The sequence below is a fragment of the Cynocephalus volans genome, chromosome 4, assembly GCF_027409185.1.
Source record: "Cynocephalus volans isolate mCynVol1 chromosome 4, mCynVol1.pri, whole genome shotgun sequence".
NCBI classification, from domain to species: domain Eukaryota; kingdom Metazoa; phylum Chordata; class Mammalia; order Dermoptera; family Cynocephalidae; genus Cynocephalus; species Cynocephalus volans.
The window spans coordinates 22,302,002-22,374,090 of NC_084463.1; the positions used below are offsets into that span (position 1 = coordinate 22,302,002).

Consider the following 72,089-nt stretch of genomic DNA (forward strand, 5'->3'; position numbering starts at 1 on the left):
CAAGCAGGAAATCAAAAAATTTCTTGAAACTAATGAAAACAATGATACATCATACCAAAACCTGTGGGATACTGCAAAAGCAGTATCGAGGGGGAAATTTATCGCATTAAACGCTCACTTCAGAAGAATGGAAAGATGGCAAGTGAACAACCTAACACTTCACCTTAAAGAACTAGAAAAACAAGAACAATCCAAACCTAAAGTTAGCAGACGGAAAGAAATCATTAAGATCAGAGCAGAACTGAATGAAATTGAAAACCAAAAAACAATTCAAAAGATCAACGAATCAAAAAGTTGGTTTTTTGAAAAGATAAATAAAATAGACAAACCATTAGCATGGCTAACAAAAAGAAGAGAGAAGACTCAAATAACAAAAATTAGAAATGAAAAAGGCGATATTACAACTGATTCATCTGAAACACAAGGAATCATTCGATACTACTATAAACAACTATACGCCAACAAATTTGAAAATCTGGAGGAAATGGATACATTTCTGGACACACACAAGCTCCCATAACTGAACCATGAAGACGTAGAAAATTTGAACAGACCAATAACAATAAAGGAGATTGAAGCTGTTATCAGAAGGCTCCCAACAAAGAAAAGCCCAGGACCAGAGGGATTCACAGCAGAATTTTACCAAACATTTAAAGAGGAATTGACACCGATTCTTTACAAACTATTCCAAAAGATTGAAACAGACGCAAATCTCCCAAACTCATTCTATGAAGCAAACATCATCCTGATACCAAAACCAGGTAAAGATATAACCAAAAAAGAAAACTACAGGCCAATATCCTTGATGAATATAGATGCAAAAATCCTCACTAAAATACTAGCAAACAGAATACAGCAACATATACGTAAAATTATTCATCACGATCAAGTGGGATTCATCCCAGGGATGCAAGGTTGGTTCAACATACGCAAATCAATAAATGTGATACACCATATTAATAAACTCAAACACAAGGACCATATGATCATATCTATAGATGCTGAAAAAGCATTTGATAAAGTTCAGCACTCATTCATGACAAAGACCCTCTATAAGTTAGGTATAGAGGGAAAGTATCTCAACATAATTAAAGCCATATATGCCAAACCCACTGCCAATATCATCCTGAATGGGGAAAAGCTGAAAGCTTTTCCTTTAAGAACAGGAACTAGACAAGGATGCCCACTCTCACCACTCCTATTCAACATAGTGTTGGAAGTACTAGCCAGAGCAATCAGAGAAGAGAAGGAAATAAAGGGCATCCAGATTGGAAAAGATGAAGTCAAACTGTCCCTGTTTGCAGATGACAGGATCCTATATATCGAACAGCCTAAAACCTCTACAAAAAAACTCTTGGAATTGATAAATGATTTCAGAACAGTAGCAGGATACAAAATCAACACACAAAAATCAGTAGCATTTCTTTTCTCCAATAGTGAACATGCAGAAAGAGAAATCAAGAAAGCCTGCCCATTTACAATAGCCACCAAAAAATTAAAATACTTAGGAATTGAGTTAACCAAGGAGGTGAAAAATCTCTATAACGAGAACTACAAACCACTGCTGAGAGAAATTAGAGAGGATACAAGAAGATGGAAAGATATCCCATGCTCTTGGATTGGAAGAATCAACATAGTGAAAATGTCCATACTACCCAAAGTGATATACAAATTCAATGCAATCCCCATCAAAATTCCAAAGACATTTTTCTCAGAAATGGAAAAAACGATTCAGACATTTATATGGAACAATAAAAGACCACGCATAGCCAAAGCAATGCTGAGCAAAAAAAATAAAGCTGGAGGCATAACACTACCTGACTTGAAGCTATACTACAAAGCTATAATAACCAAAACAGTATGGTACTGGCATAGAAACAGACACACTGACCAATGGAATAGAATAGAGAATCCAGAAATCAACCCACACACTTACTTCCATCTGATCTTTGACAAAGGCACCAATCCTATTCACTGGGGAAGGGACTGCCTCTTCAGCAAATGGTGCTGGGATAACTGGATATCCATATGCAGGAGAATGAAACTAGATCCATACCTCTCACCGTATACTAAAATCAACTCAAAATGGATTAAGGATTTAAATATACACCCTGAAACAATAAAACTTCTTAAAGAAAACATAGGAGAAACACTTCAGGAAATAGGACTGGACACAGACTTCATGAATACGACCCCAAAAGCACGGGCAACGAAAGGAAAAATAAACAAATGGGATTATATCAAACTAAAAAGCTTCTGCACAGCAAAAGAAACAATTAAAAGAGTTAAAAGACAACCAACAGAGTGGGAGAAAATATTTGCAAAATATATATCTGACAAAGGATTAATATCCAGAATATATAAGGAACTCAAACAACTTTACAAGAAGAAAACAAGCAACCCAATTAAAAAATGGGCAAAAGAGCTAAGTAGGCATTTCTCTAAGGAAGATATACAAATGGCCAACAGACATATGAAAAAATGCTCAACATCACTCAGCATCCGGGAAATGCAAATCAAAACCACATTGAGATACCATCTAACCCCAGTTAGGATGGCTAAAATCCAAAAGACTATGAACGATAAATGTTGGCGAGGCTGCGGAGAAAAAGGAACTCTCATACATTGTTGGTGGGACTGCAAAATGGTGCAGCCTCTATGGAAAATGGTATGGAGGTTCCTTAAACAATTGCAAATAGATCTACCATACGACCCAGCCATCCCACTGTTGGGAATATACCCAGAGGAATGGAAATCATCAAGTCGAAGGTATACCTGTTCCCCAATGTTCATCGCAGCACTCTTTACAATAGCCAAGAGTTGGAACCAGCCCAAATGTCCATCATCAGATGAGTGGATACGGAAAATGTGGTACATCTACACAATGGAATACTACTCAGCTATAAAAACGAATGAAATACTGCCATTTGCAACAACATGGATGGACCTTGAGAGAATTATATTAAGTGAAACAAGTCAGGCACAGAAAGAGAAATACCACATGTTCTCACTTTTTGGAGGGAGCTAAAAATTAATATATAAATTCACACACACACACACACACACAAACCGGGGGGGGGGGGAAGAAGATATAACAACCATAATTACTTGAAGTTGATACGACAAGCAAACAGAAAGGACATTGTTGGGGGGAAGGGGGGAGGGAGAAGGGAGGGAGGTTTTGGTGATGGGGAGCAATAATCAGCTACAATGTATATCAACAAAATAAAATTTTTAAAAAAATAAAAAATAAAATAAATAAATAAATAAATAAACCTGACATTTTCTGGGCCGGCCGGTGGCTCACTCGGGAGAGTGCGGTGCTGATAACACCAAGGCCCCGGGTTCGGATCCCATATACGGATGGCCAGTTCGCTCACTGGCTGAGTGTGGTGCTGACAACACCAAGTCAAGGGTTAAGATCCCCTTACCGGTCATCTTTAAGAAAAATAAATAAATAAATAAAAAATAATTAAAAAAAAAATTAATATATAAATTCACACACACACACACACACACACACACACACAAACACACACACAAAACCATAATTATTTGAAGTTGATACGACAAGCAAACAGAAAGGACATTGTTGGGGGGGAGGGGGGAGGGAGAAGGGAGGGAGGTTTTGGTGATGGGGAGCAATAATCAGCCACAATGTATATCGACAAAATAAAAATTTAAAAAAAAAATGAAAGAAAAAAAAAAGAAATATGTATACATTGAGTGATGGCTAAATCAAACTAATTAATATATGCATTACCTCAATAAATAAATAAATAAATAAAATTTAAAAAAGAAAGATACAACAATCAGAATAACATGTTGAACTTTTGAAAGGAGAGAACAGAAGTTCAGTTACAAGAAGTGAGAAGGTGGGGGTGGGGGCTAGTGAGAAACTGGTAAAGGCCAACAAAAAATTATGACACTGTGTAATGCTGAATGTACTAATTATCCTGATTTCAGCATCACATATTGCACACAGGTTTTGGTATTCAACACACTACCCCACAGATATGTACAATTAAAAAAAACTTTGAGAGGATTTGTTACCCCCACTTTTTAAGTTGATTGTGGGGAGTGGTCTGCCCTCACTGCAGGGATATGAGAAAGTTGCCCCACAGCCTAGGATGCTTTTCCTGTGTACACTCTGTACCCACAGCTCTTTAATCTCCACTTCCTATTGTACCAGTCAGGGATCATAGCTTCAAACAGCAGAAGTTGGTTCTGGTTAACTTTAGCAAAAAGGAAGTTAATTGGCATGAAAGGGAGGTAGTTTACAGAATCTTAGAACAGGCTGGAAACCAGCTTGTAGAGCTAGGCAGGATGGGGAAGCCAGGTGACAGAACCACAGCCAAGTCCACCACAGAACCAACTGGTTGGGTTGCGCTGGTTGTTCCTGCTGGCACCACCAGCACTGACATTTGTTATTGATTGGTAGGTTTTTTGTTGATTTTCTTTGTCTTTGCCAAAAAAATATAAATTGCTCTTGTTTTTTTCTATCACTTGCCCCAAGCTGAAGTCCTGCTTGGAAGCTCTGCCTGGCTAAGTTCAGGTCTGTTGTTTTCTGGGGAGCTGTCACAGAAGAAGGATGAGTCCTGGCTCCAACCAAGGCTCACACAAGGGAAGATTCCTCAAACATGGAAGGAATTCCACTGCTGGATAGTCACAAAAAACTATTTTTATCTCTACTCGCTTTTTAGTTTTAAAACTGAATTTCACTTAGGGAAGCTCTTAGGGAGGCTTTCTGTGACCTTCAAGAGTCAGTAGGGCCCCCTGTTAAATGGTTTCCTAGCACCCCGTAATGTCTCCCTGACACACTTTTTGTATCTCTAATTAGTTATGTGTAAGTATCTATTTATTCTAGGTTTCTCACATATTTGAAATTTCAGGGGCTGTGTTTGTTTTGATTGTTGCTTTATTTTTAGAACAAAACACAAGGCCTAAATTGTGTTAAATGCTCTGTATATATATTTTGTACCTTCTCCTTTCTACATTTCTTAAATTATGCTTTTAATTCATAGTCCTTTCCACCCCCCCACCCCCTCCCCTCAGCCCACTGATGCTGACTTTTGGACAGTTTCCTCAGATCTACCCTCCAGTTTACTTATTTTCTCTTCACTAGTGTCTGATAGGCTGTTGAACATATTCATAGTGTCTAATTTCACTGAACATATTTTCATTACTAAAAGTTCTATATTGATTTGTTAAAATTTTGATGGTTCCTCCAATTTTGATAGTTTCTTTATTATATTTTTATTTTCTCTTTTTATTTCTTTAAACATATTGAATATATTTATTTTGCATTCTGTCCCTAATAAACCTAACAATTTTGCAGATATAGTTAGGTTTGTAGTTTGTGTTTAATCATTCATGGTTACTGTTATTCCTGGTGGCTTATTTTGTGTTTGTTTAGTGATTTTCAAAAATCAATGAACTCATGATCTTTTCTTTGGATATGTGAGGAAATTCTTTAATATCTGGATTTAAATTATATTCTCCAGAAAGGACTTTTTTTTAGTGTCGTATTAAGTAATATGATTTTTTTTTTCCCTTGAAACACAGAGGTTGTTAGAAATTCTCAGGGGATATTTTGTCTCTTTTTATGTCCTTCAAGAGCCAAGGCCAAGTCATATACGTATCTGGGCCCTCTTTTTGTATGGGCTGTTTTTCTTCCTCTACTTTAGCCACTGAGGATGTTGTCTTTTGGAGATTCAGTATTATGACTCACTCATGGTTCCACAACCCGAACTTGCTTGAGTCCCAGGCTTTACCTCTTATGTCCTTCCTGCATAGGTAACTCATCAAATCCTGACTGTGGGCCCCGGAATCCACTAGTTCCACAAAGGCAAACTCCAGGTCCAACCCTTATGCATCTCTCTGGATTAGCACATTCTTATCTTTTCTCTTTTGCTTTCATAGACTTTCACTTAGCTTCTGCCAGCTCAAACATGAACAAATAGACAATTTTTGTATTTCATCTAGAATTCTTAGTTTCATTTTATCAGAAGAAATCTTTCTGATATAATGTTTGCAATATCACTGGAAATAGCTGGTCTTAATAAATATTTGTTGGATGATGAATAAATTGAATTTTACTCTAATAAGAGATAATTCTTTCTCTTCCACTGCTGGGCCGTTGCTACACATACACTAAACTGTCATTCAAAATAGGAAAATGCAGTGGGTCAGAAATTATATGTATTAAAAAGAAATCCCTGTTTCCTTCATAAAAGTAAACCTGAAAAAAACATCATCCAAATATGGAACTGGAAGGAGACTTGCTGGGTAACGAGGGAGAACCAGACCATGTAATCCAGATCTGTGCCAGAGACTCTCCCAGCCACTTGCCTTGACTATTTTTCTTGATGTGCACTCACAATCATGCAGGTCCTAAAGGGCTTCTGCTCTCCCTCAACACTGGGCAAATGACTATAAACTTTCTGGCCTTTGTGTCTTGAGATAAGGCCAGAGGGTTCCAACATTACTATTATGAAGGCTAGGGATGATAAAAGAGAAATATGGAGAGAGAAAGAAAGAGAGCGAGAGAGAGCAGAAGGTCGTCAGGTGAAAGCTGTATCCTTTTACGACCCAGCGTTGGAAGTCACATGGCATCACTTCCACCATACTCTGTTCTATTGGCTGGAGAAGTTCCAAGTCCCTGTCTAGGGAAGGGTAGGGAACGTGGACCTCATCTCTTGGTTGGAGAAGTGACAATCCTATTACACAAAGAGCATGTGTGGATGCAAGATATTCATGTGTGAGTGTCTGTATATATGTGTGAGCGTGTGTGTGTGTGCTGGTACAGCCATCTTTGGAAAAAACAATCTGCTACACACATAAACATTGTATGGTTGCTATAAACATCATATTACATTAGAAAACATCCAGCATAATGCCAGGCATTCTGTAGTTGCTCCATATGCATTAGTTCTCTTTCCTCTTGATTCCATCCCTTTATATAAAGAAAATATAACAGGTTTTTATTTTAAAGGACTCAAGATGGATGAGAAATTAAAATGGTGTTATTTTTCTCATATGTTCTCCTATACTGAGTAATCAGGTCAGTAAATACCCATTTTACAAATGAGAGAATTATGGCTCAAAGCTGTTTAGTAATTTTAGTCTTAAATTAGATTGGTAGGATGATTTATTTTTTGTTCCCCACTTATGTTTTAAATAAACTCTTTATTTAAGTGTAACATAAGGATCTGGCTCAATGAATTTTTGCACACTGAACACATCTGTGTGGCCAGCACTTCCATCAGGACCAGATGCTGCTATCCCTTTCCAGTCACTAGCCCTTGCCTGCCAGCCAGGAGCAGCTGCTATCTGACCTCTAACACCGGAGATTAGTTTCCTTGTTTTTTAGCTTTAAATAAATGAAATCATAAAGTATGCACTCTTTTGTGCTTGGCTTCTTTTGTTCTATAATATGTTTGTGACATTTATCTATGTCATTCACTTTCATGGATATATGGAATTTTATTAACATCCTACCGTTTATTATCCAGTCTATAGTTGACGTATGTGGGTTGTTTTCACTTTTTGGCTGTCATGTACAATACTGCTATGAACATTCTCTGCATGTCTTTAGGTAATCATGTAAACTTAATTTTTTATTGGTTGGCAGAATGCTGGGTTAAAATGTATTGTATATGTCCAAGTTTGTTAATACTGCAACCAGTTTATTGGACCCACATAAAATGATACACAACAATATATTGTACATATAATAATGTTTATTTCTTGTACCAGTGTAACTCCTCTCTCCTTCGGCATGTAGTTAGGATTTGCATTTCTTTGTTTTAGGGTTTTTGGCTAGGTATAAATCAGAAGAAGCTTGCAGTTAATACCTTTCCTACTTTTGAAGGCAAAGTATTGGTTGTCCAGGAGGGGTAGGTTCAGCGAAGGAGGATTTTGAGGGCAAGGAGGGTGGAAGACAGGGACTTTCAGAAAGGGGATGGAGGTCAGTGGGTCTTGGAGCTGCAGGGGTCAGAGTACCTGAATAGCAGCTTGTGCTCTTTTTAGTAGGACGACCATATAATTTGCTTTCCAAATAAAGGCACTTTTGAGAGTGAAAGGGTGTGCTATTAATAATTACACGTGGATAATGAGTGTAGGTCGGGACCGTCTCAGGCAAACTGGGATTATTTTAGGCAGCCTCAGTGGAAACTTACAAATGCAGATGCTCACATGTGTTTGAATTTTTCTTAGAATATTCATATAGCAGATCATATGGAGAGCAGCTTTGTCATCTGAAGAATGGCAGAATTAAACCCTCAGATGCATCTCCTGTTATATCTTAAGCCTGCATGTCTATATAGTAACTCCATGCAGGGGTGTGTGTGTGCTTCCTTGCATGAGTGTTGTGATATTTTAATCTCCTTATATATAGTAAAGGCATGCCTGTGGCCCTTAGCAGAGCTGAGAGTAGGTGGTGTTTGTTGTGGCGGTGGTATAGTGTTTCCACTGTTCTGAGAAGTTCATGGTCCTAGAAGCATTTTATCTGAGGTGTTCTCTGTAGATGTGATCTGGCCCTTTTTGCCTACTCTCAAAGCTACCTATGAAAATTTGGACATGGTGGCTAAGGTAAGTTTGGGGTCATTCTTCCTTAAAGTCAAGCTTAGGCTCCAAGAGTTAATGAAAGAGAGGAAAGATGAGCCTCCAAACTCAGCACTGAATGACATGAAATCCTTAGAGTAAAGGAGAAGTTGAGCAGAGCACCTGTTACCAAGATGCTAGGTAAGCATCTAATCCAGGCTGTCAGCAAAGACGGTGCAGTTTCTTCCCTACAGGGAAAAATCTGGGGGAAATTCCCAGAGGAACCTGTATGTAATCAGGCCCCTGAGATGGTTAAGCAGATGAAAGTTCTCCATGATATGCCAGCTGGGGTTCTGGTGGAAATGAGAGTTGCTAGTTTTTTCTCCTGAGGTTGTCAGAGGCCATCATCTGGGAAAATCCACAGAAACTTTGGTCCGTTTCTTGAGCACCTTAGAGACTGGGGTCTGTTGAAGCTCTGATTCCCAGCACCAAGTGAATCAGAAGAGTTAACACACAAGGCTGTCTGCTTTATGCACCAGCAACACCATTTTCTGGAAATGGAAAAAGAGATGGCATAAGCCTCAGCACTGAGTGGGGCCGGGCAGAAGGAAGGTGGAAATCTGAACCTCAGCTTTGCTGGTGGTTTCCTTTTAAACCCCAAACCAAGGGCTCTGGGAAGGATTGACTCCTTCCCTGCTCTCCACACTGACCCTGAGGTAAGATGGAGAGAAGGGGATTGGAGGAGGAAGGCAGATGTGCCAGATGGCAGGAGGTAGTGGACACTCCTGGCTTTCCCTCCAGGTGGGAACATGGTATGTGGTTGGGACAGGGAGGCAGAGAATGGGGCGGGGGGTGGGGGGACCGTGGGGGCCATGAGAGCCACCGTCTCGCAGAGCCTGAGGCAGAGCCCGTGTTGTACTCCCGGCTCTTGGCGTGTCTTTCTGAGTGAGAGTCCTTGAGCAGCCAGTTCAGGTGTGCCGTCTCCTCATCTCTCAAGCGGGGACAGAATTCTTGCCCCCCGTGCTGACAAACTCTAGCTCAGATTCATGATCAGCCCAGGGGAGCTGAGACACTGTCACAGAGACATTGTCAGTAGCATAGGATGTGGAGAGGCCTCGGTGAGGGAAGAAAGGCAAAAGGGGGGGCATCCACACACTGGCTTATCTTCTAGAGCCTTCTTCCATTAGCCATGCTTGTGCCTGTTATCACTCTGTGTATTTTGTCCCCTGTTTCCCCAGATGACTCACCAGGAGAGAATGACTTTGAGAAATAGCTCTTCGGTGACTGAGTTTATCCTTGTGGGATTATCAGAACAATCAGAGCTCCGGCTCCCTCTCTTCATCCTGTTCTTGGGAATCTATGTGTTCACTGTGGTGGGCAACTTGGGCTTCATCACCTTGATTGGGCTGAATTCTAGCCTTCACACCCCAATGTATTTTTTCCTCTTCAACTTGTCCTTTATAGATCTCTGTTATTCCTGTGTGTTTACTCCCAAAATGCTGACTGGTTTTTTATCAGAAAATATCATCTCTTATGTGGGATGCATGACACAACTATTTTTCTTCTGTTTCTTTGTCAACTCCGAGTGCTATGTGCTAGTATCGATGGCCTATGACCGCTACGTGGCCATCTGCAACCCTCTGCTATACACGGTCACCATGTCCCCTCAGGTCTGCTCTCTGCTGATGTTTGGTTCCTATGTGATAGGCTTGGCTGGGGCTATAGCCCACACTGGAAGCATGCTGAGACTGACCTTCTGTGAGTCCAACATCATCAACCATTATCTGTGTGAAGTTCTTCCTCTCCTGCAGCTCTCCTGCACCAGCACCCATGTCAGCGAGCTGGTGTTTTCTACTGTTGTTGGGTTGGTCATCACAATATCCAGTATGAGCATCTTCATCTCTTATGCTTTGATTCTCTCCAGCATCCTCCGCATTCCTTCTGCTGAGGGCAGGTCCAAAGTCTTTAGCACATGTGGCTCCCACGTAATTGTTGTTGCTCTGTTTTTTGGGTCAGGGGCATTCACCTATTTAACAACCTCTTTTCCCGGATTTTTGGGACAAGGCAAATTTGCCTCAGTCTTTTACACTAATGTGGTTCCCATGCTTAACCCTTTGATCTACAGTTTGAGGAATAAGGATGTTATATTTGCCCTGGGTAAAACTCTGAAGAGAGTGCTCTTCTGATGGGTCTGATTGTATCATTGGCAATTAATTCCTGGCAAGCATCATACTCAAGTTACTTTTTATCTGCAGGTGGAGAAATTTTAAACTTTTTCCTCAAACGAGTCTTGTCTCCACTTTTAAAAATTAGAAATGGGTTGCATATACTCTCCTCGAAGATTATACCATGTTTCTATCACTTAAATTAGCTCATTGCATGCAACCTAGCATCTATTAAGTGCCTATTGTTTACTGGACTCTGTAATAAGCCGAAGAGATGAATAACATGAGGCTCTATGCCTTCCATCCTTTTCTTGGTTGGCTACATGAGTTTGTCCAAGCAAAAACATTTCTGGCTGGGAGAAGAGGGAGATGGTGGTATGAGGGTCCAGGAGCATTTTTTCTTCAGTTATGGGGGCAGTCTTACCAAAGACCAAAGTGCCATAGGTAACACAATCTCCATAATCTCCCAACTCTTAGAGAACTTGCTTGGCTAGGAAGATCATAAATCCTCCTTTTCACATCCAGAGGAGGCCCCACCCAAGAACTTCACACAGCCTGGTAGATAGGGATAAATCAAAACCCACATCTTGTGTTTCAAAGTTTCAAAACTCCTGCACCTTGGGTTGGTAACTGGGGGTAGGTGAACTTGTAATTGGGTCAAGTTCATGGGCTCTGGGGGCTCAGACTAAAAGGAGAACCAAGAACTTCCGTGAATTTGCATGATTATGTAAAATGCTGCCTCTGCTCTGCCCTGGAGATTCTGTGCACATCATGGTGCTTTTAGGAAAATTCCTTTATTATTTAAAGTGTATTTAGATTTTACTTTCTCTGAGAATGTGTGCATGTGTGTGTGTATGTGTTACAGTTAACCACTAGAGAATCAGTAAGTAAGAGGAGTCATATTACACTTCCCACTCCCAGGGAGACTGGAAGGATCTGCATTTTGAGAGCCAAAGACCACTCTCTACTACTCTACTAAAAATTCTGCTATTCTAAATTGAATAGCTCAGATTTTGAGAAGTACACCCTCATAAACTACTCTGACTGTAAGGAGGCAGGTGGGCACAGGGCCAGCGCAGCCCACGTGGAGAGATGGAAAGGTGGAGACTCACATTGTGGTCAGAAGAATGGGCACTCTCTGAGCAGAGGTTAGAATATGGGGTGTCCTTGAGGAGACCCTCTGTGAAGAATATTTGGTGCTCTAATTTTGGATATGGGAAGAGTCATATAAAGTACTGAGTCTATATCTTTTGCGTGCCTATATTTCTCTATGTCTTTCATAAAAGTGGACAGTCGCACAGTGCGTTATTGCAAGAAACAAGGCAGCAAGGACAAGTCAGGCTGTCTGCGTGCTGACCTCTCTGCTGACACTGGTGTCATAGTAGCAGCGCTGAGAGGAAAGGTAGTCCACATGTTCCAGGTTGTGGCCAAAAGCAAGACACCATTAGGTGTGCAGAGAGCAACACAGGGAGCCACCTGTAGCATAGGACAGAATGGCCCACAGGGGACGTGAGACAAACTGTGTTTTCTCCAAATATGCTAGGAGGAGATCTTTGAAGAAAGAGGAAAACTCTGACTCTTGAATTATGCCTAGATTATGATAAAAATGATACTTGACATTTACTGAGCATGCACTGTATGTGTGCACTGTTTGAAGTGCCTTACATATATTAACTCATTTATTGGAACTAAATTAATACTGTACAGAATCATTGCTAGTTAGTTCTCTGGGTCTTGATGAATCCCACCCTCCAGAGAAGTGTCTGTGTCCAGGACCACAGGGATCTTGGGGTATTAGAAAAGAGTCAAGAATGAGTAAGGACAAAAATAACTCTACTTTGATATGGATAAAGAAAAAAATCAACAAACATTGGAAGAAATGAGTAGGAACAAGGAATAAATCAGAGCACAGAATATGAATGCAAAAAACAATTATGAAATAAAGACATAAAAGTCCAAGAATAACTTTCCCTACATTTATTCCATATTGGCCCTGGGGTGAGTAGACGTGAAAGCGTGAGTCTGATGTCATGAGACTCTGGTTTGGGTCTTTTTGAAAGCAGTCTCTTTGTTACTGGGGATCTGAAATGACAAAAACTCAAAGGGACTTTTCATGGTTCTTTCAATAGCAAGGTAAAAGCCATTTATTGCTCCCACAGAAAACACAACATTTAATAAATTCAGGGGGCCTTTACCTCACTCACAAACCAAGGATAGGTCATCTTGCATGTTGTGTTAGGTTGATGTTGAGGAATTGTTTGTGCCCAGTGGTCAACAAATAGGAACAGGTTTGGGGCTGCTGCTTTACAGTAACTGAGAGATACAATTTGAAACCAAGTGTCAGACGTCCTTCTGCCATAAGACCACAGTTCTATTATCATCTTACTACATTGTGACATTTTAATTTTCAGCAAGGCCCATTTTTTTCTCCTTGGAAAGCATCCTTAAACTGCATTTCCTCTGGGTTCAGTCCTGGTGTCTACCTCTCTTCTTGGCTCTTCTTGAGGCATCTCTCCTACTCGTATGGCTTCAACAACCACAAATTGGATGGTGACTTTCAAATCCGTAACTCTGGCCCTGATCTATGATTATCATCTGTGATCAGTTGTAAATTAGAAACATAAAAGTGTTCTCAACACTGACATCCAAATAGATTAGATAGCAATTAGGTAGTGACATAGTTTTGGAATATAAAGAAGAGTAAACTGTTCTTGATATCTGCACATTCTCCCACATTATAAACAGCTGGGAGAGGACAGAGATAAGTGATAGACATCAAGCAACAGGAGTGAGAGTCCAAGGAGAACTTTCAGTGGATCTTGGGAAGGAAAGGCAGATGCTTTCCTATACTCTGTGGAGCAGATGGGAGGATGTATGGGACTGACTCAGTGCTAACTCGGCGTGGATGCACAACACTCCCTCCCCCTCACACTTCCGTAAGTGAAGTAGAGCATCTACTAATTGCTTCAGTGGCTGAAAACCAAAGTCTGACTGCTGTGGCTTAACCACCTAAATAAGGGCTTATGTTTCTCTAACATAAAAGGCATCCTGAGGTGGGCAGTCCAGTACTGATGTGGCATTTCTGAGGCATGGAGGACTCAGCCTCTCTCTTTTTTCTTTTCTGTCTAGGTAGTAACTTCATTCAAGAATGCATCATGGTTTCTGCATGTTTTTCATGGTTTTCACACGGCTGCTAGAGTTCTTATGGCTTTGTCCACATTTCAAGCAGTAGGAAGACACAAGGGCAAGGGAAAGTGAAAGGGTGCTTTACCGATTCAATGAATGACTTCTAGTGGCTTCTTATTAGCCACCCCTACCTGCAAGGGAGAAGGGAAACTTAGCATTTAAGGCTAGAATTTTGTTGCTAAGGAAGAAGCAGGAAATGGCTATTGTGTAGACAACTAGCTGTATCTACCGTCAAATGGGATTCCACCTGCCAGGAAGGAATAGTTCAGAAGTAGGCACTTTACAACCCTATTTTTGCTTTCCTACTAGGTCCACTCTATGAGAGGAAAGTAGATTAATCGGACAGATAAGACTGAAGGAAACTGACAGGTTGGTCATTGATTGAAGTGTGCCCAGAGTCCTCATCACTGGCCTGTTGGTGCTGAAGGAAGGCACGCTCTGTGCAAGGACAAGCCAGATCTACACTCTTTCATACCGAACTTTTCCTCCTCTCTCCTACTGGGTTAAGTTAGGCCCAAGGTTCTGAGAGGGAAGTTTGAATCCTGGCATATTTCCCTCTTCAATGTTGCTATTAATAAAGATGTAATGTCATTCTGATCCTCTTTGGACTGGCTATATCCCACAGGCAAGGGAGGGTGAGTGATTAATATCACTAAGCCTCCCACATTATAATTGTTTTTGCATTTTTAGCATAAGAAATTTCTGGTAACTGAAACTTATTTTCTCACAATTTGAAATGACCCCCGTGCTCTGGTAGTGGGTTACTGGAAAGCATATCAAGAACAAAGTTTCTGAGAGTACACAAAATGCAACTCACATAGGGCTGTAGACAGAGGGGCTGATTGAGAACTAATATGGAAATTTGGCCGGAAAAATTAGGCTAGGGGGTCCATAATTTCACAAAAAAGAAAGAAAACTTGATTATCTTTCAAGACTCACTAATCAATTTATTGGTTTAACTAAAGTCTTACTATGTAACAGGTGAAGAGTTCCAGATTTCACTTTATGGGATCATTACGACTCGATCTGTCTTTTGTTTCCAATAATATGCACAATTACATGCCTTAAATGATAAATAAGCTGAGGTGGGATTGATTGATACCACATGCTGAAAACTGAGTGTCCTAATTAGAATATTTGCCTAATTAGAACAATTGACATCTCCTTGTAGGTGGGAGAAGAGTACCTACAAGCTGGCAAACAGCAAAAGAATAAGTATATGCAACAGCTCAAGGTAAACACTAAGGAAGGATTTATTACTGGGTAACATTGGGAGGTGGAGAAGAAGGAGCAGAAGGGATAGGAAGGGGAAATGTATTAATTGTGTCATTAATCATAATAGGGAATAATAGATGCATTAAAGGTATTACATAAAGTTATAATTATAAAATTACATACTAGAAGAAAAAGACAAACCTTTATAAATATCAGAACTACATATATCCAAAGAGAAAAGAAAGCAAACGAACCCAGTGAATAACTTAAAATAATGTAAATGTAAAATGAGAAACCATAACATAAAATATTATGATAGAACTAAAAAAAACCTATATTATATCAATAAATGCAAACATCTTAATTCCTCTGTTAAAAGAAAAAGTCAGATCACAGAGCAGAATACAATTTCATGTTGCATACAAAAAACACATTTAAGACCAAGTGTTTCAGAAAGACTGAAAATAAAATGGTGACTGAAGATAGATCAGATCAATGTAAGCGAATAAGCAAACAAATAAATAGCATGAAAATCAGCCAGAATGGATATCAAACCAAAAAGTGTTAAATGGAAAAGATTTTTTTCTTTTTTTTAATCCTCTCTTTCTAAGCTTGTGGCAAATATTCTGGGCTCCATAACTGATAAAGCAAAAACCACAGCACACTGTCCTTTGCTAAGGACCAAAGGGCTATCTAGAGACTGAAGTTTCTTTGTTTTCTCAACTGTAAATATAGTTTCCTAGTACAAATGAAGAAAAAAAGATCTTTTCATCCTGAAACTGTGTGGAGTGGATTGAATACCTTTCCATGCAGCTCCCATTTGTCATTTGCTTCTTAGAAGGCAAAAATAACACATGCTTTCTGCTGGCTATCATCTTTTACAGAGAAACAAACTGAGATTCAGAGTTAAAGAATCTGCTGACAGTTATCAGAATGTGGCAGATCCCTCTTTTAAACCCTACGTTATCTGGCTCCAACTGCTGTACTTTTCTCCCAACACTAGTACACATTGCATTCCAAGAAGGAATGGAAAGAAATAGGAATAGAGAAACAGAAGAGTGGAGGGTGACAATCGGGAGAAATGATTGACAATCAACATGTAAGAGAGGGTAGTCACAAAGATGATGTTCTAAATCCTTACATATGAGATACAATCTGCATTGATTTCGATGCCACAGTGGACACATGCACAAATCCTTAAGAAGTTTGTCCCCAGGGCTGGATGAACAAAGTCAGCTAGGAAATAACATTTAATTGTGATTTGTTTTCAAAGACAGCTCTCGTAAGTTTGGGAAATAGGCCAGCTTCATTCTGGGAATTTGGGAAACGATCTCCAGAGACATTGTTAATAGTAAAAAAAATTATTTATTGTCATATAAGTTTATGTATTGAAATAAAATAAGTACAAAAATTTTATAATGCAACTTAGTAATACAAATTATTTTGGTGAGAAGACACAAAATATAGTCTATTTTCTTGACATCATTTATTCTAAAGCATGGAAAGTTAGGAGATTCTTTTGGAGTATATAACAGTTTTGGGAGATTTGTAAAATCTAAATTTTAAATGATTTTAACATGGTTGCAAACACTATTTTATAGGAATACATTCAGATCATAGATTATACTGGTAATCATTCAAAACCAGAAAACATAAAAACTAAAAATATCTTTTATATAATTGTGAATTCATCAAATCATTCATTCATTCAGCAAATATTTATTGTGTTCCTAATATTTTCTAGATGTTGGAATAGAGTAATAAACAAAACAACCAAAAATACTTGGAGCTAGCATTCTCATGATCTATTATATTAGCATTATTTGTTTATATTTGTGTATATTATTTGTTTTGTGATTGTCATATCTTTTTTCTTTCTTTTCCTTTACTCAATATAGAAAGTGCTCAAGAAGTTTTACAAATTGAATATATTCAACTTATTTAATTGAAATTTTGCTTGAAAGACTTTTTTAAAAGAAGTTTTTATGTTTTTATAAGGAGTTATATAAAATCCATGGATATACATTTAAGGGACCTGTGAAAGATGCAAAATATGAATCCTAAGCAAAATTCATTAAAACAAAAATTTTTTTTTGGTTTAAACAACGTTACTGAGTCACCAGCACAACCTGGTGGCTACTTAGTAAACTGCCTTGTTCAGTGTTTTTACAGTTTCTTTTCTGAGTTTAATTTCCATTCTTGTACTGGCCAGGCTTTGTGTGTGTGTGTGTGTGTGTGTGTGTGTGTGTGTGTCTGTGTGTGTGTGTGTGTGTGTGTGTGTGTCTGTGTGTGTGTGTGTGTGTGTTTAAACCACATTAAAATTTTGTAAGTATTGTAATTAAAATTTATACAACAACCTTTTTTTTGTTTTAAATAGGTGTTTTCAAAATACTGTATGAACTGGTCTTTTTTCCCCCAAGTATTGCCTATTTGTTATTCTATTTTTTATTGAAATGAATTGATTATATATATTTGTGGGGTACAGAGTTGCATATCAATACATGTATACAATGTGTGATGATCAAGTCAGGGTAATTAGGAAGATTTGTCTGTCCCCAAAGTTAATTTCTTGATGACGAGAAGACTGTCATGCACTTTTTAATTATAATTCTGATCCTCCATAGGAACTTAAGAAATATTTTGTGAATTAAAATAAATTCTGGTTTCACCGATTTACAACATTTAAAGGGTTTTATGGATTTTGCAGGTGATTGGTGCCCACTTAAGAGTCTGGGAAAAGTATCTTTTTCAGACTCATGATATCTATAATGTGAGGAGTTGGAAATGGCTCTTCCTTCGAGACCATGGCTAGAAATATCCAGACAGAAGCTGAATGATCATCTACCAGAAATGTCTTAAAAGGCATTTCACCGTGGATGGAGATGGTTGCACTAGAGGACCTCTAATCCTAAGATTTTAAAACCAGAAATGATTCATTAAAATAGAAATTTTCACCTGCTTGTGCTTCCACTAACTAATGCAGGAATTCAAATTCTGTGAAATCCCCTTAAGAATTTCTGAGAGTCTCCAGAAGGATCTGGCTGTGTTCAGGAAACAGTTGTCTGACCGACAGCACCACGAGGCTCCCAGGAATCCATCAACCCTCTCCTGTAGCCTTCTCCCTGCCCACGTTGGAGGATGTATGCACTGTATTGGAGGGAAAGAGTGGTGCTCGTCCCCCTGAGTTTCTGTGGGATTGGCTTGCTGCTCTCTCTTTCCAGGGCTCAGGAAACAGTCTGCAGGAATAGAGACACATTCTCCAAGGCTGTCACCAGCTCCTGACACACAATTCCACCTCCTTGATCCCCCATTTATCACTTCCCACATGCATTGGCTGCTTTTTGGATGCTGGGAACTTTAATTCTTTTCTTTTTACTTAAATGAGTACCTGTGATGTGCAGGCCCTGCAGTTGGCATTGGGGACAGAGCATTGAACTATGCAGACATCTTTCCAGTTCTCATGGAGCATCCATTTCAACAAATAAATATGGACGCAAAGCAGACCATCCCACAATGAAGTCGTGAAGCCCAGCATTTCATTAGACTTTCTGAATCTCCTTTGGGCTCATCTGGACTCCTGTCAAACAAGTGTTGATTTTGCTAGCACTGGTAAATAACACAATTTTAGTTAGTTTTATGATGAACTTGTAAACTTTATCTAAACAACAGAAATAAAAATAAAAGTCCAAGTGAATGACAGAGTCAAAACATTTTCTCCAAACCACATTTAAAAATACACACATACGCACACACACACACACACACACACACACACACACACACACACAGAGTCATGTGTTGCATAACAACATTTTGGTCAACAATGAACTGAATCTATGCTTGTGGCTATACCATATAGCCTACGTATGTAGTGTATATACAGTCACATGTTGCTTAACAATGGGGATATGTTCTGAGAAATGCGTCATTAGGCGATTTCGTTGTTGTCAGAACATTATAGAGTGTACTTACACAAATCTAAATGGTACAGCCTGCTACACACCTAGGTTATATGGCCTTGCTGTCATCACATATATGGTCCATCGTTGACCAAAATGTCATTATGTGGGGCATGACTGTAGTAGATGATGTGTATTATGGAGTTCCTAGACCTTTAGGGAGCCCAGAAACTGATTGGTGTGAAGCCTTATTTTTTCCTTTATGCTCAGGATTGCATGAAGTTGTAGTTGCTATAAAGTTGGCAGATGCCTCAATCAGGTGAGTGCTCCCTGGGAAGGAAGAATGTGGTTGCTTTTGGAAACGGAGAGAATTGAAGAGAGGTGTCTGAAAGGGTAGTTCAGAAGCAAGATAATAAAAAAGATATCTGGATGCAGAGGTAGTGGAAAGGAGGGAAAGAAAAGTGGATTTTGGCTATGTTGAGCACAGGCAACCTTGTGTATCTAAGGAGAATTAGACAAAAAAAGGCGTTGGTTTAGGAGTATATGATCAACTCCAGGGTTCTGAAAATTGGGTCTAAATAGCTTGAATGCGATTTTGTTTTCATCAATCTGAACTGACGTGGAACAGAATGAGCATTTAACATAAGCACTTCCAATGCATCTAGTTTTGAAACTAGGGAATCCCTTGACATATTGAGTGGCTTTATCAGTGTGCGGGGGATTCATTCAGGTAGCAGCAACATGCATGTAGGATGCCTTTTAATAAGTATGAAGGACATATCAAAGCTTAAGAAAGCCACTCTAGTACGTAAAATGTTGACTATACTGAAACTGTTCATCTCACATTAAATTCAAAATAATAATAAAATTAACCTAAATGGGTGGTATCTTAAGATTTCAGTTTTAAGGAGTATATAATATAAGAATTTTCCTTAAATGATGTAACTTCTCTGTTTCAGAGAGAAAAGTCCGTAATCGTTATCTTTTTTTAAAAAGTTAAAATTTTTTTAAAATTATAGATTCACATGCAGTTGTAGGAAATAATGCAGAGTGATCCTACATGCCCATTATTTAGTTCTCCCCAAAGATAGCATCTTGAGACTGTAGTACAATATCACAGCCACTGACACTGATGAAATCCGTTGATCTTATTCAGATCCTCCCAGTTTTACTCATTTTGTGTATGTGTGTGTGTTTGTTTAGTTCTATACAATTGTACCATATGTGTAGGTTTGTGTGTTCACCACCACAGTTAATGTCCAGAATAGTTTCACCGTCACAAATATCCCTCTTCTAGTCCTTTCATAACCACACTTATTTTCCTCCTGTCACTCCCATCCTTAAACCCTGGCAACCACTAATCTTCTCTCTACCTCTATAATTTTATTGTTTCATTAACATTACATAAATGGAATCATACAGAACATGACATCATGACATTTTGGGATTGGCTTTTTTTCACTCAGCATAATTCACGTGAGATTCACCCAGGTTGTTGCGTGTATCAAAATGTTTCATCCCTTTTTATTACTGAATAGTATTCTGTGGTATGAATGAATGCATCACAGTTTAACCATTCATGCATTACAGGATACCTGAGTTGTTTCCAGTTTTTGGCTACTACAAATAGAGCTACTATAAACATTTGTATTTTTGTGTGAACATAAGTTTTCATTGCTCTGGGATATATGTCCAAGTGTGCAATTGCTGGCAAGTATGATAATCATGTGTTTAGTTGTATAAGAAACTATCAAACTGTTTTCCAGAGTGACTATAACATTTCACATTCCCAGCAGCATTGTTGAGTGACCCAGTTTCTCTACTTCAATTCCAGCATAAGTTGTTACTATTTTTAGAATTTGTAGTAATATTCTGATAGGTCAGTAGTAATACTTCACTGTGATTTTAATTGTGTTTTCATAATGATGTCGGACATCTTTTCGTGTGCTTTTCTCTCTCTTTCTCTCTCTCTTTTTTTTCCTTTATACAAAAATTTGTAATAAGCTGAAATTTATGAGTGGCTGGGAAGATCAAATCGAGGAGCTGCATTTGGTGAGGGCCTTTTAAATTTTTTTATTGGGACACAGTTGATGGTACATATCTGTGTGGTACAACATTGTATATAAATACCAGTGTGCAATATGAGATGTTCAGACCAGGATGATTAGTATATTCCTCATTATACAATATAATCAATTTTTGTGGCCCTTTACCACTTCTTCCCATTTCCCGCTACAACTCCGCATTCCCACCCCCACAATCTCAGTTCTGTTCTCTTCTCTTAAAAAGTTCAAAATATTATTGTGATGGTTGTATCTTTTTTTCTTATTTATTTCTCATTATTTCTTACTAGCATATTCATTATTACAAATTGTGATTTTTCTTTATGCTCTTTACCCAACTTATTCCTCCCCAACCTCCCTCCCTCTTTCCCCCTCCATCTCTAGTATCCTTAGGTTTGTTCTCTCCTTCTGTAAATTCATCGTATTGTTGTGGTCTTTACTTTTCTTTCTCCCTCTCTCTCTTTCTTTCTCCCACCTCCCTCCCTCTCTCTCTCCCTCCTTTCCTCCCTTTCTGTCTTCCTTCCTTTCTTTCTTTCTCTCCTTCCTTCCACCCAGTTATGAGTGAGAACATGTGGTATTTCTCTTTTTCACATCACATAATTTTCTCCAGACTCATCCATGTTGCTGCAAATGGCAGAATTTCATTCTTTTTTATGGCTGGGTAGTATTCCATTATGTATATATACCATATTTTCCTTATCCAGTTTTCTGTCAATGGACACTTAGGTTGGTTCCATATTATGGCTATTGTAAACAGAGCTGCAATGAACATGGGTGTGCAGGTATCCATTCAACACGATGATTTCCATTCCTTTGGATATAGGCCCAGTAGTGGAATTTTTAGATCATGTGGTAGCTCTAACTGTAGTTGTTTGAGAAAATTCCAGACTGTTTTCCATAATGGCTGCACTAATATACAGTCCCACAACAGTGTAGAAGAGTTCCCCTCTCCCTGCATCCTCCCCAGCATTTGTTATTCTCAGTCTTTTTAGTAACGGCCAGTCTGACTGGGGTGAGATGATATCTCAATGTGGTTTTGATTTGCATTTCCCTGATGACTAGTGATGCTGAGCATTTTTTCATGTACCTGTTGGCCATTTGTACGTCTTCCTTTGAAAAGTGTCTATTCATCTCCTTTGCCCATTTTTAGAATGGATTATTTGTTTTTTTACTGTATAGTCTGAGTTTTTTGTAGAACCTGGATATTAATCCCTTGTTAGACGCATAGTGTGAAAATATATTCTCTCATTCTATAGGGTGTCTTTCTGCTCTGTTGATTGTTTCCTTTGCTGAACAGAAACTTTTTAGTTATTTTTTCTTTTGTTGCTTGTGCTTTGCGGTCTTATTCATAAAGTTGTTTGCTCAGTGCATGTTTCCCCTATATTTTCCTTTAGTAATTTTATGGTTTCAGGTCTTATATTTAAGTCTTTTATCCATTTTGAGTTGATTTTGGTATATGGTAAGAGGTACAGGTCCATTTTCATTTTCCTGCATTTTGACGCCCAATTTTCCCAGCACCATTAATTGAAGAGGCAGAATTTCCCCAATGTATGTTTTTGCTGTCTTTCTCAAACATCAGTTGGCTGTAAGTATGGGTGTAGGTTCTTGAGTTTTCTATTCTATTCCATTGATCTGAGTGTTTTTATGCTAGTACTGTGCTGTTTTGGTTACAATAGCTTTGTAAAATAATTTGAAGTCAGGTAGTGTTATGCCTCCAGCTTTATTTATTTATTTATTTATTGCTTAGAATTGCTTTGGCTATTTGGGGTCTTTTGTTGTTGCATATGAATGTTTGGATTGTTTTTTCTTTTTCTGTGAAGAATGTCATTGGTATTTTGATTGGAATTGCATTGAATCTGTAGATTGCTTTCGATAGAATGGACATTTTCACAATGCTAATTATTCCCATTGAAGAGCATGGTATGTCTTTCCACCTTTTTGAGTCCTCTTTAATTTCTTTAAGTAGTGTTTGTAGTTCTCATTTTAGAGATCTTTTACCTCCTTGGTTAAATTGATTCCTAGGTTTTTTGTTTTTTTGGCAACTATTGTAAAACGACTTACTTTCTTGATTTCATTTTCTGCTAGTTTGTTCTTGGAGTATAAAGATGCTACTGATTTTTAGGTGTTGATCTTGTATCCTGCAACATTACTGAAATTGTTAATCAGCCATAAGAGTTTTTTGTACAGTCTATATGTTTTTCTAAATATAAGATCATGTTGTCAGCAAATGTGGACAGTTTGACTTCATCTTCTCTAATCTGTATACTCTTTATTTCTTTCTCTTGCCTGATTGCTCTGCCTAGTACTTCCAATACTATGTTAAATAGGAGTGGTAAGAGCTTTCTCATCCTTGTCTTTTTCCTGTTCAATATCATTCAGGATGATATTCACGTCTGGTTTCTCATAAACGGCTTTTATTGTATTGAGATAATTTTCTTCTATACCTAATTTGCTGAGCGTCTTAATAATGAAGCAGTGTTGAATTTTGTCAAACGCCTTTTCTACATCAAATGTTATAAGATATACCATGCAAAATGAAACCCAAAACGTGCACAGGTAGCTATTCCTGTATCAGATAAAATAGACTTCATACTAAAAAGCATAAAATGAGACAAAGAAAGCCATTATATAATGATAAAGGGATCTGTTCAGTTAGAGGACATAACAATCATATATATGTATGCACCCAACAGTGGAACACCTTGATATGTAAAGCAAACACTTTTAGACCTAAAAAAAGAGATAGACCCAAATACAATAATAGCAGGTGACCTGAACACCCCTCTCTCAGCATTAGACAGATCTTTCCGGGAACAAATCAACAAAGAAACACACTTTAGACCAATTGGACCTAGCAGACATCTACAGAACATTTCAACCAACAAGCAGAGAATATGTATTCTTCTCATCAGCACATGGAACATTCTCCAGGACAGACCTGCATACTAGGTCACAAATCAAGTCTTACCAAATTTTTAAAAATTGAAATTATATCAAGTATCTTTTCAGATGACAATGGATTAAAACTGTAAATCAATAACAAGCAAAATTCCAGAAGCCACTCAAGTGCATGGAAACTGAACAATGAACTCCTGAACAACCATTGGGTCCAAGAAGAAATTAAGCAGGAAATCAAAAAATGTCTTGAAACTAATGAGAATAAAGATATATCATAGTAAAACCTCTCGGATACTGCAAAAGCAGTACTAAGAGGGAATTTTATTGCAATAAATGCTTACATCAAAAGAATGGAAAGATCTCAAACAAATGACCTAACACTATGCCTCAAAGAACTAGAAAAACAACAACAAAGTAGTAGACAGAAAAAATAATCAATATCAGAGCAGAACTAAATGAAATAGTGACTCAAAAAATGACACAAAAGATCAATGAGACAAAAAGATGGTTTTTTGAGAAGATAAATAAAATAGACAAACCATTAGCTAGGTTAAAAAAGAAGAAGAAGAGAGAAGACCCAAATAACTAAAATCAGAGGTGAAAAGGAACACATTACAATCAGCACCACAGAAATATGAAGAATCATTAGAGATAATTATAAACAATGGCACACCAAAAACTATGAAAACCTGGAGGAAATGGATAAATTTCTGGACACAAACCAACTACCAAGAGTGAACCAAGAAGAAATAAGAAAACCCAAACACACCAAAACAAGCAATGAAATTGAAGCAGTAATCAGCAACCTTCCGACAAAGAAAAGCCCAGGACTGGGTGGCTTTACACTTGAATTCTATCAAACCTTTAAAGAAGAATTAATACCATTTCTCTTCAAACTTTTCCAAAAGATTGAAACAGGAGCTCTTCTCCTAAACTCATTCTATGAGGCCAGCATCACAGTGATACCAAAAACAGAGAAAGACACAACAAAAAAAGAAAACTACAGACCCATATGCTCAATGAACATAGATGCATAAATCCTCAACAAAATACTAGCAGATTACAGCAGCACATCAAAAAAATTATACGGCATGATCAAGTGGGATTCATCCCAAGGGGCAAAGTTGGTTCGACATACACAAGTCAATAAATGTGATGAATGATTTTCAACTGTGGCCTAGATATTTTGTGTTGCAATTAGTAAGACTATGAGTTTTGTTTGATTTTCCTTTTTAGTAAGTAGTCACTTTGTTTAGTGTAGCATGTAGATCTAGGTGGGTGTGGAGATTCAGATCCCCCATGAGCCCTGAATATCATGTCCATGAAGTTGGAGTGCTGACTTGCACCACTTCATTTCTGACACATGAGATGGAACTTCAGCATCCACCAGTCCTGTTGACAGCTGCTAAGTAAAAGCGGAGCCCTGACGGACAGAGCCTCAGTGCTGCCAAGTGGGTGTGGAAGTGTGGCTTCCCAATTAAACTTGCTGACCCTAGTGCACGGTGACTCACAGTATGCTACACCTCACACCACCTTGTTCCCCTTCATTGCTGTTGGATAGGATCCAAGCTCAGCCTAACACTTGGCCTCACTGACACTGCACTGGCAGGGAAAGCGGAGTGTCAATAGCGTGGCTTTGTTCAACTTTGTTGCTTCTGGGTAGGGAAGGAAGTTTGGATTGTTGCTCAGCCCCAGTTATACCATGCTGATGGGAGCATTAGATTGCCACCTACCACCACCAGACGTGGGGTAAAATTCAGTCTCCACTTGGCCCCCCTACATCACCCCTGTGACAGAATCAGAGTACTTCTTGCTACCACCAAGCAAGGTGCTAAGCTCTCTGCTTTCCATTCCTTTGGTTGGAGAAAGTTTTTCTCCATCTTTGTGTTTGCCTTTTGCTGGTTCAGGGTGGCAGGCTTCCCCAGTGTCCCATCTGGGATATACAGGAGGCAAAAAAGAATGCATGGAGAACTCACCAGCACACTGTCCTCAAGTCCCAAGATTCCTTGCCAGTCTGTCTTCTTCTTTTCACCTTTCGGAGCTTTTCTATGTTTACTCGTTATGCTATGTCGAGAATCTTTTAGTCTGAAGAGGAAAAATGAGGGAGGGATAAAGCACTTGATATTAGGTGAATCCAGACATTATTCCATTCAGAATTTTTAAAAATCCTTGCTCATCTTTGTAAGCCTAACATCTGAGGGATTTCTCCTGCATCAGCATATTTAAGTGGGTGGCCACTGATTGGACAGAAGTTGAACTTAAACCCTTCAAGTCATTAAGGCTTTTGCCTGCTGCTGAGGCATCTGTGGAGAGCAGGGGAATGTGTTCAAAGCTCAGGTCATGTTAAAATATGTCCCAGTTTTGAATTTATCCTGTGGCCTTTTGTATCTCCTATGTACATATGTGCAGCTTCCTGGCCTTCTAGGAACGTGTGGATGACTTGGTTATCTTTAATCTGTGCTGTGCATTCCCACAGAGTCAATCTAGAATTTACTTGCTTTATCCATGACCACAACCTCAGGCTAGTAGAATCACTGACCCTCTCTGCTTTCCTGTCACTGAGAGTGACACTTCCACAACTGTGCTCCACGTTGTGGGTATTGCCACCTGCCCACAATTGAGCGAGTGCTCTTTGTTCCACACAGCTGCTAGTTCTTATGGCCTGGCCCACCTTTGCACAACCTCTGCATCAACCAGTCTGGGAGAAGAGGTTGTTAATCGGAAGAGGCCTAAGCAAAAATGCCATGGATTCCCATTGCTCTCACAATTTTTTTTAATACTCAAGTGTCTTTCCTTGAATTAGTTATGACTGATAATTATAATGTGTGCACTTTCATGAAGAGTAATTGTGTTTTTGCCTTATCTTTGATAGATTATAAGACCTAGTCAAATCTGGATGTCCCCGTCTTTATTCTTGGAGGAAGAAGAAAAAAACTTTCATAAGAAAATTCAGAGAGACCACTCAACTTCAATTCTCTAGCTCTTGTCCTTGAAACATTTTCCACAATAAACAAGATTTACTTTTATATCAGAACAAGGACCTAGCAATATTTAAATTATCACAGAAGGTGAATAAACCTGGTTTGAAAAAATGGAATACTTCTTAGTAATATTAGGAACAAACTATTGATACATGTGACATTGTAGATGGTTATGCTTAGTGAACAAAAAGCCAATTTTAGAGGTTATATATTGTATGAGTGTGTTAATCATACTCAAAATGACCAAACTACAGAGATGGAGAACATGTTATTTGTGGCCAGAGGACAGAGATGAAGGTGGGAGGGATGAGCATGGGGTAGTAAGGGGTAGTATAAGGGAGTGCTTTATGGTGGTGGAACAATTCTGTATCCTGATTGTGGTGGTAGTTACATGAATATGCTCATTTAATTGAATCATATAGATTTATGTATAGACACAGCCCAGCAGCCACTGAGGTGAGTCGAGATACATGTGGCACTGGGGCTCAGTCTAAGGCCTAGGGGGAAGGTGTATTGTTCATTTCATGTTGCTATAACAGAATACCTGAGACTGGGTAATTTATAAAGAATAGAAGTTTATTTGACTTATGATTCTGGGACAGCGTGGACCTCAGGCTGCTTCTACTCATGGCAGAAAGTGGCAGATAGCTGGTGGGTACAAGCAGATCACATGGCAAGAGGAAGCAAGAGAGAGAGGGAGGGGAGGTGCTAGGGTGTTTTAAACAACCAGCTCTTGTGGGCCCTAGTAGAGCAGGAAGTCACTCACTATCCTCAACTCCCAGGGAGAGCATTAATCCATTCATGAGGGATCCACCCAAATAATTCAAACAGCCCCAAACCCTGCCACATTAGGCATTAGATTTCCTAATGGGTTTTGGGAGGACAACACATCCAAACTCCATCAGAAGGGAAGTACACACAGTCCAGCAGCTGCTGAGGTGAGCTGAGACCCATGTGGCACCAGGGCTCAGTCTAAGGCCATGGGGGGAAGGGAAGCACACACAGCCTAACAGCTGCCAAGGTGAGCTGAGACCTGCATGGCACCAGGGGCTCAGTCTATGGCCATGGAAAGCTGGATAAAGAGTCAAGGTTGTGTAATATAGACACCACCTCACCTTCTGTCACAACAAGAACAGTTCCCCACCACAGTATCATCCAGAGCCACTCTACAGGCAACTTGCCACTCACTTAACTACACTGATATAAGAAGAACCACTGGTAGAGCCTGCAAATAGAGAAGAAATCTTTATCCTCATAGCTAAACACAGAGTAACAGAAGAAGCAAGACCTATACCACGTGACCAAACATCAATGAAAAAATATTAGAACTACAAACAAACAAGGAGTTATGACACCACCTAAGGAATACAGTAATGCTCAAATTCCAGACCCCATAGAACAGGGAATCTTTGAAATGTCTGAAAAGGAATTCCAAGCAATGACCTTAAGAAAGCTTGAAGAAATAAAAGAAGATTCAATCAGAGAACACAAGTAAACAATAAAAAATATCCAGAATATGAAGGCGGAAACTTACAAAGAGAATAATACTTTTAAAAAGAGTGTAGCAGAACTCCTAGAAATGAAAGATTCACTCAATGAAATAAAAAACACAACAGAGAGTTTGAGCAGCAGACTAGAGCAAGCAGAAGAAAGAATTTCAAATCTTGAAGATGGTCTTTTTGAAATAACCCAGGCAGACAATAAAACAGAAAAAAGAATTAAAAATAATGAAGAAAATCTAAGACAGACAGCAGACAACGTCAAGCACTCCAACATCTGAATTGTGGGTATTCCAGAAGGGGAGGAGAAAGGAAAAGGTATTGAAAACCGATTTAAGGAAATAATAACAGAAAATGTCCCAGGTGTAGGGAGAGATGCAGACCTTCACATCCAGGGAAGCTCAAAGGTCCCTAAACGGACTAAATCCAAAAAGATCCTATCCAAGAAACATTATAGTCAGATTTACAAAGCTCAAAGACAAAGAGAGAATCCTAAAAGGAGCCAGAGAAAAGCATCAAGTCACCTATAAGGGAACCCCCATCAGACTAACAGCAGACTTTTGAACTGAAACCCTATAGGCCAGAAGAAAGTGGAATAATATATTCAAAACACTAAAAGAAAAAAATTGCCAACCAAGAATTCTTTACCCACCAAGGTTCTCTTTCAGAAATGAGGGAGAAATAGTGTATTTCCCAGACAAATAAAAATTGTGGGAGTTCACCACTACATGACCCACCTTGCAAGAGATTCTCAAGGGAGTCCTGCATCTGGAGTCTGAATAATGAATGTCACTACCACAGATACACAAGAAAGAGCAAAACCTGCCATTAAAACAAAAATACCAGTGAGAAAAAGTAAGAAGCTAAATCATGCCACCTCAAGTTTCCGATTAACATTGAAGAAGAGAAATAAAAGGGGAAGTAATGATCAAAAGATAATTAAAACATCTAAACCAAAAGCAATTAAATGACAGGAATTAAACAACACCTGTCAATAACGACCCTGAATGGGAATGGATTAAACTCCCCAGTCGAAAGACACAGGCTGGCTGATGGGATTAAAAAGCTGGACCCAAGTACGTGCTGTCTTTAAGAGACCCATGTCACCTATAGAGACACACACAGACTAAAAGTGAAGGGATGGAAAAAGGCATACCATGCAAATGGAAACCAAAAATGAGCAGGTACATACTGGGAGTATACCCACTACCAGAAATTATTTTTGCATAATAAGTTTAATTGATCATATCTCTTTATAAATTTTTCCTGATTTTATTAGCAATAACTGATCATTGTAGAAGATGTATTTATTTTTTGTTTTCTTTTTCTTTTTTTAATTTTACTTCTCAAAATACATTGTAGTTGTTTTTCATGCCCCTTTACCTGTTCCTCTCCACCCCCTCTTCTCCCCCCCACCACATCATATCTGTTCACTTGACTTAAATAGTTCAAGGAATTTTTGTGGTTATTTTGTCTTCTTCCCACCCCATTTGTTTGTGTGTTTATTTATTATTTATTTATTTTCAGCTCCCACAAATAAGTGAGAACATATTGTATTTCTCTTTCTGTGCCTGACTTGTTTCACTTAATATAATTTTCTCTAAGTCCATCCATGTTGTTGCAAATGGTAGTATTTCATTCTTTTTTAGAGCATAGTAGTATTCCGTTGTATAGATATACCTCAGTTCCTTATCTAGTCATCAGATGATGGACATTTGGGCTGGTTCCAACTCTTGGCTATTGTGAATACAGCTGCAATAAACATTGCAGTACAGGTATCCCTTCGGCATGATGATTTCTATTCCTCTGGCCCTCACATCATGGGCAAGAGGGGTGACAATTAGCTTTGTATCTTATGAATATTTGTAATAAAGAAAGAAAGAAAGAAAAATAAACTTATTATAAACTGTCTAATTTGGCTTTCAGTTTTACTATTTTTCCTCATAACAAGATGATGAAATAATTTGACCTCTGTGAGAAGTGTCACAATTTCTCTTTTAACTGAGAGACAAAATGTCAGTGGAACTTTCTGGCAAAGTCATTGTAGGCTGTGAGTAGATACTTATTTTCCTTTGGAGGGTTATAGGAGTTAGGCAATAAGAAATGTCTACAAAATTAGATCCTGAAATTCACTGAAGACCAAAGAGCTGCTCCTCCAGGACTGTGCCCATGAAGACCACTGCAGCTCTGTGAGAAGACCCTGTGCAGAGCATCATCCTTTAAGTTTGTTATCACCAGACCACACATACTGGACTGAGCAGCATCAACTTGTCTTTAGTGAGAGTCATCAGGTCCATAAATGCTGCATCATTTGCATCCCTTCTGCAGAAAAGCAGCCTGGTGCTTCACTGTTTACAGAACAAATTGAGCAAAATGAAAATGACAAGGCTTTAATTTATTGAAAAGACTCTTCTAGAAGTATCTTTCCAGAAATAGAATTCTTCCTTGAAAGGGGTATCCTTTGGCCTGGTAAGAAGGCAACAATTTATTTTTGTAATTGAATGCAAAATATTTTTATCATCATTATATTTAAACTAGTACAGCTGCTTCTGTGTTTACGATGGGGTTATGTCCCAATAAACCCATTATAAATTCAAAATATTGGTAGTTAAAAATGCATTTAATACACCTAAAGTACTGAACATCATAGCTTAGCCTAGCCTACCTTAAACATGCTCAGAACCCTTATGTTAACCTACAGTTGGGCAAAATCATCTAATGCAAATTCTATCTTACAATAAAGTGTTGAAAATCTCATGTAAAAACAAAACAAAACAAAAACAAGCAGGTAGTAGCTATTTTTATATCAGAAAAATAGACTTTAAACCAAAACACATAAAAAGAGACAAAGGAGGCAAATATGTATGCATGCAATACTGGAGCACCTAGATATATAAAGCAAACCCTCTTAGATCTAAAGAAAGAAATAGACCCTAATACATTAATAGTGGGAGACCTGAACACCCCTCTCTCAGTATGAGACAGATTTTCCAGGAAACAAAACAACAAAGAGACACAGGATTTTAATTACACCTTAGACCAATGGGACTTGGCAGACATATGCAGAACATTTCATACCACAAGTAGAGAATATACATTCTTCTCATCAGCACATAGAACATTCTCCAGGCTAGACCACATACTGGGTCAAATCTAGTCTCAGCAAATTTTAAAAAACTGAAATCATTCCAAGTATTATTTCAGATCACAGTGGACTAAAACTGGAAATCAATAACAAGCAAAACCGTAGAGACTATATAAATACATGGAAACTAAACAATAGGCTCCTTAATAACATATGGGTCCAAGAACAAATTAAACAGGAAATCAAAAAATTTCTTGAAACTAATGAGAATAAAGATACATCATACCAAAACCTGTGGGATACTGCAAAAACAGAACTAGGAGTGAAGTTTATTGCTATAAATGCTTACATCAAAAGAATGGAAAGACTTCAAATAACCAACTTAACACCACACCTCTAAGAACTTGGAAAACAACAACAATCCATTCCTAAAGGTAGTAGATGTAAAGAGACAATTAAGATCAGAGCAGAACTAAGTGAAATAGAGACCCCAAAAAGGACAGAAAAGATCAATGAATCTAAAAGCCAGTTCTTTGAGAAGATAAATAAAATAGACAAACCATTAGCTAGGTTAACAAAAAAAAAAAAAAAAAAAGAAGAGTAAAGACCCAAATAACAAAAATCAGAAATGAAAATGGAGAGATTACAACTGATAGCACAGAAATACTAAGAATCATTAGAGGCTATTATAAACAACTGTATGACAACAAATATGAAAACCTTGAAGATATGGACACATACAAACTACCCAGACTGGACCAAGAGAAGATAGAAAACCTGAACACACCAATAACAAGCAATGAGATTGAAGCAGTAATCAGCAATCTTCCAACAAAGAAAAGCCCAGTTCCAGATGGCTTTACAGCTGAATTCTACCAAACCTTTAAAGAGGAATTAATACCAGTTTTCCTCAAACTATTCTAAATAATTGAAACAGAAGCCATTTTCCCAAACTTAGTCTATGAGGCCAACATAACTCTGATACCAAAACCAGATAAAGACAACAAAAAAAGAAAATTACAGGTCAATAGCCTTGATGAACATAGATGCAAAAATCCTCAACAAAATATTAGCAATCAGAATACAGCAACACATCAAAAAAGTTATACACCATCATCAAGGGGGATTCATCCCAGGGATGCAAGGATGATCAACATATGAAAGTCAATAAAAGTGATACATCACACCAATAAGCTCAAGGACAAAAATCATGTGATTATCTAAATAGATGCTGAAAAGCATTTGACAAAATTCAACATATCTTCATGATAAGGACTATCAACAAATTAGGTAATGATGGAAAGTATCTCAACACAATGAAAGCCATCTATAACAAGCCTACTGCCGGTATCACCCTGAATGAGGAAAAACTGAAGGCTTTTCCCTTAAGAATAAGAACAGGACAAGGATGTCCAGTCTCACCACTTCTATTTAATGTAGTACTGGAGGTACTAGCCAGAGAAATCAGGTTGGAGAAAGAAATAAAGGGCATCCAGATCAGAAATGATGAAGTCAAACTGTCCCTGTCTGCAGATGACATGATACTATGTATAGAAAAACCTAAAGACTTTATCAAAAAACTCCTAGAGCTGGTTAATAATTTCAGTAATGTTGCAAGATACAAAATAAATGCCTCCGCATTTATATTATACAATAATGAGCTAACAGAATGAGAAATCAAGAAAGTAAGGTCATTTACAACAGTCACACACACACACAAAATACCTAGGAATCACCTTAACCAAGGAGTTGAAAGATCTCTACAATGAGAACTATAAACCACTATTGGAAGAAATTTAAAAAGACACAGAAAGATGGAAAGATATTCCATGCCCTTGGATTGGAAAAATTAACATTGTGAAAATGTCTATACTAACCAAAGCCACCTACAGATTCAATGCATTCCACATCAAAATACAAATGGCAGTCTTCATAGAAATGGAAAAAACAACCGCAACCTTCATATGGAACAACAAAAGGTCCCAAATAGCCAAAGCAATCCTGAGCAAAAAAAATAATAAAGCCGGAGGCATAACATTACCTGACTTCCAATTATACTACAAAGCTATAGTAACCAAAACAGCATGGTACTGGCACAGAAAAAGACACTTAGACCAGTGGAGTAGAATATAGAATGCAGAAATCATTCCTCAGCCTTAAAGCCATCTGATATTTCACAAAGGGAACAGAAATATGCATTGGGGAAAATACTGCATCTTCAATAAGTGTTGTTAGGATAATTGGATATCCATATGCAGAAGAACAAAACTAGACATGCACCTCTCACCATATACTAAAATCAACTCAAAATGGATTAAAGACTTAAGTCTAAGACCTGAAACTGGAATATTACTAAGGGAAAATATAGCTGAAACACTTCAGGAAGTAGGTCTGGGCACAGACTTTATGAACATGAGAGTGAAAGCACAAGTAACAAAAGAAAACATTAACAAATGGGACTCTATCAAACTAAAAAGCTTCTGCACAGCAAAGGAAACAATCAACAGAGTGAAATGACAACCTACAGAGTGGGGGAAAATTTTTGCTAACTATGCATTTGACAAGGGATCAATATCCATAATATACAACGAAGTCAAGCAATTACACAGTAAAAAAAACCCCAAATAACCCAATTAAAAAATGGGCAAATGAACAGAATAGGCATTTTTGAAAGGAAGACATACAAATGGCCAATAGGTACATGAAAAAATTATCAGCATCACTAGTCATCAGGGAAATGCAAATTAAAACCACATTTGAGATATTTCACCTCAGTTAGACTGGCTATCATCAAAAAGACAGAGTATAACAAATGCTGCCGAGGGTGTAGAGAGAAGGGAATACTCCTACACTGTTGGTGGGACTGTAAATTAGTACAACCACTATGGAAAACAGTATAGAAGTTTCTCAAACAACTACAGGTAGATCTTCTATATGATCCAGCAATCCCACTTCTGGGTATATACCCAGAGGAATCAAATCATCATGTTGAAGGGATACCTGCGCTCCTATGTTCATCACAGCTCTGATCACAATAGCCAAGACATGGAACCAATGTAAATGTACATTGATGGATGGTTGGGTAAGAAAAATGTGATATATATATATATACACCGTAGAATACTACTCTGACATAAAAAAGAATGAAATTCTCCCATTTGCAAAAACACAGATGAGCTTGGAGAAACGCATGTTGAGTGGAATAAGCACACAGAGGGATAAATTCTTTATGTGCTCACTCATAAGTGGGAGTTAAGAGAGAAAGAAGGAAGGAAAGAAAGACCACAGTGGGGCTTTGGATTTGCAGGCGGAGAGAACATACCTAGGGATTTAAAGTGGATTGGGGAAAGGGGGTGGGGAGGAAGGTCGGGGAGTATTGGAAGAATAATTGGGTGGGGGACAGGGGACATAATCAAAATTTATGGTAAAAGGCATGCTGCCAGTATGGATCTGGCCATCACAGTGTAGGCAAGAGTGGTGACAATTTGCTCTCTACCGCATGAATATTCATAACCAATAAAAAAAACTTAATAAAAAAATTTTTTTTTTAAAGATTTATGTATAGATACACACACACACGTATGTTAAACTGCTGAAAGCTGACTAAGGTCTGTGATGTAGTTAACACTAATGTTCTACTGTCAATTTCCTAGCTTTGCTATTTTGGAAGATGTCACTATAGAAGGAAGCTGGATGAAGTTTGACGGGATATATGTGTTACTTTTGCAACTTCCTGTTAATCTATAAATAAAAATATACTTCAAAATAAAAAGTTAAAAAAATAAACGACTGGTCACAAGCACAAGCACAAGTTCATACACACAGGGGAATTCTAATATTGTATTTTCTAGAAATGGAAGCCCGTTAACAATGATTTTTCTTACAGATTTGATTTTAATCTGGTAAATGCAAAGATATGTTGAATCAGAACAAAGAAAGTAAATTTTCATTATTTTGCTTATATAACTTTTTTATTGAAATATTTTAAATCAATAAAAGTACATTTTTCTTATGTCTATATAACATGTGCAATTAAATACAGATTAATTAAAAGGACTCAAAATATAAAAATTGAGCATAACAAACATTACTAAATTATACATAAATTCTTATTTATGATAATATGCTACCTAGAATTATAATTAGAGAAAGTTTCCATGACATTAATTATATCTGCATCTTTATAAATAACAGTGAGGCTTCTTCCTCCAATGCCCTGGGGATTGTATAATCCCAGATGGGAAGTTCACATCTACTATCACGAATAAGGGTATAAACAGAAACACCATTATTTCTTTCCTGCATTTTTTAAAAAATCACAAATTAGGGTATAAACACAAACACCATTATTTCTTCCTTGCATTTTTAATCATTATGAGGACGTCCTAGGAGAGATCTTCTGGATTCTTAAACAGGTCCAAAAGAATTATAAGCCTTAAGCAAATGCCATGTACTCTGTGACATTGTGGCTCTGGTGTTGAGAATCTGGTTTTCCTTCACATTCGTATGGCAAATTTGTAACTGGAAGTTTGAAGTACACCTCAGAATGATTCCTGGAACACTCAGATTGTGAGATCTATGCTATGATGCTTTTGCCAGTCAAGGGAGAAGATTCTGGGACAACATCTGATCAGATCTGATACCTCCGAAGCTAGTTCTAACTCCAGGACAGTGGAGATGAAACACAGAGTTCTCTGAATGGAGGAAGGGTGAGCTAATCAAGTTTCTATTTTTCTCTCTCACTCTGTATGTTGCTGAAAAATGCAAAAAAAAAAAAAAAAGCATTTATTGAATAACAAGAAACTCAACAGTATGAAGCTCTGTCTCCTGCCTGCTTTCATCTTATCCTTTGTCTTGGCTTCATTGTCAGTCCAGTGGCAGGACAGCTATGGCAGCTCCTGGTGACACATTCAGAACATAGCAAGATCAGAGGAAGGACAGAAGATTTGTTTCTTCCTTAAAAAACAATACTGACATGTTCTTTCTCTCTCTCTCTGTATATATATAAACTCATATATATATATGTGAGTTTTCCTGTCATCAGAATAGAGTACAGTTTGGTAAATGTTTACAGACTTCACAACTATACAACCAGCATCCAAATTAATCATGTTCCTCTTTCATGGTCTCCTGCAAAGACCTGGGAAAGCACGTTCACCTTCCATTCTTCATCCTGTGTCTAGCTAGGATGGAACAGCAGAGAATGTCCAGAAACACAGGGGTGTATGGGAATTAAAAATCTTAGGCTACCAACAGTCTCAGTACCGGTTATCAATTGTTGACTTCATGAATTCTTGTAGTAAAGTATCATGAAACCCCATAGACTAAGAGGACTCCCTTTAGGAAGCGGAATATTGGTACAGTCTCTGTGCTAAAGGAAACCTCTCTTACTTGCCGGCCATCACCGGGGAAGTGAGGTGTCTAGTAGAATAATGGAATTATTAGTAGAAACTAGGAATTGAAGGGCCAGATGAATGAAAGGGAGAGATGGGAGACATTCCCCACACCCCAAGCTCATAGTAGGTAGACTTGAACCTCAGCTATTCCACCTCTCTATCTTCTAGTAAGGACAGGAACCATTTTTTGTCACATTCAGCTCATACAGACAAAAGACAGAGTGACTGAAGTGTTGAAGAGTGGTTGTGGCAGTACATTTAGACCCCATGAAACAAAGAAATACTCACCTGAATTCTGCCAGTCTGAGTCCCATCTTTATGAGTGAGAGTTTGTAAGGAGAGAGCTGGGTTCTCTATTAATGGAATTTTCTTCTGTCCCCACAGAGTTTTGAAGATAAGAAGGCTGGCTAGCAATAGCTCCTCAGTGACTGAATTTATTCTTGCTGGATTAACAGATCGTCCAGAGCTCCAGCAGCCCCTCCTTTGCCTCTTTATAATGATCTACATTGTCACCATGGTCGGCAACCTTGGCTTGATCACTCTTATTGGTCTAAATTCTCACCTCCACACCCCCATGTACTATTTCCTCTTCAACCTCTCCTTCATTGATTTTTGTTACTCTTCTGTTTTCACTCCCAAAATGCTCATAAACTTTGTATCAAAGAAGAATGTCATTTCCTATGTTGGGTGCATGACTCAGCTCTTTTTCTTTCTCTTCTTTGTCATCTCTGAATGCTATATGTTGACCTCAATGGCCTATGATCGCTATGTGGCCATCTGTAATCCATTGTTGTATAAGGTCACCATGTCCCCTCAGGTCTGCTCTGTGCTGTCTTTTGCTGCATATGTGATGGGATTTGCTGGAGCCACTGCGCACACAGGGTGCATGCTTAGACTAACCTTCTGTGATGCCAACATCATCAACCATTACTTGTGTGACATACTCCCCCTCCTCCAACTTTCTTGCACCAGCACCTATGTCAACGAGGTAGTGGTTTTTATTGTTGTGGGTATTAATATCACAGTACCCAGTCTTACCATCCTAGTTTCTTACATTTTCATCTTCACTAGCATTCTTCATATCAAGTCCACTCAAGGAAGATCAAAAGCCTTCAGTACTTGTAGCTCTCACATCATTGCCCTTTCTCTTTTTTTTGGGTCAGCTGCACTCATGTATTCTAAATATTCTTCTCCTGATTCACTGGACCAGGGAAAGATTTTTTCTGTTTTCTATACTAATGTGAGTCCCATGCTGAATCCCCTGATTTACAGTTTAAGGAATAAGGATGTCAAAGTTGCACTGAGGAAAGCCCTAATTAGAATTCAGATGAGAAACATGTTCTAATTCTTAACAGTAATAATGTAACAAAATTGAAAGACTTCAAATTATACTGATGTTTTTCACGAAGAGATTTTGTTGAAGCGTTATCATTTCCCTTATAGCTAATATCATCTCACTTTCTGTTTCTGTATCTGTGATCTCTGATACCTCTCACAAGTTTACCAAATAACTAATAGCATGTTTATAAAGGAAAGTATGCACCGGTGTTTTTCATTATTTATTTATTTATTTTACCTTCATGCTATCTTTATTTGGCTTCTATATTCATATGTAAATTTATATATTTAAAAGTACTCACTATCATTTCTTTTTTAAAAAAATGTATTCATTGATTTTTAATTGACACAAAAATTGTACATATTCATAGGGAATAGTGGTGTGATGCTTCCATACATGTCTACAATGTGTAATAATAAAATTAGGGTAATTGGCTTATTCATAACCTCACATGTTTATTATTTCTTTGTGGTGAAAACATCCAAAATCCTCTCTTCTTGCTATTTTGAAATACATATATCATTAACTAAAGTCACCCTACTGTGCTACGGAACACTAGGACTTATTCCTCCTATCTAACTAATTTTTACCCACTGACCAGCCTTTCCTCATTCTCCCCTCGCCCCTATTCTTCTTAGCTTCTGGTAATCACTATCCTACTCTCTTTCTCTTTGAGATCAACTTTTTTAGATTCCACCTATAAGTGAGATCATGCAGTATTTATCTTTCCATGCCTGGCTTATTTCACATAACACAGTGTCCTCCAGGCTCACCCATGTGGCTGAAAATGATAGGATTTCATTCTTTTTTCGTGGATGAAGACTATCCTGTTGTGGAAGTGTATCACATTTTATTTATTCATTCATCTGCTAATGGATAGTCAGGTTGATACTTGGCTGCAATAAACATGGGTGTGCAGATATCTCTTCAACATACTGATTTCTTTTCCTTTGGATACATTCCCAGTATTGGGATTGCTGGATCAAATAGTAGTTCTATCTTTAGTTTTTTGAGAAACCTTTATACTATTTTCCATAAAGCTTGTACGAATTCACATTCCCACAGTGTGTAAGATTCTCTTTCTATGCATCTTTGCCAGCATTTGCTACTTTGTGTCTTTTTGGTAACAGCCATTAAACTGCGTTGTGATGATATCTTATTGTGGGTTTGATTTGCATTGCCCTTATGATTAGTGAAGTTTGAACACTTTTTTCACACACCTATTGGCCATTTTTATGTCTTCAGTAGAGAAATGTCAATTCGGTCTATTTAAAAATTGTATTATTTAGTTTTTTGCTTTGTTTTTTTTTGTTGCTGTTGTTGCTACTGACTTGTTTGAGTTCCTTGTATAATCTGGTAGCTAGTTCCTTGTCAAACGAGAACTTATTCCTCCTATCTAAATATTTTTATAGGTGGCAAATATTTTCTCCCATTCTGTAGTTTGTCTTCCTTTATTGTTTCCTTTGCTGTGCAGAAGCTTTATAGTTTGATGTAATCTCATTTGCCTATTTTTGATTTTGTGGCTTGTGCTTTTGAGGGCTTATTCAAAAAGTAGTTGCCCAGACAAATGTCATGAAGTATTTCTCCTATATTTTTTCCCTAGTAATTTCATTGTTTTGGGTCTTACCTCTAAATCTTTAACCTATTTTGAGTTGAAGTCGTGAGAAACAGGGGTCAAGGTGCATTCTTCTTGCATGTGGCTATCCAGGTTTCCTGGCACCATTTATTGTAGAGACTGTCTGTAATTCTTGTTTTATACCTTTTCTTTCTCCTGGGCTATTCCTAACCAGGACAAATATGGTGAATTTTGTAAGTCACAAAGTGTTAAGATTACGGCTTTATCACAGACATGTCAACTATGATAGAAGCATTCTGATTTTTGAAATCAATATTGTTACTGGTATAGGCAGCAGAATTTGATAACATACCTTATTACATGCAGTATGTTTCTTAAAGCAAAATCAGATCCCCTTAATTTTGTCCTTTTCATCTAATGATCACTTTTTATTATTCTAACTTTTCTTACTCCCTTTGAGAATGGCAAAGTCTATACCACTTGCCCACTGCTTCTGAGAACCCCTATAAGATCAGTACATTTGATATTGAAGAAAGTATGTATAACTCCACCTTTTATTGCCAAATACAGCACCAAGATAAGATAATTGGAGAAACAATATATGTGTTTCTCAGGCTTTCAAAAAGGAGGAAGTGTGGTATACATTATAAAACTTGCATTCATCACTTTCTAAAATGGTTTTGAATATTTTGGTTTTTTAAATTATTCTGTTTATTTTAACATTTACATTTACATATTCATGAGACACAATGTGCTGTTTCAATACATCCATATACTGCACAATGATTCACTTAAGGGAGATGGCATAGTTTAGGTGGCCCCATCAGTCCACCACTTCATAGTTCTTACTGTGAATGCTTGTTTTCACTTAAAGGAAAATACTGCATATTAAGTAAGTAGAAATATTTTTGACAATGTTTTATTTATCCAATGAGGTTTACCATAAAAAAGTGTATATTAATGATAGTCTTACAAATAGTTTGTAAGCTTACTTATCTTTGTCTCAACAATAAGACATAAAGCATATTTAATATAGAGGCTATTTTCTATAATTACTCTATTTCTCCAATGCTTTTCCCATTTGTTTATTTAGAATGTCAGATATATTGTGAGATCAAGAAAAACTTGTTGAAATGGAGTATCTTATTTGGATAATACCAATAATAAATTTCTTACTATAAGTAATAATAACGTGTAATAAATAGCAGCAATAATAAATCAGAAAAACTTTGAGGTTTTATTGATTTTTTTGGAGGTGGGCTGTGGCAGCCTTAGAGAAGTACTGCTCAGCTCCCCTTCAAGAGAACCAGCTGTGGGAGGTATATTTGACTGAAAGTCTATTGCTGATACTCCTTTGGATCCACCATCATGTGCAAGCACAGTCTATGCTTATTCTGTGATGGCCTCCACCAATAGCTTAGCGTGGTGGGTGGGACTTGCTGGAGCTGGTCAATTTCTGTCTAACACAGGTCTCTTTGGATAGGAAATTTTTCCTTAGAGACTTTCTATCCTACTGACCTATCTTAGCACTGCACTGTGATCTGAGATTTCCCTACACAATCTTTCCATTTTTCTCTTCTTTTTAGTTGTCAGACTTCCATTCTGGGCTGAGGACTTCAGCACTGACCCCTGCTCCCACCCATTTTATCCTTTACAGACATTTACCAGGATAAATGTTGCACACATCTAATCATTTCTTGGCATTTCAATTTTAGGGCTCCCTAAAATGACAAAAAGGACGTACATAACTAATTTTGAAAATTAGCATAAGGCTATGATAATTAAGTTGGATGGGTTTTGTCTTAAGGAAACGCAAATAAATCCATGGGACAAAATAAAAGATGCAGAAAGAGATCCTCACTTATACAGTGAATTGTTTGTTGAACAAGCAATAAAGTAATTCCATAGGAAAAGGAGAAGCTTTTAAGCAACTGTTGCTGGAAATACTACTCATCCATAAGGAAAACAATGACATCTATAACTCACAAAAGAATTAACCCAAAATGGTTAAATCATACACAAAATGCTTAAACTATAAGTCTTCTAGAAGAAAATATAGAAAAGTATGTTGGTGTAGACATAAATTTCTTAGACATAATTTAAAAATTACAAAAGAAAAAATAAAGTAAAATAAACTTTATTCAAATGAGAACAACCTTTTAGGAGAATAAATACTCACAGGCAAGTGAAAGGTGGAAGAATTTTTGTAATACATATATCAGATAAAGGTACGGTGTCCAGAATACATATCTCAGTAATTAGAACATATATCAGTAATAAAAAGACCATTTAATACATGGGCAAGTGATTTGAAAGACATATCCGAAAGGAAGGCACGCAGGTGACCAATAACCACAGTCAAATGTGCTTGACTTGTGCTCCCTTAGATATATAATCAGGAGCTGGACAGCAGCTACCATCTAATAAGTAATGGTGTGTGAGCCTCAGTTTCCTTGGTAATCTCCCCAATTAGACTGAGGAATATTAGCAGCAAGGCCTATAACTCATTCTGTTTGTGTTTACAGTGTCTTGTAGCCTAAATGCTAGAAAAAGTACATTGGATGAAAGAAATCAGTAAAATCTATAAAATAAAGAGAGAGACTATTATGGAGGTTTAGGTCTCATGCAACACATAGAATAGAGTTTCTCAAGACCTAGGAGCTTTAACTGCCAGTCTCTAGGCTCCTGCGGGCTTCGAATACTTCTAGGTGTTGTACTAGACATGCAGCCAGAGGACTCAGTTAAGACGGCACATTCACTGGAGACAAATTCCTCTACTCCTTCCTGAAAACCACTAACATGACAGAAAAGGGGTTTACAAAAAGTATTAATTTGAAAGGACAAAACAAACAAAGAAACAAACAAAAGCCTGAGGAGAATCACAGCAACCACAACATTTTGGAAGTTAGAAAGTAGATTACTTAGCAGTATCAGATTTAGCATAGTCACAACATCTGACATGAAGATAAAACTGGGGAAACCAATTTACACCAGACCATCTCTCATATGATAAGAATTTTTTGGCATCCAATATCTTTAGAAAAAGGAAAGTAGGGAGAAAACAAAATGGTTAAAAGTCTGTTTAGGCAATGGGCCGAGCCTGTGGCGCACTCGGGAGGGTGCTGCGCTGGGAGCGCAGCGACGCTCCCAGCGGCCGCGGGTTCGGATCCTATATAGGAATGGCCGGGTACACTCACTGGCTGAGTGCCCGTCACGGAAAAAGAAAAAAAAAAAAAAAATGCCATCACTGCTACTCTCCGGGCCGAGCCTGTGGCGCACTCGGGAGGGTGCTGCGCTGGGAGCGCGGCGACGCTCCCAGTGGCCCGGGTTCGGATCCTACATAGGAATGGCCGGTGCACTCACTGGCTGAGTGCCGGTCACGAAAAAGAAAATAAAAATAAAAATAAAAAAATAAAAGTCTGTTTAGGCAGTAATTAGATGATCAGATGTCTTCTACCTATCTACGCAGCCCGATGACTGCTTTCTTCTTTAAATTTATTGCTTATGAATATTCATGGGGTACAGAGCAAATTGTCACCACTCGTGCCTAAAATGTGTTGACCAGATCCATACTGCCAGCATACCCATTACCACAGATTGTGGTTATACCCCATGGCCCCCATTCAATTATCCCCCCAATTTTCCCTGAACTCCCTCCCCGTTTGCCCACTCCACTTTCTATTCATAGGTATGTTCTTTACCTCTGCAAGTCCAACACAAGAGAATGGTCTCGATTCATTCTTCTGCAAGTAACTATCTAGTGTTACCAGCATCATATATTGGAGAGACTGTTCTTTCTCCAATATAGGTTCTTGGTACAGGAAGAAAAGAAGGATGCCCACTCTCACCAGTCCTATTTAACATAGTATTGGAATTATTAGCCAGAGTAACCAGGCAAGATAAAGAAATAAAAGGCATACAGATTGGAGAGGACAAAGTCACACTGTCTTTAGGTGCTAACAACATGATCTAATATGTAGAAAAACATACAGATTCTACCGAAAAGCACTTATAGCTGATTAACAACTTCAGTAATGTTGCAGGAGACAAAATCAACACCCCCAAATCAATAGTGTTTTTAACTCTAGTAGCAAACTAGTAGAAATTGAAATAAAGAAAGCAAGCCCATTTATAATAGTTGCCAAAAATTAAAATACCTAGGTACAATTTAACCAATGAAGTGAAAGTTCTCTACAAGGAGAACTACAAAGCACGACTGAAAGAAATTAAAGAGGACACAAAAAGGTGGAAAGACATAACATGCCCATGGATGGGAAGAATTAAATCAAGAAAAGGTCCATTATACCCAAAGCAATGTACAGATTCAATGCAATCCCATCAAAATACCAATGAAATTCTTCATAGAAACAGAAAAAGCAATCCAAACATACATATGCAACAACAAAAGTCCCCAAATGGCCAAAGGAAGCCTAAGCAAAAAACAAATAAATAAATAAACCCACAGGCATAACACTACCCCACTTCAAATTATATTACAAAGCTATTGTAACCAAAACATCATGGTACTGGCATAAAAATTGACACTCTGATCAATGGAGCAGAATAGAAAACTCGGGAATCAACTCACATACTTACAGCCAACTGATCTTTGACAAAGGCAGCAAGAACATACGCTGGGAAAAAGACTGCCTCTTCAATAAATGGTGCTGGGAAAATTAGACATCCATATGCAAAAAAATGAAACTGGACCTACTTCTCACCGTAAACCAAAATCAACTCAAAATGGTTTAAAGACTTACAAATAAGTCCTGAAACCATAAAGTACCTAAAGGAAAATATAGGGGAAACACTCTGGGTAATAGGACTGTGCAGACTTTATGAATAAGACCCCAAAAGCACAAACAACAAAGAAAATATAAATAAATGGGATTATATCAAACTAAAAAGCTTCTGTACAGCAAAGGAAACAATCAACAGAGCAGAAAGACAACCTACAGAATGGGAGAAAATATTTGGAAACTATACAGCCAATGAGGGATTAAAATCCAGATTATGCAAAGAACTCAAACAACTATACAGTAAAAAAACAAATAATCCAATTAAAAAATGGGCAAAGGAGATGAATAGAAAGCTTTTTAAGAAGACATACAAATGACAAACAGGTACAAGAAAAAATGCTCTGCATCACTAGTCATCAGAGAAATGCAAATCAAAACCACTGGAAGGAAGGGAGGGAGGAAGGGTTGGAGGTAAGGAGGGAAGAAGGAAGGAATGAAGGAAAGACAGAAAGACCAAAACAACATGCTGAACTTCAGAAGGAGAGAAAAATCTTAAGGATACTAGAGAAGGGAGTGAGGGAGGGAGAGGTCAACTGGTACATGAAACAATGCTCAGCATCACAGTCATCAGAGAAATGCAAATCAGCACCACATTGAGATATCATCACACCCCAGTTAGACTGGCCACTATTAAAAAGACCGAGAATAACAAATGCTGATGAGGATGCAGGGAGAGGGGAACACTTCTACACTGTCGGTGGGACTGTATGTTAGTGCAGCCATTATGGAGAACAGTATGGAGCTTTCTCAAACAACTACAAATAGAGCTACCATATGATCCAGCAATCCCACTCCTAGGTATATACCCAAAGGAATGGAAATCATTATGTCAAAGGGATACTCGCACTCCCATGTTCATTGCAGCTCTATTTACAATAGCCATAATATGGAACCAACCTAAGTGTCCAGTGGGTGACCGGATAAAGAAAATGTGGTATAAATACACAATGGAATACTACTCAGCCAGAAAAAAGAATGAAATTCTGCCATTTGCAGCAACATGGATGAGTCTGGAGAAAATTATGTTAAGTGAATTAAGCCAAACTAGGAAAGAGAAATAACAGATGTTCTCACTTATGACTGGGAGCTAAGAAAGAAAGAAAGAGAGAGAGTGAGAAAGAGAAAAGACCACAACAATTCATTGAACTTTCAAGAGGTGAGAACAAACCTAAGGTTAGTGGAGATGGGGGGAGAGACAGAGGGGTTTTGGGGAGGGACAGGTCAGGTAAAGGGCATAAGAAAAAAAATCATGATTTGTAATAATGAATATGCTAATAAGAATAAATAAATAAATAAATGAAATTATTCATCAGCTAGGACAAATTTGAGCACAACTTTAAAAATATATATATATATATTCAACAGATACCCACACAGAGATGACTCAGACATTAGAATTATCTGAGAATAATTTTACAGCAGCAGTCAGTTACAAACACTCTTGAAACAAAAGAGAAAAATATTTAAAATCTTAGCAAAAAACTAAAGGTATATAAAGATGGGACTTTTGCTTCTGTGAAGATAAGTAAGTTGCTTTAAGTTTTCTGCAAACATTTAAATAAAGCTGCTATAAACATTCACATGCAGGTTTTCTGTGTGGAAGTGTATTTTCGTTATTAATTCAGTAAATACCTAAAACAAAGATGGATCATAATAGGAGAGTATGTTTACCTTTATCTGAACCCACCAAATTCTCTTCCAAAATGTCTGTACCGTTGTGCATTTTCATCAGCAGTGAATGAGAGCTCCAATTCTTCCACATTCTTGTCAACATTTGATATGATTACTTTTGCAACTTTAGCCATTCCAATGGGTGTGTAGTAGTATCTGTTTGTCTTGTAAATTGTCATAAAGAGGCAAAGAAAGGGCATAAAGAAATATCATGATTTGTAAGAATGAATATGCTAATAGTAAATAAAAATATTAAAACAAATAATTATTTTTAAAAAGATTTAGTTTCGGTGTTATGCACTAATTTCTCTTGAAGAGTTACATATGAAAGTATGGAATTTCTGGGTCAGAGGCTACATGTGTGTGCAATTTAATTAGAAAATTCCTATTTGTTTTCTGAAGTACTTGTACAATTTTATTCTTTAGCACCAGTGTATGAAAGTTATAGTTATTCCACATCTGCATGTACAATTGGTGCTGTCAGTCTTATTCATTATAGTTTTACTTTACATTGCCCTTACTACAAAGGATGCTGAGATAATATTTTTCAAATCTTTATTATTTAAATCTGTGCTGCTTCATGGAAAAATAACTTTAGAAAGTAACTACTTATATAAATTAGGAGAAAAAAAAGGCTGTCTTTGTTTGCAGATGACATGATAGTCTGTTGAAAATCCTAATAAATTGACTACAATCATAAAAAATAACTCCTGAAACTAATGTGACTATAATATGGTCACTGAATACATGGTTATTACATGGAAGCCAAATTAAAAATACAATATCATGTACATTAGCAGTGAGAAAAAGAGAAAAAAGAGAAATGTCTTGGTATAAATCTAACAAAATATGTGCAGGATATATATATGTCAAACCATACAACTATGAGAAAAGTAACCAAAAATATCTAATAATGTAGAAGGATTGGAAGAGTCAATAATGTTAAGATATCAGTTCTTCCCAACTTGATCTATAGATGCAATGCATTCCCAACAAAAATCTCAGAAAATTATATTGTAGATATCAACAAAACCATTCTAAAGCTTATAGGGAAGGACAAAAAAACTCAGATTTCCCAACCCAGTACTGAAGGACGACAATGTTGGACTGACACTACCCAACTTCAAAACTACCTATAAAACTACAACAATCCAGAGAGTGTGGTACTGGAAAAGAATGAATACGAGGGTACTTCAAAAAGTACATGGAAAGATAAATATTATCTTTTTACTCTATTTTGTCCCCCACAAAACAGTAAACTGGTATTTGACAAAAAAGCACAGCCACTCAATGGAGAAACAATAATCTTTTTAATAAGTGGTGCTGAGAACATTGGACGTCTACATAAAAAAAAGAAAAAGAAGCTAGACATGAACCCTACACATTTCACACACACATACACACATGCACACTCACACACCCTCAAAAACAGATCATAGACCTAAATGCAAAATGAAAAACTATAAACTTCTAGAAGAACTCGCAAGAAAAGATTTAGGTGACCTGTGTTTGGGGTTGAGCTTTTGGTTACAACAACAAAGCATAATCCGTGAAAGAAACAGATTGGTACATTGGACTTTATTAAAATTAAAAACTCCTTGGTGACCATCACATGCATCTGATAAAGAACTTGCATCAACAATACACAAAGAACCCTTAAAACTCAACAATAAGAAAACACAAAGACACAATTAAAAAATGGGATGAAGATCTAAAGACCTTACCAAACAAAATGTGAAGATAAAAAATAAGCATTTGGAAAGATGTTCAACATTATTTGTCCTTAGGAGGACAGTAACACTCATATATATGTGTGCACCGAACAGTGGAGCACCTAGATATGTAGAGCAAACACTCTTAGACCTAAAAAAAAGAGATAGACCCAAATACAGTAATAGCGGGTGACCTGAACACACCTCTGTCAGCATTAGACAGATCTTTCCAAGAACAAATCAACAAAGAAACACACTTTAGACCAATTGGACCTGGTGGACATCTACAGAACATTTCATACAAGCAGAGAATATACATTCTTCTCATCAGCACATGGAACATTCTCCAGGACAGACTGCATACTAGGTCACAAATCAAGTCTTATCAAATTAAAAAAAAATGAAATTATCCCAACTATCTTTTCAGATGACAATGGATTAAAACTGGAAATCAATGAGAAGCAAAATTCCAGAAGCTACTCAATTGCATGGAAACTGAACAGCAACCCCTGAACATTCAATGGGTCTAAGAAGAAATTAAACAGGAAATCAAAAAATGTCTTGAAACTAATGAGGATAAAGATATAACAAAACCTCTGGGATACTGCAAAAGCAGTACTAAGAGGAAATTTTATTGCAATAAATGCTTACATCAAAAGAATGGAAAGATCTCAGACAAATGACCTAGCATTAAGCCTCAAAGAACTAGAAAAACAACAAGAATGAAATCCCCAAAGTAGAAGACAGAAAGAAATAATCAAGATCAGGGTAGAAGTAAATGAAATAGAGACTCAAAAACCAATACAAAGGATCAATGAAAGTTTTTGGAGAAGATAAATAAAACAGACAAATCATTAGCTAGGTTAACACAAGAGATAGAGAGAGAGAGAGAGAGAGAGAGAAGACCCAAATGACAAAAATCAGAAATGAAAAGGGAGCCATTACAACTGATACCACCGAAATACAAAGAATCATTAGAGATTATTATAAACAACTGTACACCAACAAATATGAAAACCTGGAAGACATGGATATACATTTCTGGACACATGTAAAGTACCAAGACTGAACCAAGAAAGAAGTGAGAGAACCCAAACACACCAAAACAAGCAACGAAATTAAAGCAGTAATCAGCAATCTTCCAACAAAGAAAAGCCCAGGACTGGGTGGCTTTACACTTGAATTCTGTCAAACCTTTAAAGAAGAATTAATACCACTTCTCTTCAAACTTTTCCAAAAGATTGAAACAGAAGCTCTTCTCCTAAACTCATTCTATGAGGCCAGCATCACAGTGATACCAAAAACAAAGAAAGACACAACAAAAAAAGAAAACTACAGACCCATATGCTCAATGAACATAGATGCATAAATCCTCAACAAAATACTAGCAGATTACAGCAGCACATCAAAAAAATTATACACCATAATCAAGTGGGATTCATCCCAAGGGGCAAAGTTGGTTCAACATACACAAGTCAATAAATGTGATGAATGATTTTCAACTGTGGCCTAGATATTTTGTGTTGTAATTAGTAAGACTATGAGTTTTGTTTGATTTTCCTTTTTAGTAAGTAGTCACTTTGTTTAGTGTAGCATGTAGATCTAGGTGGGTGTGGAGATTCAGATCCCCCATGAGCCCTGAACATCATGTCCATGAAGTTGGAGTGCTGACACTTGTACCACTTCATTTCTGACACATGAGATGGAACTTCAGCTCCCACCAGTCCTGTTGACAGCTGCTAAGTTAAAGGGGAGCCCTGACGGACAGAGCCTCAGTGCTGCCAAGTGGGTGTGGAAGTGTGGCTTCCCAATTAAACTTGCTGACCCTAGTGCACGGTGACTCACAGTATGCTACGCCTCACACCACCTTGTTCCCCTTCATTGCTGTTGGATAGGATCCAAGCTCAGCCTAACACTTGGCCTCACTGACACTGCACTGGCAGGGAAAGCGGAGTGTCAATAGCGTGGCTTTGTTCAACTTTGTTGCTTCTGGGTAGGGAAGGAAGTTTGGATTGTTGCTCAGCCCCAGTTATACCATGCTGATGGGAGCATTAGATTGCCACCTACCACCACCAGACGTGGGGTAAAATTCAGTCTCCACTTGGCCCCCCTACATCACCCCTGTGACAGAATCAGAGTACTTCTTGCTACCACCAAGCAAGGTGCTAAGCTCTCTGCTTTCCGTTCCTTTGGTTGGAGAAAGTTTTTCTCCATCTTTGTGTTTGCCTTTTGCTGGTTCAGGGTGGCAGGCTTCCCCAGTGTCCCATCTGGGATATACAGGAGGCAAAAAAGAACGCATGGAGAACTCACCAGCACACTGTCCTCAAGTCCCAAGATTCCTTGCCAGTCGGTCTTCTTCTTTTCACCTTTCGGAGCTTTTCTATGTTTATTCGTTATGCTATGTCGAGAATCTTTTAGTCAGAAGAGGAAAAATGAGGGAGGGATAAAGCACTTGATATTAGGTGAATCCAGACATTATTCCATTCAGATTTTTTAAAAATCCTTGCTCATCTTTGTAAGCCTAACATCTGAGGGATTTCTCCTGCATCAGCATATTTAAGTGGGTGGCCACTGATTGGACAGAAGTTGAACTTAAACCCTTCGAGTCATTAAGGCTTTTGCCTGCTGCTGAGGCATCTGTGGAGAACAGGGGAATGTGCTCAAAGCTCAGGTCATGTTAAAATATGTCCCAGTTTTGAATTTATCCTGTGGCCTTTTGTATCTCTTATGTACATGTGTGTAGCTTCCCAGCCTTCACTAACTACTGGCGTTACTAGCCAGAGTAATCAGGGAAGAGAAAGAAATAAAGGGCATCCAAATTGGAAAAGATGAAGTCAATCTGTCCCTATATGCAGATGACATGAGACTACATAAAGACATACCTAAAGACTCTATGAAAAAACACCCAGAGCTGGTTAATAATTTCAATAACATTGCAGTATACAAAATAAATGCCCCCAAATCAGTTGCATTTATATTTTCCAATAATGAGTTAACAGAAAGAGAAATCAAGAAAGTAAGCCCATTTACTACAGTCACACACACCAAATACCTAGGAATCAATTTAACCAAGGAAGTGAAAGATCCTCTTCAATGAGAATTACAAACCACTTCTAAAAGAAATTAAAGAAGACACAAAAAGATGGAAAGATATTCCATGCTCTTGGATTAGAAGAATTAACATTGGGAAAATGTCTATACTACCCAAAGCAATTTACAGATTTAATGCAATGCCCATCAAAATACCAATGACATTCTTCACAGAAATGGAAAAAAGAATCTCAACATTCATATGGAACAACAAAAGACCCTGAATAGTCAAAGCAATCATGAGCAAAAAAAATAAAGCAAGAGGCATAACACTACCTGACTTCAAATTATACTACAAAGCTACAGTAACCAAAATGCCATGGTACTGGCATAGAAAAAGAAACTCAGAGCAGTGGAGCAGAATAGAGAACCCAGAACTCACCCTTCAGGCTTACAGCCATCTAATATTTGACAAAGGGAACAAAAACATACATTGGGGGAAAGACTGTCTCTTCAATAAGTGGTGCTGGGAAAATTGGATATCTTTATGCAGAAGAATGAAACTAGACATGTACCTCACCATATACTAAAATCAACTCAAAATGGATACAGACTTAAGTCTAAGACCTGAAACTGGAATACTGCTAAGGGAAAATATAGGTGAAACACTTCAGCAAATAGGTCTGGGCACAGACTTTATGAACATGGGACTAAAAGCACAAGAAACAAAAGAAAAAATAAACAATTGGGACTATATCAAACTAAAAAGTTTCTGCACAGCAAAGGAAACATTCAACAGACTGAAATGACAACCTACAGAGTGGGAGAAAATTTTTGCTAACTATGCATCTGACAAGGGATTAATGTCCATAATATGCATGTAACTCAAGCAATTACACAGTAAAAAACAACCCAGTTAAAAAATGGGCAAAGAAACTGAATAGATATCTTTAAAGGAACACATACAAATGGCCAATAGGTACATGAAAAAATGCTCAACATCACTAGTCATCAGGGAAATGCAAATTAAACCACATTGAGATATCATCTCACCCCAGTTAGAATGGCAATAATCAAAAAGATGTAGAATAACAAATGCGGATGAAGAAGTGGAGAGAAGGGAACATTCCTACACTGTTGGTGGGACTGTAAATTAGTACAACCATTATGGAAAACAGTATGGAGGTTTCTCAGACAAGTACAGATAGATCCCTCCAGATGATCCAGCAATCCCACTTCTGGGTATATACCCAGAGGGATGGAAATCATCATGTTGAAGGGATACTTGTATCCCCATATTCATCACAGATCTGTTCACAGTAGCCAAGATACGGAACCAACCTAAATGTCCATCGATAGACAACTGGATGAAGAAAATGTGGCATATATACACCATGGAATACTACTCCACCATAAAAAAGAATGAAATTCTCCCATTTGCAACAACATGGATGAGCTTGGAGAAACTCATGTCGAGTGAAATAAGCAAAGCACAGAGGGATAAACACCATATGTACTTACTCATAAGTGGGAGCTAAGAGAGAAAGAAGGAAGGAAAGACCACAGTGGTGTATTGGACTTGCAAAGGTAGAGGACATACCTAGGGATAAAAAGTGGAGTGGGGAAAGGGGGATGGGGAGGGAGGTTGGGGACAATTGGGGGGGTAATTGGGTGGGGGATGGGGGTATAATTATAATTTGTGGTAATTAATTACCACAATGCTGCCAGTATGGATCTGGCCATCACATCTTAGGTACGAGTGGTGACAATTTGCTCTGTACCACAGGGATATTCAAAACCAATAAAAAAAAATTTTTTTTTAAATTAAGAAAAAATGGGCCGACCCCATGGCTCACTCGGGAGAGTGCGGTGCTGGGAGTGCAGCGGTGCTCCGGCCACGGGTTAGGATCCTATATAGGGATGGCCGATGTGCTCACTGGCTGAGCGCGGTGTGGGCGACACCAAGCCAAGGGTTGCGATCCCCTTACCAGTCACAAAAAAAAAAAAAGAAAGAAAGAAAGAAAGAAAAAAAAAAAAAATTAAGAAAAGATTTATGCATGGATGTACACACACACACACACAAACACGCATGTTAATCTGCTAAAAGCTGACTAAGGTCTGTGGTGTAGTTAACACTGTTATTCTACTGTCAATTTCCTAGCTTTGCTATTTTGGAAAATGTCACTATGGAAGGAAGCTGAATGAAGAGTTTGACGGAATATATGTTACTTTTGCAACTTCCTGATAATCTATAAATAAAAATATACTTTAAAATGTAAAGTTAAAAAAACAGATGCCTTCTCACAAGCACAAGTGCATACACACAGGGGAATTCTAACATCATATTTTCTTGAAATGGAAGCCCGTTAAAAATGATTTTTCTTACAGATTTGATTTTAATCTGGTAAAAGCAAAGACATGTTGAATCAGAACAAAGTAATTAAATTTTCATGAAATAAAGGATTTTTGGTATTTTATAGCTTTTTTATTCAAATATTTTAAATCTATTAAAAGTATATTTTTTCTTAATGTCTATAAAACATGCACAATTAAATACAGATATTAAAAAGGACTCAAAATGTAAAAAATGAGCATAACAAACTTTACTAAATTATACATAAATTCTTATTGATCATAATATGCTACCTAGAATTATGACTAGTGAACGTTTCAATGACATTAATTATATCTGCGTCTTTATAAATGACAGTGAGGCTTCTTCCTCCAATGCCCTGGGGATTGTATAATCCCAGATGGGACGTTCACATCTACTGTCACGTATTAGTGTATAAACACAGACACCATTATTTCGTCCCTGCATTTTTAATCATTATGAGGAGGTCCTAGGAGACATCTTCTGGATTGCTAATCAGGTCCAAAAGAATTATAAGCCTTAAGCAAATGCCATGTGCTCTATGACATGGTGACTCTGGTGTTGAGTCTCTAGTTTTCCTTCACACCCTTATGGCAAATTTATAACTGGAGGTTTGATCTACACCTCAGAATGACTCCTGGAGCATTCAGATTGTGAGATCTATGCTATGATGCTTTTGCCAGCCAAGGAAGAAGATTCTGGGACAACATCTCATCAGATCTGATACCTCCAAAGCTAGTTCTTCCCCCAGGACAGTGGAGGTGAAACACAGAGTTCTCTGAATGGAGGAAGGGTGAGCTAATCAAGTTTCTGTTTTTCTCTCTCACTCCTTATGTTGCTGGAAAATGCAAAAAGAATAAATGTATTTATTGAATAACAAGAAACTCAGCGATATGAAGCTCTGTCTACTGCCTGCATTTCATCTTATCCTTTGTGTTGGCTTCATTGTCAGTCCCGTGGCAGGACAGCTACGGCAGCTCCTGGTGACACGTCTATATAACCAGCACCCAAAATACTCATGTTTCTCTTTCATGGTCTCCTGCTAAGACCTGGGAAAGCACATTCACCTTCCATTCTTCATCCTGTGTCTAGCTAGGATGGAACAGAGGAGAGTGTCCAGAAACACAGGGGTGTATGGGAATTAAAAATCTTAGGCTACCAAGGGTCTCCTCAGTACTGGTTATCAATTGTTGACTTCATGAATTCTTGTAGTAAAGTATCATGAAACCCCATAGACTAAGAGGACTCCCTTTAGGAAGCGGAATATTGGTACAGTCTCTGTGCTAAAGGAAACCTCTCTTACTTGCCGGCCATCACCGGGGAAGTGAGGTGTCTAGTAGAATAATGTAATTATTAGTAGAAACTAGGATTTGAAGGGTTCGATGAATGAAAGGGAGAGATGGGAGACATTCCCCACACCCCAAGCTCATAGTAGGTAGACTTGAACCTCAGCTATTCCACCTCTCTATCTTCTAGTAAGGACAGGAACCATTTTTTGTCACATTCAGCTCATACAGACAAAAGACAGAGTGACTGAAGTGTTGAAGAGTGGTTGTGGCAGTACATTTAGACCCCATGAAACAAAGAAATACTCACCTGAATTCTGCCAGTCTGAGTCCCATCTTTATGAGTGAGAGTTTGTAAGGAGAGAGCTGGGTTCTCTATTAATGGAATTTTCTTCTGTCCCCACAGAGTTTTGAAGATAAGAAGGCTGGCTAGCAATAGCTCCTCAGTGACTGAATTTATTCTTGCTGGATTAACAGATCGTCCAGAGCTCCAGCAGCCCCTCCTTTGCCTCTTTATAATGATCTACATTGTCACCATGGTCGGCAACCTTGGCTTGATCACTCTTATTGGTCTAAATTCTCACCTCCACACCCCCATGTACTATTTCCTCTTCAACCTCTCCTTCATTGATTTTTGTTACTCTTCTGTTTTCACTCCCAAAATGCTCATAAACTTTGTATCAAAGAAGAATGTCATTTCCTATGTTGGGTGCATGACTCAGCTCTTTTTCTTTCTCTTCTTTGTCATCTCTGAATGCTATATGTTGACCTCAATGGCCTATGATCGCTATGTGGCCATCTGTAATCCATTGTTGTATAAGGTCACCATGTCCCCTCAGGTCTGCTCTGTGCTGTCTTTTGCTGCGTATGTGATGGGATTTGCTGGAGCCACTGCGCACACAGGGTGCATGCTTAGACTAACCTTCTGTGATGCCAACATCATCAACCATTACTTGTGTGACATACTCCCCCTCCTCCAACTTTCTTGCACCAGCACCTATGTCAACGAGGTAGTGGTTTTTATTGTTGTGGGTATTAATATCACAGTACCCAGTCTTACCATCCTAGTTTCTTACATTTTCATCTTCACTAGCATTCTTCATATCAAGTCCACTCAAGGAAGATCAAAAGCCTTCAGTACTTGTAGCTCTCACATCATTGCCCTTTCTCTTTTTTTTGGGTCAGCTGCATTCATGTATTTTAAATATTCTTCTCTTGATTCTTTGGACCAGGGAAAGATTTTTTCTGTTTTCTATACTAACGTGGGCCCCATGCTGAATCCCCTGATTTACAGTATAAGGAATAAGGATGTCAAAGTTGCACTTAGGAAAGCCCTAATTAGAATTCAGATGAGAAACATGTTCTAATTCTTAACAGTAATAATGTAAAAAAATTGAAAGACTTCAAGTTATACTGATGTTTTTCATGAAGAGATTTTGTAGAAGCGTTATCATTTCCTTTATAGCTAATATCATGCCATGTTCTGATTCTGTGTCTCTGATCTCTGATACTTCTCACAAGTTTACCAAATAACTAATAGCATGTTTATAAAGAAATGTATGCACTGGGGTTTTTCATTATTTATTTATTTAACCTTCACACCACCTTTACATTGGTTCTATATTCATATGTAAATTTATAATATTTAAAAGTACTCACTATCATTTCTTTTTTTAAAAAATGTATTCATTGATTTTGGTTTGACACAAAAATTGTACATATTTATAGGGAATAGTGGTGTGATGCTTCCATACATGTATACAATGCATAATAATAAAATTAGGGTAATTGGCATATTCATAACCTCACATGTTTATCATTTCTTTGTGGTGAAAACATTCAAAATCCTCTCTTCTTGCTATTTTGAAATACATATCATTAACTAAAGTGCCTGGCTTATTTCACATAACACAATGTCCTCCAGGCTCATCCATGTGGCTGCAAATGGTAGGATTTCGTTCTTTTTCATGGATGAAGACTATCCTGCTGTGTAAGTAGATCACATTTTATTTATTCGTTCATCTGCTAATGGATACTTAGGTTGATTCCTTATCTTGGCTGATGTGACTAGTGCTGCAATAAACATGGGTGTGCAGATCTCTCTTCAACATACTGATTTCTTTTCCTTTGGGTACTTTCTCAGTATTGGGATTGCTGGGACTATTAAAAATAGTAGTTCTATTTTTAATTTTTTGCAAAACCTTTATACTATTTTCCATAAAGCTTGTACTAATTCACATTGCCACAGTGTGTAAGATTCTCTTTCTCTGCATCTTTGCCAGCATTTGCTACTTTGTGTCTTTTTGATAACAGCCATTATACCTGGGTTGTGATGATACTTTATTTTGTGGTTTTGATTTGCATTACCCTCATGATTAGTGAAGTTGGAGCATTTTTTCCATACATCTCTTGGCTATTTGTAAGTCTTCTTTTGAGAAATGTCAATTCAGATCTTTTGTCTATTTAAAAATTGTATTATTTAGTTTTATATTTTGTTTTGTTTTTTGTTTTTGCTACTGAATTGAGTTCCTTGCATATTCCAGAATTTACTTCCTTGACAAACTATAACTTATTCCTCCTATCTAAATATTTTTATAGTTCACAAATATTTTCTTACATTCTGTAGGTTGTCTTCCTTTGATTGTTTCCTTTGCTGTGCAGAAGCTTTATAGTTTGTTGTAATCTCATTTGCCTAATTATGCTTTTGTGTCTTGCGCTTTTGAGAGCTTATTCAAAAAATACTTTTCCATATGAATGTGATGAAGCATTTCCCCTATGTTTTTTCCCTAGTAATTTCATAGTTTTGGGTCTTACCTCTAAGTCTTAACCTATTTTGAGTTGATTTCTATAAGTGGTGAGAAACAGAGGTCTAGTTGCATTCTTCTGCATGTGGCTACCCAGTTTTCCCAGTGCCATTTACTGAAGAGAATATCTATCATTCTTGTTTTATACCCTTTCTTTCTCGTGGGCTATTCCTAATCAGGACAAATATGGTGAATTTTGTAAGTTACAAAAAGTTAAAATTATGGCTTTCTCACAGACATGCCAACTATGATAGAAGCATTCTTCTTTTTTTAAAATCAGTATTGTGACTGGTATAGTCAGCAGAATTTGATAAAATTCCTTATTATATGGTGAATGTAGCTTAAAGCAAAATCAGATCCCCTGATTTTGTCCTTTTTATCTAAGGACCACTTTTTATTTTATTATTCTAACTTTTCTTATTCCCTTTGAAGATGGCAAAATCTATACCACATGCCACCTGCTTCTGAGAACCCTTATAATCCCAGTACATTTGATATTGAAGGAAATATGTATAACTCCACCTTTTATTGCCAAATACATCATCAACATAAGATAATCGGAGAAACAATATTGTGTATCTCAGGATTTCAATAAGGAAGGAGTGTGGTGTACATTATAAAACTTGCATTCATTACTTTCTAAAATTGTTACAAATACTTCTGTTTTTTTAATTACTGTTTTTATTTTAATATTTATATTTACATTCAAGGGACACAATGTGTTGTTTCAATACATGCATATACTGCACAATGATTCACTTAAGGGAGATGGCATAGTTTAGGTGGCCCCATTAGTCCACCACTTCATAGTTCTTACTGTGAATGCTTGTTTTCACTTATAGGAAAATACTGCATATTAAGTAAGTAGAAATATTTTTGACAATGTTTTATTTATCCAATGAGGTTTACCATAAAAAAGTGTATATTAATGATAGTCTTACAAATAGTTTGTAAGCTTACTTATCTTTGTCTCACCAATAAGACATAAAGCATATTTAATGTAGAGGCTATTTTCTATAATTACTCTATTTCTCCAAAGCTTTTCCCATTTGTTTCTTTAGAATATCAAATATATTGTGAGATCAAGAAATACTTGTTGAAATGGAGTATCTTATTTGGATAATACCAATAATAAACTTCTTATTATAAATAATAATGACATATAATAAATAGCAGCAATAATAAATCAGAGAAACTTTGAGGTTTTATTTATTTTTTTGGAGGTGGGCTGTGGCAGCCTTAGAGAAGTACTGCTCAGCTCCCCTTCAAGAGAACCAGCTGTGGGAGGTATATTTGACTGAAAGTCTATTGCTGATACTCCTTTGGATGCACCATCATGTGCAAGCACAGTCTATGCTTGTTCTGTGATGCCCTCCACCAATAACTAAGCGTGGTGGGTGGGACTTGCTGGAGCTGGTCAATTTCTGTCTAACACAGGTCTCTTTGGATAGGAAACTTTTCCTTAGAGACTTTCTATCCTACCGACCAAGACTTCTTAGCACTGCACTGTGATCTGAGATTTCTCTTCTTTGTTAGTTGTCAGACTTCCATTCTGGGCTGAGGACTTCAGCACTGACCCCTGCTCCCACCCATTTTATCCTTTACAGACATTTACCACGATAAGTGTCACACACATCTAATCATTTCTTGGTATTTCAATTTTAGGGTCCCTAAAATGTCAAAAAGGACGTATATAACTAATTTTGAAAATTAGTATAAGGCTATGGTAATGAAGGTGGATTGGTTTTGTTTTAAAGAAACACAAATAAATCCATGGGACAAAGTAAAAGATTCAGAAAGAGATCCTCACTTATACAGTCAATTTTTTTGTTGACTAAGCAGGAAAGTAATTCCACAGGGAAAGGAAGAGCTTTTAAGCAACTGTTGCTGGAAGTACTACTTATCCATAAGGAAAACAATGACATCTATAACTCACATAGGAATTAACCCAAAATGGTTAAATCATACACAAAAAAGCTTAAACTATAAGTCTTCTAGAAGAAAATATAGAAAAGTATGTTGGTGTAGACATAAATTTCTTAGACGTAATTTAAAAATTACAAAAGAAAAAATAAAGTAAAATAAACTTTATTCAAATGAGAACATCCTTTTAGGAGAATAAATACTCACAGGCAAGTGAAAGGTGGAAGAATTTTTGTAATACATATATCAGATAAAGGTACTGTGTCCAGAATATATATCTCAGTAATTAGAAGATATATCAGTAATAAAAAGACCATTTAATACATGGGCAAGTGATTTGAAAGCCACATCTGAAAGGAAGGCACGCAGGTGACCAATAACCACAGTCAAATGTGCTTGACTTGTGCTCCGTTAGATGTATAACCAGGAGCTGGACAGCAGCTACCATCTAATAACTAATGGTGTCTGAGCCTCAGTTTCCTTGGTAATCTCTCCAATCAGACTGAGGAATATTAGCAGAAAGGCCTATAACTCATTCTGTTTGTGTTTACAGTGTCTTGTAGCCTAAATGCTAGAAAAAGTGCATTGGATGAAAGAAATCAGTAAAATCTATAAAATAAAGAGAGAGACTATTATGGGAGTTTAGGTCTCATGCAACACATAGAATAGAGTTTCTCAAGACCTAGGAGCTTTAACTGCCAGTCTCTAGGCTCCTGCGGGCTTCGAATACTTCTAGGTGTTGTACTAGACATGCAGCCAGAGGACTCGGGTTAAACACGGCACATTCACTGGAGACAAATTCCTCTACTCCTTCCTGAAAACCACTAACATGACAGAAAAGGGGTTTACAAAAGGTAGTAATTTGAAAGGACAAAACAAACAAAGAATCAAACAAAAGTCCAAGGAGAATCACAGCAACCACAACATTTTGGAAGTTAGAAAGTAGATTACTTAGCAGTATCAGATTTAGCATAGTCACAACATCTGTCATGAAGATAAAACTGGGGAAACCAATTTACACCAGACCATCTCTCATATGCTAAGAATTTTGTTACACCAAATATCTTTAGAAGAAGTGAAATTAGGGAGAAAACAAAATGCTTAAAAGTCTGTTTAAGCACTAATTAGATCTTCAGAACTCTTCTGTCTATGCAGCCAGACACCCAGTAAAAGATTAGGGGCTAATTCATTAAAGAAAGTAAAGCAGAGTCTCTAAATTAGGAAACGGTACGAATTTTTGAAGGAGAGTTTACCATACTGAAAATAGGACAATACCGTAGAAGTTTCACCTCATGAATGCTGACACCTTTAGCCTTCTTCCTCCACTCAGCTCAGAGAATGTTGAAATCTAGGATCATATCCTTCAGGAAGACTGGAAGACATCTCTGGGTAATCAAACCTGTCCATGATCAAAGACCTAATGGTGTAAACACTAAGTTTTCTCTATAGAAATGGGACAGTATGTGTAGTGAGGTCCACAGCTGATAAGCACTAGTCACCCACATGGGCATGCAAGTTAGCTTTTAAAACCCCACTCCCAATGTTTCAAGGCATAGGCAAGTATGCTGAGATACTCAATGAGAACCTCTAAAATAAAATACACAACTTGAATGAAATAATTTGAAGAAAAGAGATAATGCAAGGAGAAGGCAACACCATAAGAAGACAAAATAAATTCTTGAGCACTAGAAACAATAGCAAAAAGGAAAAAAAAAAAAAGTCCCAGAAGAAAAAGTTGAGGTGATCTTCCAGAGAGTAGAGCAAAAGATAGAAAACAGAAGAGTAAATACAGTATAAAAAGAAGACATTCCAGAATTTCAGCATTTGAATAATGAAAGTTCCAGAAAGAGAGCAGACAGTATAAGGAAGACATCATAATTTACATAATTTAAGAAATATTTACAGAATTGCAGGACTCGATCTTCCCAAATGAACTTAATTAATGCTTCTCTTAATGTACAAATATAGATATATCGAGATAGAACATTATGAATGTTCAGAAAAATGGAAACAAATATAAGATCTTAAGCGCTTATAAAATGGAGGAAAAGTAACCAAACAGTTTATATAAAGAAATCAAGAATCTGAAAGGTATTGAGCTTCTTAAGATTTGATCAATGCCTTCAAAATTTGGGGGACTGTGATTTCTAGGTCAGTTTTTTATTTCCATACAAATAGACAGTAGATAGGAACATACATAAAGACAATTTCAGCCGTGCAGTCAGTAAAATTTGTATTCCATGCACCTTATCTCAAGAAAGTAAGATAGTATGTCTTATACCAAAATGAGTAAGAAAACCGAGAAATAGGCAGATATGATATCCAGGAAATAGAGGAACCAGTACCTGACTAGACATGAGGTTAATGGAATATGTAATATAAAGATGAAGGAAGATCTCAAGATTTCAGATTTTGTATCATAGCCAGAAGACAATCTATCAAGGTGAGAGTGGGTCAAAAATTCCTGGATAGCTTATTTAAGAAGATGAAATTGAACCCTCTGCAACTGAATGTACTCAGAAGAGATTTTTAAAAATGAGGAAGAAGTTAAAAGGAATCAGGGAAAATACATGGAATAAAAAAACCAAAAAAGTTATAGAAATGAAAAAAAACTCATACTATTTGATGGATTAGCTATGAAGAGTGTTTAAAAATAGGCTTAATAATGTAACACAGGAGTATTGATAAAGCAAATTTATGATTATAACCATATTAGAAGTTGGGATTGGGGAGCAGGAAGAGAAGGGGTGTGTGTGTATGCAGTGGTGGGATGTGTGTGTGAAAAGGTCCAAATTCTCACCTCCCTTAGAAGTCCAAGTTAGAAAATTGTTAGACTAATCCAAATCTGAGATGAAGAGAGACTACGACAGCTATGTAAGTGGACCAAAGTCCAGACCTTTCAAGGACATGGATTGTCTGGGATGTGGAGTCTGAATAACGATAGTGAGCAAGAAGGAGATGCTTAAATTTAGTTCACAGATTAGTTGCCTGGACATTGTTAAAAATAATTTAGAAAATGATGATCTGAGGAGGAGCAGCACTGGGAATTAGATGAAAATGCTAATTAAGTTTGGGGCACTTTGAGCTTGAGATACATAAAACAGACATAAAATAGAACTTCCTGAAAGGCAGTTATGGCAGAAGTCCAGGCTATACAAATAGACCAGTGGTTCTCAAATATGAGTTATTTTGCCACCTAAAGGACATCTGACAATGGAGAAAATTTTGATTGTCACAACTGGTGTGTATGTGTTTGGGGAGGGATACTACTGGCCTTTAATGAATAGAGGCCAGGGATGCTGTAATCCTATACTTCACAAAATAACCTCACAACAAAAGAAACTATTTCATTCAAAATGTCAATAGTGCCGAGGTTGAGAAACCCTGATTTATTTATTTATTTATTTATTGCCTTCTTTTTCTTTTTTTTTTTTTTTTAAATTTTATTTTGTCAATATACATTGTGGCTGATTATTGCTCCCCATCACCAAAACCTCCCTCCCTGCTCCCTCCCCCCTCCCCCCCAACAATGTCCTTTCTGATTGCTTGTCGTATCAACTTCAAGTAATTGTGGTTGTTATATCTTCTCCCCCCCCCCCCGGTTTTGTGTGTGTGTGTGTGTGTGTGTGTGAGTGTGAATTTATATATTAATTTTTAGCTCCAACCAATAAGTGAGAACATGTGGTATTTCTCTTTCTGTGCCTGACTTGTTTCACTTAATATAATTCTCTCAAGGTCCATCCATGTTGTTGCAAATGGCAGTATTTCATTCGTTTTTATAGCTGAGTAGTATTCCATTGTGTAGATGTACCACATTTTCCGTATCCACTCATCTGATGATGGACATTTGGGCTGGTTCCAACTCTTGGCTATTGTAAAGAGTGCTGCGATGAACACTGAGGAACAGGTATACCTTCGACTTGATGATTTCCATTCCTCTGGGTATATTCCCAACAGTGGGATAGCTGGGTCGTATGGTAGATCTATCTGCAATTGTTTGAGGAACCTCCATACCATTTTCCATAGAGGTTGCACCATTTTGCAGTCCCACCAACAATGTATGAGAGTTCCTTTTTCTCCGCAACCTCACCAGCATTTATCGTTCAGGGTCTTTTGGATTTTAGCCATCCTAACTGGGGTTAGATGGTATCTCAGTGTGGTTTTGATTTGCATTTCCCGAATGCTGAGTGATGTTGAGCATTTTTTCATATGTCTGTTGGCCATTTGTATATCTTCCTTAGAGAAATGCTTACTTAGCTCTTTTGCCCATTTTTTAATTGGGTTGCTTGTTTTTTTCTTGTAAAGTTGTTTGAGTTCCTTATATATCCTGGATATTAATCCTTTGTCAGATGTATATTTTGCAAATATTTTCTCCCACTCTGTTGGTTGTCTTTTAACTCTGTTAATTGTTTCTTTTGCTGTGCAGAAGCTTTTTAGTTTGATATAATCCCATTTGTTTATCTTTCCTTTGGTTGCCCGTGCTTTTGGGGTCGTATTCATGAAGTCTGTGTCCAGTCCTATTTCCTGAAGTGTTTCTCCTATGTTTTCTTTAAGAAGTTTTATTGTTTCAGGGTGTATATTTAAATCCTTAATCCATTTTGAGTTGATTTTAGTATACGGTGAGAGGTATGGATCTAGTTTCATTCTCCTGCATATGGATATCCAGTTGTCCCAGCACCATTTGCTGAAGAGGCAGTCCCTTCCCCAGTGAATAGGCTTGGTGCCTTTGTCAAAGATCAGATGGCAGTAAGTGTGTGGGTTGATTTCTGGATTCTCTATTCTATTCCATTGGTCAGTGTGTCTGTTTTTATGCCAGTACCATACTGTTTTGGTTATTATAGCTTTGTAGTATAGCTTCAAGTCAGGTAGTGTTATGCCTCCAGCTTTATTTTTTTTGCTCAGCATTGCTTTGGCTAGCGTGGTCTTTTATTGTTCCATATAAATGTCTGGATAGTTTTTTCCATTTCTGAGAAAAATGTCTTTGGAATTTTGATGGGGATTGCATTGAATTTGTATATCACTTTGGGTAGTATGGACATTTTCACTATGTTGATTCTTCCAATCCAAGAGCATGGGATATCTTTCCATCTTCTTGTATCCTCTCTAATTTCTCTCAGCAGTGGTTTGTAGTTCTCATTATAGAGATTTTTCACCTCCTTGGTTAACTCAATTCCTAAGTATTTTATTTTTTTGGTGGCTATTGTAAATGGGGAGGCTTTCTTGATTTCTCGTTCTGCATGTTCACTATTGGAGAAAAGAAACGCTACTGATTTTTGTGTGTTGATTTTGTATCCTGCTACTGTGCTGAAATCATTTATCAATTCCAAGAGTTTTTTTGTAGAGGTTTTAGGCTGTTCGATATATAGGATCATGTCATCTGCAAACAGGGACAGTTTGACTTCATCTTTTCCAATCTGGATGCCCTTTATTGCCTTCTCTTCTCTGATTGCTCTGGCTAGTACTTCCAACACTGTGTTGAATAGGAGTGGTGAGAGTGGGCATCCTTGTCTAGTTCCTGTTCTTAAAGGAAAAGCTTTCAGCTTTTCCCCATTCAGGATGATATTGGCAGTGGGTTTGGCATATATGGCTTTAATTATGTTGAGATACTTTCCCTCTATACCTAACTTATAGAGGGTCTTTGTCATGAATGAGTGCTGAACTTTATCAAATGCTTTTTCAGCATCTATAGAGATGATCATATGGTCCTTGTGTTTGAGTTTATTAATATGGTGTATCACATTTATTGTTTTGCATATGCTGAACCAACCTTGCATCCCTGGGATGAATCCCACTTGATCGTGATGAATAATTTTTCGTATGTGTTGCTGTATTCTGTTTGCTAGTATTTTAGTGAGGATTTTTGCATCTATATTCATCAAGGATATTGGCCTGTAGTTTTCTTTTTTGGTTATATCTTTACCTGGTTTTGGTATGAGGATGATGTTTGCTTCATAGAATGAGTTTGGGAGATTTGCGTCCGTTTCAATCTTTTGGAATAGTTTGTAAAGAATCGGTGTCAATTCCTCTTTGAATGTTTGGTAAAATTCTGCTGTGAATCCATCTGGTCCTGGGCTTTTCTTTGTTGGGAGCCTTCTGATAACAGCTTCAATCTCCTTTATTGTTATTGGTCTGTTCAAATTTTCTACGTCTTCATGGTTCAGTTTTGGGAACTTGTGTGTGACCAGAAATTTATCCATGTCCTCCAGATTTTCAAATTTGTTGGTGTATAGTTGTTTATAGTAGTCTCGAATGATTCCTTGTATTTCAGATGAATCAGTTGTAATATCGCCTTTTTCATTTCTAATTTTGGTTATTTGAGTCTTCTCTCTTCTTTTTTTTGTTAGCCATGCTAATGGTTTGTCAATTTTTTTTATCTTTTCAAAAAACCAACTTTTTGATTCATTGATCTTTTGAATTGTTTTTTGGTTTTCAATTTCATTCAGTTCTGCTCTGATCTTAATGATTTCTTTCCGTCTGCTAACTTTAGGTTTGGATTGTTCTTGTTTTTCTAGTTCTTTAAGGTGAAGTGTTAGGTTGTTCACTTGCCATCTTTCCATTCTTCTGAGGTGAGCGTTTAATGCAATAAATTTCCCCCTCAATACTGCTTTTGCAGTATCCCACAGGTTTTGGTATGATGTATCATTGTTTTCATTAGTTTCAATAAATTTTTTGATTTCCTGCTTGATTTCTTCTTGGACCCATATGTCATTAAGTAGAATGCTGTTTAATTTCCATGTGTTTGTATAGTTTCCAGAGTTTCATTTGTTATTAATTTCTAGTTTTAATCCATTGTGGTCTGGGAAGATACATGGGATAATTCCAATTTTTTTGAATTTATTGGGACTTGATTTGTGACTTAATATGTGATCTATCCTGGAGAATGATCCATGTGCTGATGAGAAGAATGAATATTCTGAGGTTGTTGGGTGGAATGTTCTGTAGATATCTGCCAATTCCAATTGGTCTAAAGTCTTGTTTAGATCTTGTGTTTCTCTACTGATTCTTTGCCTAGATGATCTGTCTAATATTGACAGTGGGGTGTTCAGGTCCCCTGCTATTATGGTATTAGTGTCTATTTCCTTCTTTAGGTCTAATAGAGTTTGTTTTATAAATCTGGCTGCTCCAACATTGGGTGCGTACATATTTATGATTGTTATGTCTTCTTGATGCATCTGTCCTTTTATCATTAAGTAGTGTCCCTCATTGTCTCTTTTTATGGTTTTTAGTTTAAAGTCTATTTTGTCAGATATAAGAATAGCTACTCCAGCTCGTTTTTCTTTTCTGTTTGCATGGTAAATCTTTTTCCATCCTTTCACTCTTAGTCTATGTGAATCTTTATGGGTGAGGTGGGTCTCTTTTAGGCAGCATATAGTTGGGTCCTCCTTTTTGATCCAGTCAGCCAGTCTGTGTCTTTTGATTGGGGAATTTAAGCCTTTTACATTAAGAGTTGTTATTGAAAGGTGTTGATTTATTCCTAGCATTTTATTGGTTGTTTGGTTGTCTTAGGTGTCTTTTGTTCCTTGCTTTCTGATTTACTGTTTGGTTTCTGTGTTTGTTGGTTCCTTAGGTTGTAGATAGCGTTTTTGTTTGCTTGTTTTCTCTTAATGAATACCATTTTTATTATACTAGTGGGTATTGATTTTTCTTGGGTTTTTATGGCAGTGGTTTCTATTTTTCAGGAACCAAACCCAGTACTCCCTTGAGGATTTCTTGTAAGGGTGGTCGTGTGGTAGTGAACTCCCGCAGTTTTTGTTTGTCTGAGAAATATACTATTTGCCCTTCATTTCGGAAGGATAGCCTTTCAGGGTAGAGTATTCTTGGCTGGCAATCTTTGTCTTTTAGTATTTTGAAAATATCATCCCATTCCTTTCTAGCTTTTAGGGTTTGTGATGAGAAGTCTGATGTTAGCCTGACTGGGGCTCCCTTATAGGTGATTTGACGCTTCTCTCTTGCAGCTTTTAAGATTCTCTCTTTGTCTCTGAGTTTTGCCAATTTGACTATGACATGTCTTGGAGAAGGCCTTTTTGGGTTGAATACGTTTGGAGATCGTTGAGCTTCCTGGATCTGAAGATCTGTGACTTTTCCTATACCTGGGAAGTTTTCTGCCACTATTTTTTTGAATATGTTTTCAATGGAATCTCCATTTTCCTCCCCTTCTGGAATACCCATGACTCGGATATTTGAGTGCTTAAGGTTTTCTGATATCTCTCTCAGATTTTCTTCAATGTCCTTGATTCTTTTTTCTTTCTTTTTGTCTGCTTGTGTTATTTCAAACAGCCCATCTTCAAGTTCAGAGGTTCTCTCTTCAACTTCGAGAAGCCTGCTGGTTGAACTCTCCGTTGTGTTTTTTATTTCGCTGAATAACTTCTTCAGTTCAGCAAGCTCTGCTACATTTTTTTTCAGGACATTGATTTCTTTGTACATTTCCTCTTTCAGATCCTGTATACTTTTCCTCATTTTATCATGATGTCTAGCTGTGTTTTCTTGTATCTCATTCAGTTTCCTTAGAATTATCACTCGAAATTCTTTGTCAGTCATTTCAAGGGCTTCTTATTCTATAGGATCCAGAGTTTGAGATTTATTAACTTTTGGTGGTGTACTTTCTTGATTTTTTGTATTTCTGGTATCTTTTTTTTGATATTTATTGATTGTGGCAGGGGGTTTCACAGTCCACCGGTTTGAGACTAATGACTAACTAGGATGTTGCTGTGGTTGCCAATTTGGTATGGCTACCTCCATGGCTGCTTAGTTGGCCTCTAGTGCCTTGTGTGTATGGTTGCCTCTGGTCTTGGGCTTCTCCGGGGAGCCACCTTTCTGGTCAGCTTGGACTCTGCTGGGCTGGTGGATCACGTACCACAGGGTGTGTGATCTCTGTTGAGCTTTCACTTCCTGTGCAGGACTTCTCCCTGTTCCGTGTGCTCTGGCCCCGGCTGTTGGATCGTGCAGTGGCGACCCCACAGGGTGTGTGGTTTCTGTCGAGTCTCCGCCTCCCTGGCCGCATGTCTCCCCACTCTGTGCCACTGTGCTGGGCTGGGGCGTGTCTTCTGCAACCCTCGTCTATCAGCTGGGCCTTTAAGACCCTGCTTGGCACTGCCTCGCCCAGGAAGTCTACCAGGTTTCTGCTAGGCACAGACGACTGGTCACTCTGGGTGCCTTTGTAGCACTGTGTAGATCTTTCTTGGGACTTGTTCACCTTTGTATCCCCCCAGTATAAACCGAGTCTAGCGCCCGCCTGCAGCCAGCTCTCCGGCAGGTTCAAGCGGACCTTGGAACTCTCCTACCACACTATTCCCAACTAGAAATTGGTTAGGCTTTTTTCCGAACTGGTGGCCACAGAGATGGTAACTGCCTCCCAGTAACAGGAAGTTTACCGGGGGCCGGAGTCCAGGGCGTGGTGGAGTGACAGTCGGCCCGCCCGTACTTCCTTGCCCTCCCGACACTAGCCGGGGATGCCCCCCGCCACCAACCCGCCAGAGAACCGTGGAGGGAGTGGGAGGGGAGGCCGGCCCGCAGGCTCTGGAAAGCCCCGCGCCGGGCCAAGCAAGTGGGAAGGCTAAGTGACGGCCGAGCCGGCGGAGCTGCTAGCACCTGGGAAAATGGAGGCAGCTCCGGGGCGGTGAGTGGCCTGGTGATGCAGGCAAGAGCCGGGTGGGCGTCAGCCCCCCAAACAGTGCTGGTCCAGGGGTCACTCACAGGGTTGTGCCAGGTCAGGCGCTCACTCTCTGCCTCTGGTTTGCCACCTTCCCCATTCTCGGCCGCTGCTGCCTCAGGCTGTTCAGTGGCGGCGCAGCTCGGGTGCTCCCAGGAATCTTCTTTAATGCCGGCCTGAAACCTCGAATCCTGAATCGGGCAGCTGGCTGCCTTCAGCGCGGCCCCGGCCTCCAGGATCCTGTCTGCATCCACAGCAGCCCTGGCACCGTGTTCCCTGTTTAGAGACTCGCTTTTGCATCTAAGACACAGTTCTTTTCCTGCTCCACACTTCAAAGCTGTTGCCTATAAATGAGGCATCCTCTCCTGCCGGGGGCAAAGTGGCGGTCACCCCCCACAACCGGCCACCAGCAGCGGTCCTCCCTTAAGAGATGGCAAGAGGATGGTCCACAAGTTTCCCGGGTGCCTGAGGCCCAGTGGCCGCCTTTTCCACCTCAGCTACTCTGCACCAACCGCCACAGCCACCGCCATCTTGAAAAAGTCTATCGAAACCCTGATTTATATGAACATAGATGAGGGAAGGGGTAGGGGTACTAACATCTATGAGATATTTTTTAAGCATCAGGGACATTTCTAATACTTTATATGAATTAACTCGTTTAATGCCACAACAACCTGGCATTAAAGACCTCCTTTATTAGTCTCATTTTATAGATATACGTATGTTGCTTTGCCCCCCATGGATTTGTCACCCCACTTCCCCTGGGTGACGGAGCCACAAAGGATTACTCAAAGCCCAACTCTTCTGAGCAGTGAGAGATCCAAAAGTAGTTAACTTCCCCGGAACCCTCAAGTGAGAGGCATCCCTTCCTTGGGAAATTAACCCGAATTGGGGTTCTCTTCCTGCATTTATTTTCCAGACCAGGAAGTTACAGGAAGAGAACATAGGTTGAGTTATACTTTAACAATATAGGCTGGTAACTTTCAGTGAAACAAGCCAGGTGACATTCCAGTAAGGCAATTAAGTGGTCCTATCAACAAAAGCCTGATCTTATCAAACATTCCTTCTTACAGCAATTTCTCAGTATCTTTACATAACACTCAGTAACTAGTCTGTCCTTGAGCCAGCAACCTTGCTGTGCCACAAATCTTTATCTTACACTGGAGACTTTATAGCCTGAGGAAAATTTCCAGTCCTCTGCAAGGTCAATATTTGAAACTGCAAGGCTTTGGAAAACTAGGCCCTGTGAAGTACATTTGCTTTAAGAATCCTCTACATACATAGGTATATGTAGATACAAATATACATATACAAGGGTCACAGAAGTTATATAATTTGTCTACAGTCTCACAGAATGTTAAGAAGTCTGGGTTTAAAATTCAGTCTGATGTGAGAGCCCACTCCCACTCTCTCAACCACTATATCTCTTTATTGAGGTGATATCCACTTGCATGTATAGTGTTAAATGTTTTACTACCACAATCCCTAAGGCTTGTAGAAAAATAGCAGAAATGGCAAGTGACTATGCTCCTGGGCCCTCCCCTTGCACGATTGTGCGTAGACTCCAGGGTATAATGAGGAATAATGAGTGAAAAAGAGGGCCAGCCACCCTCTGCACTGGGGATTAGGATTTCCTGATATGAAATTATCAACTGAACAGAACATTGGGTCCCAAAGGCTTCAATGGTAGGTCTATGACACAGGGAGTAAACACAGGCTCAGTTATTTCTACCCTCAAGGGGGGCTCATCAAACTTGGAAGAAAATAATAACAAAGATAATAATTTTCTGTGCTTCTAGTCAATTTTACTAGAATTATGGGGCATAAAATAGATTCTTATTCAAGTCAGCTGATTGTTTAGATGGCTGATATAATGTCGTTGTTTTCCTCCTTGCAAGTGAAGAGAACCTTCTGGAAAAATAGTCAAATAGAAATCATGACATTTTCCCCAGAACGCCTGCTCTAGCATGTCAAAGACTGAGGTCTGTGCTGTTGGCAATCTCCTCCTTCATCATCAGAAACATTGATTTCCTCAGGACAGTGGAGAGAAAAGATTCCTTGAGGCCCAGCAGCACTCAGTCCTCCAGGGAAAGGAAAGTGAGTGCGAAATCACCTTTGTCTTGATAATTTCCTTTCAGACCCAGAACTATACATATTAAGGGTTGTGGGGGAGTATCATCTGTATATTGCTGTTTTGAGCCCTAATCCTTATTGAAGACTGAGGACAAGGGAGGAAATGATGTGCAGACACGTTGGGAGGTCTACCAGCATTCTCCCTGGACAGACACACACACAACGTGGGTGCGGGAAAAGGCAGAGATGCAGAATCCTCAGGAATCACCACAGGAACTCTTGCTCCTTGTATACCTTGCTGTGAGTCTTCAGACAACCCTGAGGTTACAGACCAGCAGATCCAGCCTCCTCCTGAGAACAAAGAGTGAGGGTCCATTGTTAATGTCACCTTCTACCCCTGTTCCTACAGATCATGCCTGTGAAGTGAGTGGCTGTGGAAAATGACTCTTCCATGACAGAGTTTATTATTGTGGGATTAACAGACAAACCTGAGCTCCAGCTGCCCCTGCTTTTTCTGTTCTTGGTGAGCTATATGCTCACTGTGGTGGGAAACTTGAGCTTAATTAATCAAATTTGTCTGAACTGGCACCTTCACACCCCCATGTAGTTTTCCCCCTTCAATCTTTCCATCATTGATCTCTGTTATTCGTTTGTCTTTATCCCCCAAAATGCTGACGAGCTTTATTTTAGAGAGGAACATCATTTACAGTATGCATGACTATGCTATTCTTCTGCATTTTTGTCAATGCTGAGTGCGACATACTGACAGCCATGGCCTACAATCATTATGTGGCCATCTGTAAGCCATGTCCCCTAGAATGTGTTCTCTGCCAACGTCTGGGTCATACATGATGGGATTTACTGGGGCCATGGTCCATACAGGGTATATGATCAGGCTCATTTTTTGTGATTCCAACATCAT

The 72,089-nt window shown here is 38.1% G+C and overlaps 3 protein-coding genes and 1 pseudogene across 8 annotated transcripts; all 4 read left to right on the forward strand.

Annotated features, from left to right (window-relative positions):
- Positions 1-9,776: 9,776 nt before the first annotated feature.
- Positions 9,777-10,730, forward strand: LOC134374886 (olfactory receptor 8B4). The gene has a single exon (XM_063092970.1). It carries the CDS (start codon positions 9,783-9,785, stop codon positions 10,728-10,730), a length of 948 nt encoding a protein of 315 aa, XP_062949040.1. The 5' UTR covers positions 9,777-9,782.
- A 22,998-nt stretch (positions 10,731-33,728) lies between these two features.
- On the forward strand, positions 33,729-38,276 carry LOC134374825 (olfactory receptor 8B3-like). Of its 3 annotated transcripts, none has more exons than XM_063092838.1 (2): positions 33,729-33,760; positions 37,349-38,276. In XM_063092838.1, exons 1-2 carry the CDS (start codon positions 33,729-33,731, stop codon positions 38,274-38,276), a joined length of 960 nt encoding a protein of 319 aa, XP_062948908.1. The 3 variants fall into 3 exon arrangements, with proteins under 3 accessions (XP_062948908.1, XP_062948909.1, XP_062948911.1); XM_063092839.1 differs by lacking the exon at positions 33,729-33,760 and adding an exon at positions 36,234-36,244 and having other exon boundaries at positions 37,343-38,276; XM_063092841.1 differs by lacking the exon at positions 33,729-33,760 and adding an exon at positions 37,023-37,047 and having other exon boundaries at positions 37,357-38,276.
- Positions 38,277-52,121: 13,845 nt separating this feature from the next.
- LOC134374821 (olfactory receptor 8B3) lies at positions 52,122-56,085 on the forward strand. Of its 4 annotated transcripts, none has more exons than XM_063092833.1 (2): positions 52,122-52,141; positions 55,143-56,085. In XM_063092833.1, the coding sequence occupies exons 1-2, from the start codon at positions 52,122-52,124 to the stop codon at positions 56,083-56,085; spliced, it is 963 nt and encodes a 320-aa protein (XP_062948903.1). The 4 variants fall into 4 exon arrangements, with proteins under 4 accessions (XP_062948903.1, XP_062948904.1, XP_062948905.1 ...); XM_063092834.1 differs by lacking the exon at positions 52,122-52,141 and adding an exon at positions 52,426-52,436; XM_063092835.1 differs by lacking the exon at positions 52,122-52,141 and adding an exon at positions 54,215-54,225 and having other exon boundaries at positions 55,152-56,085.
- A 14,520-nt stretch (positions 56,086-70,605) lies between these two features.
- The window catches only part of LOC134375893 (olfactory receptor 143-like), a 5,845-nt pseudogene continuing 4,361 nt past the window's right edge, over positions 70,606-72,089 (forward strand).

What these genes read in the sequence shown, in the direction of transcription:
- LOC134374886 (XM_063092970.1), top strand. Translation starts at nt 9,783, where the DNA reads ATGACTCACCAGGAGAGAATGACTTTGAGAAATAGCTCTTCGGTGACT.
- LOC134374825 (XM_063092838.1), top strand. Translation starts at nt 33,729, where the DNA reads ATGCATTGGGGAAAATACTGCATCTTCAATAA. An exon ending in AAATACTGCATCTTCAATAA is followed by an intron (nt 33,761 to 37,348) that starts GTGTTGTTAGGA and finishes GGCTAGCAATAG; the next exon opens with CTCCTCAGTGACTGAATTTA.
- LOC134374821 (XM_063092833.1), top strand. Translation starts at nt 52,122, where the DNA reads ATGGCAATAATCAAAAAGAT. An exon ending in ATGGCAATAATCAAAAAGAT is followed by an intron (nt 52,142 to 55,142) that starts GTAGAATAACAA and finishes GAAGATAAGAAG; the next exon opens with GCTGGCTAGCAATAGCTCCT.